The sequence below is a fragment of the Argentina anserina genome, chromosome 6 (assembly GCF_933775445.1).
Source record: "Argentina anserina chromosome 6, drPotAnse1.1, whole genome shotgun sequence".
NCBI classification, from domain to species: Eukaryota; Viridiplantae; Streptophyta; class Magnoliopsida; order Rosales; family Rosaceae; genus Argentina; species Argentina anserina.
In genome coordinates, this window is record NC_065877.1 from 21,900,174 (window position 1) to 21,972,262 (window position 72,089).

A 72,089-nucleotide genomic window follows, 5' to 3' on the forward strand; every position below is an offset into this window, starting at 1 on the left:
TCACACTAATAGTCACACTGGTAGTCACATCACTTTTGTAACTGCTATCAAGATTGAATTGCACTTGTGACTACCATTGTGACAACTATTGTTACTGACTCTGTGACTGCTTCTATGTTCTAACCGGAAATAACAAATACAAGTCACATTTGCAGTCAAACTACCAGTCACACTTATAATCACACTGGTTGTTACAAAAATTAATCTGCTACACTACATGCCACACTACCAGTCACATCAACATTATTCTGTGACGGGTATTGTCACAAAGAAGGTGACAAAGAAAATGAAAAAAAATAGAAATAAAAAAATGATGTGGGCACCCAAAAATTGCAAGGCACCCAAATCTCCACCATCAATTGCTCTGTGCAGCAGCCCGAAGCCCTCTCCTCCTCCTCCTCGTCCCTGCCGCCACTCCAGATCGTCGTCATCGCTTCGAAGATTTGATGACCACCCAGGAAACCAAGTTCGAGTTGGTGTTGCAGACCTACACCGCCGATCTCGCTGAGATCGGGTCCAAGCTTAAGAAAGAGATGGCGATGAAGCTTCCCAGCTTCGCTCGAGGTCTGTGCATCGGTGGCTCTCTAGTGAAACATGTCCGGAAGGCGATCTCTTGGCGGTGCTTGGCGCCGTTGCCGGGGATTTGAGTAAATCTAATTCCTAACTCGGTTTGTCTTCAGGGAAGCTAGAATTTTACTTATCTTTGTAAATGTTTCTATTTTTCAGTCTTTTCCCTAAAACGGTCGATCGATTGTTTGCCCTGTTTCAGTTTTATTTTCTAATTTTTGTGTTTCAACTTGTGTTCTTACCTTTACTTTGATTGGTTATAGGTGTCTATGAATTTCATTGGAAAATCAAGTGAAGAACATCTATCTCCTCCAAGCTAAGATCTTATCGTTCTGGATAGTGAAGAGGAAAATGCTAATCCCGATAAGACCATCACTCTTATTTATAAAAGAAGACCAAAGGTTAAGGTTCCCTTGAAAAATATAGTTTATGCACCAAGGCCATTGAAGGACTATACAGTTCCCACTTTCACAAATCATCCAAGTTGCATTGTCTTACCACCATGTGATCATGCCTTCCACATAATGCCAAACACTTTGCAACTTATACCGGCTTTTGATAGTGGTTTTTCCGGTGATCCATTCAAGCACATCAAGCTATTTAATGAAGTTTGCTCGACAGTACAACTCAATGGTATTGATGAAGACAACCTTAGGCTAAGACTTTTTCCTTTCTCATTGAAGGATAAGACCAAAGATTGGTTGTACAAGATTTCGACCGCAAATATCACCTCATGGGATGTGATGAAGGCCACATTTTTCAAGAAGTAATTTCCACCATCCAAGAGCAATGCATTAAGGAACTCCCTCATGACTTACCAAAAGTTCCCTTCAACATTGTTTCATCAGTCTTGGGAGAGATTCAAGGACATTGAGCAAAATTGTCCTAATCATGGTGTGAAGAAGTGGCTTCTGTTGAGCACCTTCTATAATGGGTCAAGCCAAGAGACTAAAACAAGAATTGACAATGCTTGTCAAGTGAGCTTCATCGAGAAGAACGAGATTAAAGCGGAAAACATTCTTAACTCACTAGCAGAGACATCACAACTCTATGATATTCAAAGTGATAGGAGGCCGGTGAAGGAAACCAATGTGATTTTGAAAGATTAACAAAGAATAGCTTATGAGATGGAGCAACCCAACACTCAAATGCAAATTGAGTTGAAGAGGATTGAAGCTTACATGAACAAGAAGCTAGATTTTATTCTCAATGCTTAAGGAAATAGAGAGCATCTCCAACCTATGTCAAGTAAGATGGTTGAGTAAGTTTGCTTAATTTGTAAAAGTGACCAACATGAGACAATGTTTCGTCCAAACGGAGGTGCATATCAAGTTAACATGGACAATGCAACCAAGCTGGTTTCCAACTCAAACTAATGACTACTCCTTATAGCAACACTTACAATCTCGAATGGAGAAACCACCCTAACTTTGGGTGGGGAGGCAATCAAAACCGAGACCAAGGGTTTGTTCATCGTGAGCAAGGCCAATGTTTCCAAAGGCCTAGTGGTGGCTATCAAAGTGCAAGCTCCTCCAACTACAACAATCAACTCCAAATGGCTCTTCATCAACCTCAACCTCAAGCACAACCTATCATTCCACCTCAAGAGCCATTGAAAAAACCAAGTGTTGAAGACTTATTAATGAGTTTCATTGTTGAGAGAAAGGGTAACCAAGTCAAGGAAGATGAGAAAATCAATGTCCTTCAATAAGGCATGAGCAAATTTGAGGTACAAATGGGGCAACTAGCTAATAAGTTAAGTCAAAGGAAGTAAGGTGTCTTCCCAAGTCAAGTGGAGAACAACCCAAGGCATGAGGTCAAGTCCATTTCCATTTTGAGAAGTGGAAGACAAGTTGAGAACAATGTGTATATACCCACTAATGAAGAAGTTGTAACCCCAAGGGAACCAGGGGTTTTGAAATGAGATCAAATAATGAACAAGTTGTCTTTGAAGGACAAGAAGAAGCCTTGAAGAACAAATTTAATTCCAAGGCCGGAACTCACAAAGATGTCTCTACTTCTACTTCAACTGAAAGACCATATAAAAGAGGTATCACTTTCAACCCACCTCTAAAGATTGTGCAAGAAGAGGAGGTGTCTCTCCCTTATCCTCAAGCTCTATGGAAACAAGACAAAAAGCTCAAGAAAGAGGGTCAATTGAGAGAGATGATTGATTTGTTTAAGAAGGTTCATGTAAACATTCCACTCTTTGAGCTGTGAAAACAATTTCATCTTATGCTAAGTTCTTGAAGGACATGTGCACGAAAAAAAGGAAATTCAATGAGCATGAGCAAGTGGTGCTATGTGAAGAAGTTAGTGCTATCAAAAAAAGCTTCCACCAAAGCTCAAAGATCCAAGAAGCTTCAGTATTCCAAGCAAGATTGGAGACACTACTTTTGACAAATGTTTGGTGGATCTTGGGTCAAGTATCAATTTGATGCCATATTCATGTTTGAGAGAGCTTGGTTTTAAAGGATCTTTGAAACCAACTTCAATTAGTCTCCAATTGGCGAATAGAAGTGTGAGATACCCTAGAGTAATCTTAGAGAATGTGCTTGTTAATGTGGCAACGTTGGTGATAGCGGTGAATTTTGTTGTTTTAGACATGGAAGAAACCCTTATAGTTGACAATGAGATCCCTATCATTTTTATGGGAGAGCGTTCATGGCTACCACTGGTTTCAAGATTAATGTGAAGAAAGGCACCATGAGCATGAAGGTGCTTGGAGACAAAATCAAGTTTCAAGTCTTTTCTCCTCTACATACTCCGGATGACATGAATGAATGAGTTGCTCTTTGGGTAATTATGGAGAGGCAAGATCAAGGGGAGATGATAAAAAGTAAAGCTTGAACACATATTCTGGTCTTGCAAAGTTCAAAAATACGTTAATTGTAAGTCATCCAACATTCCCATTAAGGAGAAGAAGCAAATTGGAGGGATTCTCAAATGATCATTTGTTGATATGGGAGTTTGATTTGGAAGTTCAAGGAAGGTGAACAAGGGGAACAAGTGCCTTAAGAAGCCCCCTTGAGTGAATCAAGTCAACAGACCGGCAAAAAGTTCTTAAAGAAAAACCATATTTGGAGGTAGTCATGTTTTTTATGCAAGAAAGGAGAATGACGATTATTTTGGAGCAACACCAATAGTGACAATTCTTAATTGCAAGGCCTTGCCCTCGTATGTTACTGATTGGAAATGCTTATGGTAAAGTTTATTGTCTTCAAGGGGAATTTTCTCTTAATCATTTCCTTGTTAAGAAACGATCGATCGCCAAAAAAAAATAGTTTTTGCAGTTATTTCATTTCTATTTCGGATTTATTTTGTAACCCCTAATGCCTTTAGGGGGAGACTTCCATGTTGCTTAGCCATTTCTTTTCCAATTTTAATGGCTAAGTATTTGCTCATTCACTTTGATAACTGTAATGCATGCTGGTATGATTATTTCCTAACCTCCTTTGATTCTAATAAAGTTTGGTGATTGTGACAATTCGTGGAAACAATTTTACTCAATGGTGATGCTTGGACCTAGTGGAGTAGATAAAAGGCCCTTGCCTTGTTGATTTTACATGTTGGTAACTTAGTCCTTAGCATGGAATATGGTCTTCAGGAGGGAGAATTTCTAACTTTACTCTTATTAATGTTTTTCATTTTAGTAATTATATTGTTTTAGTTTTGTAATTAGTTTGTGTTATTCCCACATATTGTGGCAATTACATGTCATATTGTGAGTATTTAAGCCTTATTGAAGTTCATGTATAGTTACATGCACTACTTCATTCATGTGTGAACATCTCATTGCTTTGCATCTCTAGAACTTGCTCCATATATTTTAAAGCTCTTTGTCACAATTTTGTGTCTTGGAATTGAACTAGGCAATTAAGAATGTACTATGGCCAAATGAGTATGTTCGAAGATATTGAATATTCTTATATTTCCATTTTGAGCCTTTGTGTATTTAGTCTTTCAATTCTTTACACCACAAATGTCTATCCCTTTAGCTTAAACACTTGTCATACCCTTTCAAGTTTACTTAGTGAACAATACAATATTGTTTATGTCATGATGCTTTAAGGAACAAGTTTGAGGGTACTTGGAAAAGAAGAAGTATATAGGCGTACTGTGTAGTTTGTATATCAATTCTATTGTTCTTAAACTTATTTGTAGTTCAAAAAAAAAGTAAATTTTTTTTAAAAAAAAAACAGTCATTTACATTTGAATATGTAGTTTTGTTCAAGTTTGGGGGAGTAATTTGAGAAATTGAAACTTGTTGGGCATCTTTGGTTCTTAAGTTCGAAATCTCAAAAGAATTGTTGCTTACTAAGTTACTTGAAATTTGTGATTCCATTCTATTTCATTTCTTTAGTTTCTCACCTAAGCCTCATTACATCTAATAAAAGTCATTTTTCATCTAATAAAAGTCTTCTTCATTCAAGATGTGGTATTGTTTGATAGCGGAGATAAGATTGAAGAGCAAGCATATGACGGTATTGCATGAGATTGTTGAGTGTAGTGTAGTTAACCCTTAAACACTTGTGTGGAAAAATAGTGTATACCTTGTGAGTTTATGGGTAACACGGTTAGACATGCATCCTTAATTTTGGTAAATTGAAATGACAAACTAGAGACATGTTATACATTTCAAAACATAAGATTTTGATCCATGATCCATGAACTTTTGAAGCCTACCTTGATTTTCATGCCTATCACTATTTTGCTCTTTGAGTTAATTGTTAGAAGAATTAGATTGTTTTCGTTGTTGTTATGTCAAATTTGGGTTAGTTTGCTTGATGACAACAAAATTCAAGTTTGGGGGTATTTGTTGGATCATAATTCTCATATATTCTAATGCCCTAAAATATGAAATTTACTTATTCTAGTGCTTAATTTATTTAGTCTAATTCATTTTCATGTTTTGTAGAATATCTTAACAAGAAGAGAAAAATATGAAATTCCGGTAATTTTCCGAGCAATACCACTTTTAGCGGCACTATTATGGCGGAGCACCACACTTTTGGTGGTGCCATGCATTTTTCAGCTAACTTTATGGAGATTGTTCTATCACAACTAGATCCTATTTTTTAGTTATGATTTAACTACACCACTTTTCTCTATTTCTCACAAGATCATGGCTCTCCATTGTCCAAAAATCCACACCTATATTACATGCAAAAATCTGATTTGATTTTGGGTATAATCATCACCTCTAGGTTTATCATTACCTAGTTATCCATACACCTCTCCATAACCACGCACTTCCTCATTTATCACAAACTTCCTCCTTTACCACCCACTTCTTCCATAACCACATACTTCCTCATTTATCACTTATTCTTCCTTTATCACTCACTTCCTCCTTTATCAACGACTTCTTCTATAACCAACCACCTCACTCACTACACCATTATCTCTCAGTTTTCTCTAATTTTTTCACCGCCATTCTCCTCTACAAAAACCTCCATTACCACCACCACCAAGAGGAGAAGAGGGAAAGAAAGGAAGAAAGGAAGAGAACATTTCCATCTACCCATCTCATTCTAAAACCAAGTTTCATCACCTCATCATCCACTATTTTTCATAAATCACCATCAAGCAAGGGGGAAGAAGAGAAGTCTAGCATCATTTGAGGATCTCCATCACCACCACATTCATCACTAACATGTCCAGACCTCCATGAGTTAATCTACATCATTCTCAACTTGAGATTCACTAATCACCTCTCTACTTTCTCTTATGTATTTGTTGGGGCTAGGGTGAAAACCCTAGCCAATCTTATATGACATTGATATAAATATTTTGTTTGATGCACTTTTCATTAGCACTCTAATATGCTAGTTCAAAAGTTGAACATTCATGTTTAAACTTAATCAATTTAGGTATGATTGTTTACCATGACATGATGAATGATCAATGCTTGATTAACCTTAGTTGTTTGAAGTATGATAGCATATCATATGTGAACTACAATCACTTAGAGATAAGTATGGTTGGTTTGCATGATTTATTCATCTCAAAATCTTATGCACTTAGGGTAATGCATTTGATACTTAACCGAATTCATATGCATGACTTGAGTAGTTAAGCACTACACCCGAGAGAGGTTGCTTGATACCAACAAAGGAGATTGTCCATTGTCATACCCGAGAGGGATACAAGGAGAGAAATTGACTAGTTAGAGTGACATCATTCAATTTAGTAGCATCATTGTTCACAAGAGAAACTAGAGGTGGAAACCTTAAATCCTAACTTCCATCCATTTCATCACATTTAGTTTAACATAGCCTAGTTTACATTTTAAGTAGTCATTTAGTCTTTAAAAGTAACTCCACATCCGAAACAAAGTTGAATCACTACACCATCTTGCATATATTCACCATGAATATGGGTTCACTTATGAGCCTTAATTTGTGACTTGTACATTTGCATATTCTTCTAGCATCCCTTAGGTTCTCCTAGCTAAAAAGGGTTTTTCCAATCCCTTGGGTACGACATCCCCTACTCACAATCCCAATACACTACAACTTGACCCTTATACTTGAGGGTGGCCTTTGAGTCGATAGTGCTCAGAGCCATCAATCCTGGCAATTTGATGATTGATTCCCTGACGAATCAAATCGATCAAAGGAGATTTTGACCCGAGAAGACTAGTGGCAGTGCCGATTCCATCTCCGTCGACCTAGAAAGCTACTAACCCAGCCTAAAGACAACGACACAATGCCGCCGACAAAGGACTAGCGCGACACGATACGCCGAATTCCAATATGAGTTGTCCAAGGCATCGCCGCTATTTTGAGTTTCAACGAAGGAGATCCAACTCAGTCTCTACTGAGTTTTGGTGTCTCTGTCGAGAAGACACATGAAGATGGAGGTCTGCGATATCTGGGTGTCGCTAACAAGAAGAGCACCGACGAGGAAAGTCTGCGAGATCTGTTTTAGATTTAAGTCAGTGGCAGGTCTCGTAATTAATTGAAGTTTATGGGCAACACTGTATCAATTTTAGAAAAGTGACTAAATTTCAATTTTTACCTGACTTTTTTTCTAATTAGGTGTGTATAAATTTACTTTTTTTATGATTTACCCTATAAAAAATGTATTTACCATAAATAGATTTTTTTGGAAATATACTATACTCTTAATTAATAATGTATATATGTTACGATGGTAATAAAAGAAAATTTCCATCTCTCTGACAGCCTATATGTCAAGATTTTTTTTCATATTTAATATATGACTTTTTAAATTTATTTATATTTACGAATTATATTAATGGCTATCATTAATAACTACATTGACCACATATTCTATATTGAATCATTAATTAAATTATAAAAATCTGAAAAACAAATCTCTAACAAAATTTTAAAATATTTTTCATGCACACATGTCTATATTTTTCTTGGAATATCTTTTGCGCGCGCGCTCAAACACACACACACACACACACACATATATATATAATTTCAAGCATACTTTCATAAATATTGTATTTTTTTTTTTACATTTTGAAAGTATTATCGTGATGAAAAAATAAATGAAAAAAATCATGAAAATATATGTTTTATAATAATCTAGAGTCGTTAGATTAACAAGGATATGATTGTCTATTAATCTAAAAAAGAAATTTTGTAATTATTTTAATTATTAACGTGATAAGATGATGTGTCATACCAGATAGGATTATGACGCGAAATCTGGAGCTAAAACATTTTTCTTAAGGTAATTTGTCATGGAGAGTAAAAGAGAAATTCGTTTGTTATTTGGCCTTATAATTCCCATAAAATCAATGTTACAGACTTACAGGCGTACGTGCCAACAACATTCCATTCCAACTATTCAACTACGAAAATTTCTTAGGTGCGGACTCCCCTACCACGTGGCTATGAGGCAGCCCAATAAAAATGCAATAATTTATTCCCAAGTTCCTATTTTGCCCCCATTTATTTCCAACACAATACCCAAAACAACCTTTTGCTATGCCCTTATTGGACAGCCCCACTGCCACGTGGTGCGTTCACCCCACACAAGAATCTCTCTTCAACTATATATAAACTATACGAGTATGATACATGCCAGAGGCGGACCGTAGAGAGAGCAAACCCAGAAATTGTCGGGTAAAAATAAAAACCGTCAGGCTTTTTTGTTTGTTCCGCTGGGCAAAAATATGATACAACTCAAGCCTAAGACATACCAATGGGAGTCTTTATCATCCAATCTATGTTTTCTACCGTTTTCTATATAATTTTGTGCATGATGATCATTGTAGACCCTAGTCTAGTGTCATTTGGGATAATCCTTCTTGTTTTGGGCACTTATTTTGTCATGTAAAACCGTAAATGTAGGTGACATGTTTTTAACATCTGGATTGATCAGCGCATTTTTTTTATTATGGAGAATTTTGTTGTAATAAAAACTCAAGTCCAATACATGATTAAACTCCTTTTGCTCCTTAATCTTTGTTTCTCACCGTTTTACTCAGATAGGCAGTCATTGACATTCTTATTTTTTTTTTTTCGAAATCTTGATGAATACTATGTAAAAAAATTGTATTTGGACTTATTAAGAGTTTTACGGTTTTATCTTTTTTTATTCAGAAAAAATTCCGCTCACCTATCTTTCAGACGCTAGATCCGCCACTGATCCATGCATGAGTAATACTATGCCACTCTAAGCAAGCATGTCTGACGAACAAGACATACAACTAGGAAGGCTTGGAGGTTAATTAGTTGCACTACATCTTCTATTTACTTGTGCGTGAAGGCATCGATCCCTGAAACTTCCCATGCAGTGCTAGTCGGATGCTGCGATTAATTTGCAGCTTTGCGGTGCCCGACCTCATGCGCCACCCATATTCAGTGGGTTTGCGACTTGTGTGTTTGAGACTCTGTTAGCTAGCTAGGTTAAGGTCCAGAATATTATTCGAGGGAAATTTGTCAGATAAGATCGAATGGAGAAGTCGTTATATCTTGCTCAGATAAGAAGCTCCCAACTAATAATGCACTTCTAACTTCTAACCCTTGTCATATGGATTGAAGTGGACGCAATGTAAACCTTGCTATACAGAGCTCATCATGCATGGTCTCCATCTCACTTTACAGCACTTGCGGAAACGAATGTTTTCAGGTAAATATATCTGCGTTGTTGCATTTTCGAAATAACGTATTGCTCAAGTGTTCCAACAACAACAGAGAAAATGCATGCCTAATTCGTCACAGTAGGTTTCTTAAAAGAACAAAAAGAAACGACTTTCGATGCATCCGCCGTCGGAATTTGATAATTAAATTCTCTCATGCTTCTACGCTGGGCCCGAATGTCATTATCAGAAACCAACCAAATTTATAGAATTATGTGCAGCTATATATTATATTGATTTACCGTCTGTATTAAATTTGTTAAAAAGACAAAAACGAAGATGAAGGTGATAAGATCAAGCCTTGCAAGGTAAGAGTATTTCGTGCTAAGCCAATCACATTTCTAACAATTAATATTTTAATTAGATATATATAAATGTTTCCTATTAGGAGATAATGAATTTCATGTATCTTCAAAAAAAAAAAGATGGATTCATATGTATATTTGAAGAGTAAACTCAAGAAGAATACCCATTAAAAAGGTCCATATATTTGACCTTTACCGTCCAAAGAGTTTATACACGTGATAATCCTCATGTTAATTAAAGATACGACGTCGTTTCCGGTGAAGAAGAAAGAAAACATCATCTTCAACCTCTCGCCTTCCCTCACCGCACCTTCACCTTCTGTGAAAAACGTCCGGCCCGACTTCTCGTCAGTCGCCTTTCCAACAACATACCTGCCTGGGTTTGGTCAAGTGAGGCTTTTCTTGTTAGGAAAATGGGGTGATATTACAAATATAAATAATAAATTAAATTTTGAAATAAATATAAATTATAAAATAATTATGCGAAAATAAAAATACATAATTAAGAAAATTGGAAGTGATAATTCAAGTACTCAACCATTATTGAACAAACATGAGAAGAGGTAGAAAGTCGAGTCGTGTGTATCACATACTATCCTTAAGACAATTATGCCGCATATACCGGTGCAAGGACTAAATGACACTAGTCTCCCAAGATACAATGACTTGCAAATCCTTGAAGCTGCACTGCTACAAGAATACCAGCAAATTGGAATGAACCCTTTATATCACCAGAACTGATACAGGAGCAGAGGAGGATATGAACTAGAGGGTAGGATGGAAGGAAACTAGATATGAGATAGAGGATTTAGGAGAGAGAATCTCTTAAGAAGAGAGACAAGAAAGAGAATAGGGAGATAGGAGAACAAGAGAAGAACATAACTCAGAGGCTAAGAAATCAATATTCTCAATATTCAAATATACCTTTAACTCAATACAAAGCTCATATTTATAAGAACTAGTTATAATTATAAAACAGTTAGAAAAGACAACTCCTAATACAACTAAATAACCTATTTAATGAAAATAAACATTAAATCCTAGAACAAGCTGGAACATAAAACATTCTTAGACGCATTCTTAGATAATACTTGCTAATGCTGTGTCAAGAAGAAGAGAGCAAAGAACAAACTTTAGAGAGAGGAGAGAGTAGTGTTTAGGATGCCAAGTTATGATTTTAAATCTCGTTGTGAATCTAATTATCTAGATGAAGAATATGTAATTATTTATAGAGAGGAAATCTGATCACTAAATGAATTGTCATGAATTCAGAAATGAATTTCTTATCATAAGTTTCAACAATTACATAATAAATTTTCATTCGTTACGACCATTACAATGGTTACGTAATGAATTTTCATATGTTACGACCGTTACCTTAATGAATTTCATTTCATACGTTACGACTGTTACACAATGAATTTGACGGTTACAGAATTCAATTTCATTAAACTGTCGTTGCATAATTTAATCTTATTGAATATAATGTTACAAATTCAAAGTTGCCCAGTCGTTACAGATTCTAAAATTCAAATAATTATCACGTTTTATGTGACAATTTCTTATTCACATTATAACCAATTTAAACATATAAATACATTATTTTGTAGCTCTTACACCGAAGAACACAAGCTCATATTTATCTTTATAGATCTTTAGTGTGTCCACTTAATTCTTCTCATTAAATTGGTTTATAATAAATGGTGAGATTCACTATTTTTCCAACATTTCTCCCGCACCAAGGCACGCATCGTTGAAAACAGAGATGTGTATGGATCTGAGTGTTTTCCTCAGACTCAGAGACTTGCAAGTTGCAACAGTGACTGAAACATGCTACTGTAAATTCATCGCTAGGCGAAAGAATAGTTGCGCCTTTTGACTAACACTTACAAGTAATCATTCTCCCATGCTAGAATATCTGGGTAGATTTTCCTAATTGCATTGGAAAGTTGTACCTTTGCTGACTTAGGGAGAAAGATGTCTTCAAACCAAAGTGTAATCGAACCCTGAACGGCCTGAAGTCGTCAATGAGGAAAAGTTATTGGTACTTTCTTTTGAACCCGACGCACTAGGACTAGATTAATATCAACATCCATTAAAAGATGATGAAACTAATCGATCAATATATAGTCCAAGATAATGTTCTGCACAATCTCGGATCAACTGTAAGTCTGTAACCTTAGAAATATGATGTCAACACCGTAGCTAGAGTTAATCGGGCTAAAATATCAGATCTATTTCCTCCGAGGTTTAAGACATCACAGTACGTACTAGAGAAGTAACTCAAAATGATAAAGATGTAACACTAAATGATAGTTGACTGGAGATAGAAAAGAGCTAACCCCTATAAAGATCACAGCCAATGTGGTGCATAACTCAAGCTCCCAATATTTTGTATTTTGAGATCCAAAGCTCTACTTTTAATCTGTTGTGTATTATACTTGATGTTTCTAATGAGTGGCTGGTGTGGAAGGAGTTGCGTAGCTCGACCAACTATGGTTCTTATCGGAGCAAGAGCTAGTTGATTGCGTGACCAATGGCGAAGAGCAACTATGTGAGGGAGCTTTAATGGTTGTTGCATTTTAATTCATAAATCAAAAGCACAGATTTAGCATCAGAAATAACTACCCTTATATGGGAGTTGTTTAACTGTTGATGGTACGTGTAATGCCAAGACGAATGCAAGCCATACAGCCACGAAAACTTGCCTGACAGACGTGCCTACAAATATTGAAAGATTGATGCTCGCATATCTGATTCCCAATTCTTTTCAAATTGTGTATAACAAGAACTAGATCAATGCATCACCGCTGTTGGTTATGGACGCAGAGATGACAAAAAGAAGGGTACATAAGAATGCAGAGGCTTCGGTTCCCGCTGCATAATAAACAATCAAATGAACATATCCTTTCAACGTCTGCGTTATGATATGTACATAAACTTAAGAGAGAGCATCTATCGGCAAGATTACGAGGAATGTTCATATCTTTTCAATGTTAACGTTGTGATTACCGATGGGTGGCTAATCACGCGGTTAGCTATTAGTGAGGGTTAGCTTGACACAAGAAGTATAGTGGTCACCTCCCTCTCTTGGGGTAGACTACATCCACTTGAATCCACTACTATAGGCAAATAGCCTTAAGTTATACAAATAGCCGTCCCTCCTCTAAGTGGGATGAAAGGTCTCTTTTTTAGGTGAGGGAACCCTCTCATTTACATATTCTTCAATGTGAAATAAGTGTCCATCTAGGCTTACTATGGAGCCATCTTGATGAGGTCGGAAATGTGACTTCCCAATGGTGTTTTGGTAAGTTCCGACTATCATTGGAAAACTTGTATGACGAGGTACGCTATTAATATCATGGTTGAGCCACATAGTGACTTGTAGATCCGCCTAGAGAATGATGCTTATGCTCGATGGCATGCCATACTAGCTCTATGCTAGTAGGGGTGGCAACATACATAAACTTAAGAGATACCATCTATCAGCAAGATTACGAGGAATAATATTGGGAAATATGGATACAGAAAGAACCTCTTTTTCTATTTAGTTGAATTATCTCACTATACATGTCTACAAAGAAGTGAGAAGTACAAACACTGATTTTCATTTTGTTTTCCCCTTAAAAGCTATGAGATAAAGAGAATGAGTGTAAGAAAATGAGAACGCAGTAACGCAGGAGAGACTAATACAAAACTTCACGTAAAATTACATCAACCGAGCAGAAGCAGCCAATCAATTTCAGGCTTAACATTTTCCATCCTTATCTATAGTTCATACATGATAGCATACACTACTCACTTTTGAAGGCAATAGCCATCAGACTGTTGTAATGGGAAAGCACAAAGAGAACTCACTAACATAAATCTTTATGAGAAAACCCATCAGATGTGTGCTTACAAGAAAGGAACAAATTACAGGCTAACCAACACTTTCAATACTAGACTGAAAGCCATGCATGAGGAAATACCACTAGATGAATGTAACTGTGCCTACAAGAAAAACAATTCTAATTCCTAACCGACAATTCTGGTACTAGATAGAACACAATGCATCAGAGATAAAAGTAACACCAGATGCATGTTTCTCTGTCTAGAAGGAAAAATAGAGACTACCCAACGATGCTTTTGGTAGTATAGAGCCAGAAAGATACATGTTTATGTGGTTTACACAGCCTTGTTCAACACAGGTGAAGGGGGTCAACTTGCATCCTTTACACCATTGCTCAATCCTGTCATTTCTATAGGATCAACATTAACAGAGGGTCCAATATCAACTTTCGGATTTTCTTCCTTAGACAAGGTTATAGTCTCAGGTGTGATCTGCATAGAGTCAATACCAGTCTTCATATCTCCCTTCAACTGGCCGGCATATATCTCACCTTTATCATCCATCAACCTGTCAGTTTCCTTGGACTTATCTTCCCGTTGTTCATCGATAATAGGCTCACTTAGTGTAGAACGGTCTGCAGATTTACTGTCAGACTTCATACACTCAACAGTGGATAAGCCAGCTGACACTTCATTTCTAGATATCCTTCAAAAAAGTTTAGTTAACGAATGATAATTGCAAATTACATGATAGTATGCAAACCACCAACCACCAACAGTGGAAAAATATCGAAGTAAATGAAAAGGAAAGAAATTATACAAACCAACCTTTTCAAGGAGAAACCAGCATTTGCTTGCTCAGATGGCTCAGATATTGCTTTCCGCTTCCTCTTTTGTGGTCTGATTAAATTAACAAATTTTATTTCAGAGTAACATATATGGTAGCAACGAGTGTTAGGTGGGGCAGTCCCATGTGGTGTCAAGAGCAGTTATTTATGAGCTACATATACTTAAATAAAATGTAAAGTCTATTACAACCTATTATTCAAATTGTATATTATATTATTTAATTATTACTTTATTGTTAATTTAGTATTATCTATTTTATTACACATGCATCATTTTTCGAAAGCTACATATGCAGCAGTCCTCTCAAGCTAAGATGGAAATTACTTGACAGCTAGTACTGACCTAACAGAAGCATCAGTCTTTGGCGTATCATTCTTTTGCTCCAACTGTATACATGACTAAATTGCATAGGATAATTTATATTAGAATAAGGCTTTAAATAAAAATTTAGACAAATGATCAGTACAATTATGAAAAAAGTACATACATCTTTTGAATCATCTTCAATTAGTTGCCATCGTTGCTTTCGAAGGTTTAGGTTTTCTTTCTCCCCATCATTATAAAGCACCTGCACAAGATGTAGAGAAGGAACAAAAATTCAAAACAACAATATGCATACAGGTGGAAGCAAATTGTGAAACTCAGGCAAAACGGAGATATCTCATGCTTGATTATAGCACAAGGTGCTGACTGCTGAGGGTACCCAGTGACGCAACCGCCTCTGTCTTACATGTTTCAGCCCCCTCGTATAATTAAGCAGCAGTATAATGCCTAAAAGTTGTAAAACATACAAGAAATATCTTAAGAAAAAAAAATACTTCTTGAAAGTGCAAAGTTTAATGTTTAGAGTTACCGAAAGAACAAAAAAAACCCCCAAAAGAAACAATACATTTAAAGTAAAAAAAATTTATTTGTTACACTTGCCGTCTCTTTCTCCCCTATAGATTGATATAACAGGCTTGAAAAAATAATCAAAAGCAAGCACTAAATAACACACAAGAGGGATCCTCTATAAAGTACAAAATAAAAAACTAGTACCATATGGTGATCCTTCGAAGACACATATAGCACGAGCAAGAGAGTGGTACTATAATGGCAAAGAAGATATGGTCAAAAGCCCAAAGACATGTAGTATTTTTTTCCGCTTTTTAAAGTTACAAATCATGTTCAAAAATAGAACACTGGAATGGCATAAAACACATCAAACAAAAGGGCAGGAAGACCAAAAAGTCAACTCACCAAGTGCCTCTGTCTAACAGCATCGTACGAACGTACAACACCATCATAAAACCTGCAGAGTAAGAAATACCATATGAGACAAATATAGTGATGATTATACCCTAGTAGACGATTAATATTCAGTAAATGTGTAGTCTGATTTTAACATAAATCATAGCATATTATACTTGTAAATGATTCTGAAGTACTCACGTTTTGTCCTTCGGCCACCAAACCTGTATTCCTTTGCCAACTATTCGATCATCAGGATTGGGCATTGGATTAGCCTGAATTTGTAGGTTAAATTAAAACTCAAAGAAAAAAATAGCAGAGAACGATCATAACAATTAAGGTAGGCCTGACCCATATTATAAAAAGAGAATATGTTTAGTTGAACTGAGAACAGACTCAGACATTATTACCTGGAAGCAATCTTGAAGCAAAAAAGTAGTAAAATATTACTACACAAAATTGAAAAAAAAAAAAAAAAGACAAAAAAAAACCAATGTTGCATGTCTGCATAAATTCCTGGATGTATGAAGGGGCTAAAGTGGACCTCAGATCTATAGTGAAGCACCAAGCACCATTTACAGCTTAATTACACAGTAAACAAAACAAGCAGTGGTTTATTGATGATATGAAAACGATTAATTTTTACATAAAGTAGGCTCAGATTTAACGGATTAGTACCCATAAACAAGAGAAGCATTGATGTTATATTTCGACTTTCAGTAACAGAATATGTAACAACATCACTTTAAAAGTTGTAACTATTGGCAGAACCATAACTACAGGAAAGCGAGCATAACCTAAGTCTAAGAGGATTTTCTAAGTTTGAAAAATACCCCATGGTCTGACTCCTCTGTAAAATATGTCAACCCCTTGAGATACAATACTTCAGAAAGTACATCACATGATAAACCTATGTACACCTTGGATTCATATCCAGTGTAACATCATTGAAGGAGAATGTATCCATACTGCTAAACTGCAATAGCTTCTCTTTAATAGTTTCATAATCTTCAATCAGAAAAAAGGAGAATGTATCCATATGTCACCTCAACTTAGCTCAACATACTTATATACCCCAGTTTCAGAACTTTATATAAAACTTCTGCCTTTATACAGCTAAAATCAACCTTCAGTATTCACTATTATTTAGTCCAATGCTATTGAATGGACATTTATGCCATTGAAAAGAGTACAGAATTAGGACTTTATGTTTCATAGCTTCTCTCCTTTTAGAGATAACCATAGATGTATACATTGTTTAAACTGTTCTCAAAAACTGATTATTCTATAATGGTATTGAATATGATTCATTTGCACTACTTCATAAACAGGGCCTTACTGAAATAACTTGACAAAGAACAGGGGCACCTAACGTTGTTCATGGTTAATGGTTTGGATCATTGGATGCAATGTAAGCCATATTTCATTGATCACTAATAGTCCAAGATGATAAGTATTCCTAAAGATGAATTCGACTTAATTGACCACAGAAAGCTAGCGGGGGAGACAGTATGTGATTGAGGCTTGAGGATGTAATAGATGATTGAGAAACCAAACTGTAACTCACCATGCTAGTCAAACTGCAATTGATCTGAAAACAAAAATGATAAATAAAAAAATAGTAGCAACAATTATTATTACCTCATCCTTTGCAATGGAACGTTTCCTCTTGCGTATAATCTTAGGGGTTCCTATAACAACATTTTTATCTCCCCCCATATTTGTCTCAGAGTTGGACATCTTCTGCAAAGTGAAAAATTATGAAGAGGATGAAGAACAAACAGCAGATCAAAACAATGGGTACTGAAAAGTAAAGTTTCACTGTCCTCAGTCTAGTACCTTATTAAGAGATCCTTCAGCACCATCTTTACTAGGAGCGTCCTCCCCCCCAAGTGTCTGAATACCCTTTCCAGCTGATCGATCCTTGATACCGCCAGTTCCAAACTGTACAGCTGGGTCTCGCTGCATGTTTTGCTCAGGACCACTTGGGACTGGTGAAACCTCTGTGATTACGATACGTTCAGAAGCAAGAACAGTTTCCTGATTTATTTTTGAAGCAAGCTTTCTCGGTCGGCCCCTTGGTTTTGTTGCACTCACATTCTGAGTCCCAACCTTTTGCACAGCTGACTGATCATTGATATTCACAGTTCCAAGAGTGGAAGCTGATTCTTGTTGTTTTTCCACAGGATCACATGAAACTGCAGACTCTGTGCCAACATGTACAGAAGCAATAATGGTCTCATTATTTGTTTTTGCAGGAAATTTCCTGGGGCGTCCCCGTGACTTTGCTTTTAAAGAACTTGTCTCCTTAGACTCCATCTTCAAAGTATCAATTGATCCTGGATTTCTATCTTCAGCTTGAACACATGAAAAAAAATCAACCTTTGCAGGTGAATGGGAAGTAGGATTAGCTTCTTGATGTGCTATGGCTACTTGCTTCCTTGGTCGACCTCTTCTAGATTCAGTTCCATCAAGATGGCCATTTTGTTGACGCAAAGAAGCAGATCCTATGTCCCCTTCTGCTTTAGGTTGAGAATTTGGTGATTCAGTTGATTGTTGATGTGTGGATGGCAAAGTGGATGGCTCAGTCACTTCTTGAAGTGTTGACGGCAAAGTGGATGCCATAGTGACCTTCAAATGAAGATGATCTTCAGTGGATAAACTATCAGATCCCTTGTCATGAGAGTTCCTGTTCCCAGCTGATTTTGGAGATTTTTTTCCAGATTGCATCCAATGATTATCGTAGCCTTCCTCTGGATTCATTAAAGAATTTGGCTTCCGGCCTCTCTTTTTCAGCGCTGAATGTGGCTCAATTTCTGATATTTCCTCTGGATCCATTGAAGAGCGGGGCCTTTTGCCTCTCTTTGTTGTACCCGAATCTGGCTCATTTACTGATTTGACAGTCTTCACAGAGAACGAATTGTCAGGTTCAGCACCATCTTGTAAATTAACCTCCTTGGAATGATTAGCGAGATGGCAGCGCTGTAATGTTGTAAAGGGGTCATGTACAATTTTAGGTTCATCACTAGTGGGACCAGCCACACATTTGTCAACTGTTGTCGGACCAGCAGCATTGGCAGTAACTACCTCTGTTCCCTGTTTAATAGAGACGTTTGAATCAAACAATAGTAATTTATATGTATGGAGGAAAACAGAGAGAAAGAGAGAGAGAGAGAGAGAGAGAGAGAGAACAGGTGATGATATGATTACGCATAACAGATGCATACAGGGTATGGTTCATTTGGAGTCCTTATATATCAAGTCAATTTTTATCAATCAGAATCAGATTGCAGTTAGAACTTCCATTTATTATTCACACTAAAGAGAGCCACTCTAACATCGTGATACCCAATGAAGGCCCAAGATATGGTGTCAATGGGGGTGGAATACTTATATAAACCAAAGCAATGAGGAAATGGGGGCGAAACTAAAAGATTTGATAGAATTTGGCTAATATGGCATTCACTAAAAGAAAGAGAAGAAAAAATCTCAGTGAGGGCAGTAGCCCCCCACTTAGCACTATGTAGGACCACAAGTCGTGACACACATAAATACACGGGACATTTATCAAAAACTACATCACATCATTCCTCCTAAGATGTGCAGAGTGTAACTGATAAAACCATGAATTATATGCTGCTGAGGCAATGTTATCAAAATTCATTTAACAATATTAAGAATATGATAGAATAGCTGGGTAGACAGGATAGGATGGTTCATCTCATTGAAGAGAAAGTTTTGTATTACTAATATACATAAAATTTGCTCACTATCCAAGAACGCTTATTGTTAACTTTCCCTTGACTGTCATGTTGTACAACATGAAGTTTTACCAGCTGACATCATCCCAATCCTCTTATTTGGTAACCTTGTCAAACATCTATTTTTACTATGGTCACACAAAAATAATAATTACTGCATTGAAAGGACCGCGGAACTAACCACTGTAAACAATAAGTGTGACAGTTCAAAGGACTAGAACCTATGACCACCCATATGTGCGTGACATTAATATAGGGAAGATTAAACTATATATAATATTTATATACAAAAAACTTTAGCTGGAGAAGTAGCGCGCGCTTCCAGCTCAACTTGGAGAGATGATGCATAACAAGACAAGAAATGGGTTAAGTAAAAGCATGCACAACAGACTTAAAATAAAAATCCATATGCATGTACACTAAAAAATTTCTAAACTTCTCTCTAGGTATGCAATTGAAGTATAAAATTTATCACTTGTTCAACATACCAGATTCTTTCTGACATGATCAATTTTGAGGGCATCACATCTATGCTGGCATATAGAAGCCACTATAGGAGCATAATCGTCCAAAGCAGTACCCAAGGACTTCACTGCCTCCATGAGATACGGTTTCAGCTTAGCCGCACAATTATCGAGAACCGTCTCCCCCAGTTTCCAAGAGAAAGGTGAAACAATCTGAAACAATGAATAAGACGGGCTTAATTCGTATATATAGAAAAGATAATGATTAATAAAAAAAATTAAATTCATAACATAACAACGTGTTGAAAAAGATTATAACCTGATTTTTCTTTGTAACACTTAATAAAAGAATTCTGAGAAGTTCCAACGGAAATTCTTCACTTTCATGAATTTCCTCTAGAACCATTGTCATAATATTTTGCATGTCTGAAAATACAGCAAGTGGATGGTTCGACCTAATAAAGCAAGATGAAACCATCAGTTGTTGATTATTTGCAAGAAATAAAGATTATGTAAAATTCTTCTTCTATATGAGTAGAACTTTAACAGAAGAAGATTACTACATAGTAGGGGAAAGGTTCCAACTGATTATATGATAAGCTAACAGCTTAACAAAAGTAAAACGCTGAATACAGAGGACGCCCAAAGCTAAAGCACGACAGCTTTTCAAACCAGCAAAATTGCATACAAGGAACTATAACTCATGACAACGCCCACAGTGAAGAAGTATCAAAGTAATTCCCACAAGTGATATATCTCTTCAACGCTAGCTCCTTATTCTTTTTCAAACACTAAACCCCAATAGCTCTCATTAAATTACAAAACTCCGGAGAAACTGATGCCCAGAGCAAAGCTATGTAATGAACAATACAGAATCTCCACACCCCATACTCCCACAGAATTTATCTTAATTTATTCTATCGACACTACCTAAAAGACGACCATCAAAGTACATATTCCCAGCACTATTCCTTGCTTCTTTTCTCCAAAGTTTATTTTCTAAAATTATTCTGAAGGAAGATATACCCAATATGAAGTAGAATTTCCATCCTATGTTTCCACATCAGAATAACATTTGCATGATCCAAACAAAGTACCAAATACTGGTACAGAAACTTATCCAAGTTTTGTAATTCAACTTATCCATATCAAAGTATCAACCATGCAAAATGCTCCTTACTAGAGCACAATCACTCTCCAAACCAGAAAAATAGCACACAAAGAACTATAACACGGCAGAAACTTACACCCGAATTAAGGTAAGTAACAAATTATATACCACAAGTGATATCTTCTCAATCCTAGCTCTCTTGTTCCTTTCCCAACACTAAACACCAATAGCTCTCATAAAACTATAAAACTCAGGAGAAAATGATGCCCCGAAAAAAAAAAAAAACTAGGTAACTAAATATAGTATCTCCTCCCCCTAGCTCCCACAGAATTTCTAATATTTTTTCCATCGACACAATTTAAAAGATGACCATCACAGTACATACTCCCAGCACTATTCCTTCTGTTCTATTCTCCAACAATCATCTTCTAGGAATTTATTTTAAACAATGATGTACGCAATATGTAGATGATTTTCCATCCTATGGTACCATATCAGAAGATCATTCTCATAATCCAAAGTTCTAAATATATGAATGAAAGAGAGCTTTACGAATCCTATCATTCTTTTAACAAATTTGCAATGAACATGCAAGCATTTCATTGCAAGAAAGAACAGTGGGAAAATATAATTTTATTTCATGAACAACACGTACTTGAGATAACGAATCCAGAAATTTCCTTGCTTCCATATCAAAGTACCAAAAGATGTTACAAAATTTTTGAAACTTCGATCTTCTGAATGCTCGTATAATGAGCATTCTACATGTAATAAAAATTGAATGACTAAATTAATGCTCATTATATGAGCACTCAGAAGATCAAAGTAATCTTACATTGCATCTCAAGGTTAAGCCAACATATCCTTGAATACAATATCAATAGAACCATAAAACACTGTCCCACAATGCACCACAATATTAATCGTATTATAACAAGCACAGATAGAGCTCTTACTGGATTATATTTAGGAAAAGCTGAAACATCTCTGCAATTATTTCATAACACTCAAGGTCCAGCATCATCACACTTGACCTGACCTTCGCGATAACTTTTAGAATGGAGACGGCCTTTTTGTATGAGCGACTAGATAGATGTGATAAGTTTTCACTAGCTGCTACAGTCAGTTTAAATATTTCCTGTGAACCATCAAATTGACAATGAAAATTGTAAGAGCACTAATAACGAATATATAAGCATTACATCTAATTATACGTATATGCAATTTGTATAATTTAGGAATGATTAACATCAAGAATAAGTTGAAAATCCCAGAGTTTATGCCGTACCTTCATTTTGTTATCATCGTATGGGGCATCTGGTGCTGTTATTCTTGTAACCTCAGTGATACATGATGTAACAGAAACTTTAACATCCGTATCTGAGTGTCGTAACAGTACATCAGATATTAACGCTGTCATTGCAGGTAGAAGTGCATCTTGCAGTGATGTACATGGTGCTTGCCCCACATCTGACAACAAACCCTCTACTTCCTACAGAAGAAAATTGAGAAAGCAATTCAGTAGTGTCAATCTTTTAAGCTATAAACGAACAAAATAAAATCCAGATATGCAAAGTTATTTCTCACAGTTGTATCAACAGAAGAGTCACTAAGGAGATGGTTGAAATGAACTAAGCAAGTAGAGAACAAAATGTAAAGAGGGTCAAGCATGTTATCAAGAAACAACATTCGATTTCACATATATAAAAAGGCAAGATTGCGAAAAAAATGATGATCGCATGTAATGTGATGGCTGAACTGTTTATTACACAAGTATCCTTGGGGACAACCAAGACAATTGTTTCCTAGTTAAACTAACAATCACTAAGGTCACCTAGGGCAAGCAATCATTGTACCAAGGCAAAGCTTCCATGAATAATGGCATATGCAAACAGGATCTGATATTAAGAGCCGATCTTCCATTAAGTTCACGTATTTGGAACAGTAACTACTCACACAGGTAAAAGTTTAAACTTAACGAAATTAAAAGGTATGTCTATCAAAAGCTCCTTTTATTATTTGATTTTTCTGGTTCTTTTTCATTTCATGAATAATGAACTCAGATATATGCAGTTACACAATTTGTTAAAAAAGATGTTTGTATGCAACTAAGGATCTTCAATTTAAAAACTTTGGCATTCAATTTTCACACAACATCAGATGCAAAATCCATTAACCTAAAAAACACCCTCTTTGAGGTAATGCATCTACCGCCATTCAAACTAGAAAAATTGGGGCGAACACACAGCTGATAATCTATCTAAAAGGTACTCAGAGAGTCACTCAAATACAATTACATGTAAAGGAACTAAGGAATTGGCAAACAAAATTCAGCCTTTCAATAGCACGAAAATTGAGGCTCAAAAACACACATCAATTGTATATTGGATATAACCCTAAAGAACTACTGAACCCACATCAAACCACACAATTGGCAAAACAAAACACAAAACGATGATGAACCCAGTTCAAGTCTTCATACATCTACAATTCATGAATTCATATCCCCAGAAACAAAGCAAAAACAATAAACTAACAGACACACTAAATGCACAAAATTAAGAACCCACAGACCATCAGCAGCCAATAATTTAACAAACACGATCAAACCCATATCACAACCTGTTTCACACAACATTCCAATCAATCCACCAACTAAGAAAAAATAACAATTAAAAAAAACAGTCATCAGAATTCAGTGTTGTGCGTGAAAACAATAAAACAAGGAGAGGGTTTAAGGGATTACATCAAGGAGTTTGAGAAGCTCATCAGTATTGGAAGGAGGCTTAAGGAGAGAGTTTCCAGCCTCCTTAAGCTTCTCCTCAAGCTCTTTCTTGGAGGATGACATTGTCAGACCTCCAAAAGACCCTTGTATTTGGTTTTTTTTTTCTCTGTGGGATTCAAGCAGACCCTAAAAACCACAGAGAACTCACAACTCAACCCAGAAATCCAACTTGGGAAAACTCCCAGTCTCAGACCAATGTTAAATAACCCCCCAACATCAAAAAGTGACAAGGACTATTAACTCACACCACCTCAGACTTCGGGATATAAGGCAATGTGTTGGGCATGCAAACAGAGAGAGTTTACAAACGGGCAGTTTTGTACTCCATAAATTTGGTTCATATTTTTGGGCTGGTATTTTGGTTCACTTGGGTTTATGCCTCTATATTCTCAATCCCCCCTTCTTTCTCTCACACAAAGACTCGAGCTTTTTGGCATTGGCGCTTTTAAACTGGTCTTCCCGAGTGCTGTGTAAGACTGTGCTCAGCACCATTCAAGTCAATTACAAGATTGGCCCTTTAGGGTTGGAATGTGGACAGTGTACTGGTCATCATATACAGATTTTTCTGTTCACCATTCTTAAGAACTATACAGAGTTTCTGCTTCTTAAAGACACTGTAAATTATGAAGCACTAAATTTGGAGAAGGTACAACTATAAATGCCACAGTGACACATTGTTCTTGGATGTGTTCATTGTACTACAGATAATTCAGTCAAGGCACCAAAGTGAGAATTCAAGCCTGCCCTTTATCTTTTGAGTCTCAAAGACTAGTGTTTGTGTAATTTTGTTGCTTTGTTGGTGTCAGATATAAAACTTGGAGGACCAAATAAGCTGTAATATATTTCACATCATTCCAGGTGTAATAGTAGAATGATTGACTTGTATATAGCCTGAGAAGGTAAATTATTAAGTTTTTTTTATGCCACAAGGATAAGTGGGTTGAAGGTGGGGTGTATTTTGCAATTTTGCAAATGTTCATGTTTTAATTTCCCTAGAATAAAATGGAAAGGAAGAACCGAAAGACAGCACTCACAGCAGCATAACTTGTAACCAAAAAAAAAAAAGACAGCAGCATAACAGATGAGAAGACACATCATAACTAGTGTGTGCAGATAATGAAATATAAGAGTCAAGACTTGCATCATATTTGAACTCTACTGGTGAATCCTCCAAGGCTCAGGGACTTTCAATAAACTTCTAGCTGAGTTGTGTGACGTTTTCTATTTAATGAGTTGAAACTTAAAACGTATGTCATGGTGTGCTGGTATTATGGCTGGGTAGTTGAGTCAGATTCAACTGAAAATATGTATAGCTGCATACATGTTACTTAAACACTTTTTTTCCTGACTGTCAATTTTTGTTCAAAAGTTAATTTTATTAATATGGATTTGTAACTTTTTGGAGGAAAGATGTTTATCTTATAAACAAATGATAAAAAGTGAGTGATTCTAGTTTATACCACGGTATTCCTATACCAACGATTCAAATTACACGCGTCGACGTCTACTGGTTGATGGCGGTTTTGTAATTACGATTCGCAATACACGTCTACTCGCTGAACGCACTGTATTTCTTCTCTTGTATTTATACGAGATAGGAGGTGAAAAAGTATCTACCGCCGTAGAACAAACTCGCGAGTCTCTGTTGCAGGTTTTAATCTCCACCGAGAAGGAATGAGAGATTACCAGGAGGTGAAGGAGTTCTGAACCTCGCCGAGATAAGGAAAGTCGACGACGACACACACAAAGAGGAAAATCGGTGAAATGAAGATACAAAGCCAAGCTTACCAAAAGGAATTCAGAGAAGCTCGTCAAAAATCCTTCGATTCTTCAACGTTGCCTCAAATTCAATTTGGGGGAAAGACGGCTTGTATTGGGGTTTTTTACTAGCGCTTTTCTGTTCGGCTTGCTCGATTAGGCATTTTCTGATCATGTGGGTTTTCTGTCTTGGTACAACAATTTTTGGGTTTCCCTTCTCTTAGTTTCTAGCTCCTCTTAATTTATACGTTCTCATTCTATCAGGTCGCTGAGAAGCGCGCCCAGCATAGCCCTCTCAAGCACAGTGGAGGATCTAGGATAAAATGTCACCCAGGCTAATTTCAAATGTGGACCTAGGATATTATGGGGTGGACTACAACTTTGGCCGAAGGAAAAAAAAATTCAGGTTTATAACATGGAGTGTATGAAGTTCATATGATTAAAGGTCAATTAAACCTAAATATTCTTACCATTCCCTAATTCCCTATATTTTTAAGTTCTTAACCAACAAAGAAATCCAAATAGGCAAATACTCAATCTCTCATTCGGTCATTCTCTAACATACCACTAAATTTCAGATTCTAAAATTTCCAATCATTCCAAATCGATAGTTTAACTAACAAACTCATAAACTAACACGAATTCCCTACATTCTTAACAAACCCAAATAGGTAAATAAAATACTTAATATCTGATCATAATTTCATTCAGCCATTCAGTAAGACAGTAACAAGACTAACACACTAACACCCAATTTCATATAATCATATTCCAAAATTCCAATAAGATCTGTTTAACCAACAAAGTGAACAAACTCATATACCCACTAAATTTCAGTATCTAATCATTCCATAATCAGTATCTAATGATTTTAATCAGTATCTGATTCAATTTTAATAGAACTTAGAGGAGAACTGGAGAAGAGCTAAACCTATGGGTTCAACAGTAGAACAATAGAAGTGTAGATGAGAGTAGAGATAGCTTCGGGCGATCGGGCCTTCGGCGGCGCAGTGGCAGAGAGTGGCGGCGACGGGGTTGAACGATTTAGAAAAAGAGTAGTCGAGTAGAGGGAAGAGCTAAAGAACAGAAGAAAGACATCTGAGAGAGACCCCGTGTAATCGATTGGTTTAATTCCTCTTTTTATTTTTAATAAAGGGTTGGGTTTTTTTTTGGGCTGAAATCTCACCTAGGCTGGAATCTCCCTCAGTTCTTTATTGGTTAGTTACTTTGTTTCTTTCGATTTTCGACTTAGTTTCGGTGTGTATTGTTGTTTGGTAATGTTGATGTAGCTAGAAAGGTCAAAGCTTATAACTAGCTTTAGGATTTTGTAGCTGGTTTGATTTTATAGCTTATAATGTGTTTGATTTGTTGCGTAGTTGTATTGCAATTTGTTAGACATAGGGTAGATAATGTAGCTTTTTTTTTTGGCTCTTTTAAAGTTGCTCTAGTGGTATTAGGATAATCAGGAGGCTTATGTTGCTACTAGACTGACTGTATGAGTTGCAAGAGGGGAATTCGTTTTGCTACTAGAGACAGTGATTGCTTCTGGCAAGAATTCGTTTGTATCACCTTCTCATAGACATACGTTATGATTACTATATTTAGTCATGTAAGGGACTAGTTCTCTTGTTAGTTTGTTATAAATTAATTATTTGATGTGAAGATGTTATTTTGGGCCGTTTGCAGAAGATGATGTATATTAGCTTCAATTTTTCAGGCAACAGAACACCATGGAGGGGTTTCATATTGTATGGTCCCTTTGGGAAGTCATATTTGGCCAAGGCAATAACACAATTACACGCTAATGAATTGAATGTAGTTTTTCATGTATGTTAAATAGCACGGTATTCATACTTATGCTTCTTCATTGCAAGTCTGCCCATGATGAACAATACACTTAATTGCAGTGGCTCTTGAGGGAAAACATTACAGTAAGTCAACATGATGAATAACTCAATGCAAAATCAAAGTCTTCATCATCACCATCTCTGACAACATTCACTTCAGAACCTTTTTTGTCTCTAGTCTTCAACTCAGGACAATCTTTTTTCCAATGCGCGACAAACTGTTAAATTTTAGTATGTATACTAATTGATATAGTCCACGCAAATGTTTTAGGTAAAGTAAATGAACACCTTTTGCAGGTTTGTTTGCACTCTCCTTATTCTATTTCTGGTGTGATATTGGGTGACATCTGTTGTCATGTTCATGTGATCATTATTATTATTATATTCATATGTTGGGGGAGGTGAACCTCTTCCTGCATTTTATAATTTATAGATAATTGATTATGTTTATTCTATTTGATTTCGAGATTAATTATCATGAAAAAAAATTTCTACTTATTATAGATGGATATTACTATGGAAATATCAACTTTCTCCAGAGTATCCTTATAAACCACTGGGAATTAGGTATCTACTTTTGATCAGATTTAACCTGTAAAATTAGATTATGTTTATGTAGATCAAGCATTTTTATGTTTGATTATGCAGTTGTCTTCTCTGTGATGTATATTGTTGATTTCACTTACATGGTTGTTCTTGTTTGTAGCATGACAACTCCAAATGGATGGTTCATGAGTCAGAAGAGAATTTGTTTGTCTACGAGTGATTGTAGGTTTTATAGGCTTGATTTTAGAGAGATTTGTTATTTTAGCTTTACATGCTCTTAATAATGAGAATTATGTCAACCTATTTTCCTGATCCATGTTATTGATATAATTCATTTGAGATACATGCATCTGTGTCAGTACTCTGTACATAGTTTTTTTAATTCAGTGTTGTTATGTTTGTCTGTTAGGACCTCCCAAGGTGGAAGTTGGAACTAGGTCTATTGATTCCAGCATGGATGAATGGCTTCAAGTATGTACGTAGTTGATATTGAGTACTCACACTTCGAAAATTTCTCATACTTGTCTTTTCATTTTCAACAGAATCTTGCATTTGATCTGCTGTAATAGAAACGGTTTATTGATTTAAATAGTAAATACCTTTTTTCTTACAACCACTATATTTTGGTCTTCTAACGAAATCTTTTCAATTTTTCCTTTTTATAGGTTTGTCCTGCAAAAATACAAATTACTACTAATACATGCTTATGCTCAAAACAAGCAGTGGCGCAACATTGCAATTCCTTTGTATCAGCTTTTGATGTTCAAATGGATAAGGCTCGGATAAGGCTTTTCATATTTTTAATACTGGCTTTGGTATGATGGGAAATTTTCTCTTGTAATTACTTCTTTTAATACTATGAATGAATTACTTATTAATGAGATTCAATGACAATTACTATACAAATGATCAGTGTTAATTAGGTAACAAAAAAAAAAGGAGCATCACAATTAATATGCAAAATTTAGGCAATGAAAAAATATCACATAGAGCATAATCTTTAGTGTTACTCCGAAAATTACCCAGGAAGATAGATTATTCTCACTCTTTTTTCTTAAAATTATTATTAATAATAATTATTATATATGATCAACCACTTCTATGAATTTATGGACATGTTTTCTACATACGGTACTTTTTAAATACTAGTTAAAATGTTATACCACATTAGTGGACATTTTGTTGATCACGAGCTTAAGTTGAACGTATGGAAGATCGACATTACCAGATGTCATTGGCACATATAATTACGAGTGTGGTAAAAATTTCATCCGATTTGAGGATTGTTTGACCGTCCATAAATGGAGTCGACCGAAAAATATGTTGATTTAGCAAACAGAATCCCATTGACCGGATCCTTGCGGAATTGTTTATTCGAATTTGACCGCAGACACTCAATCGCGATTATTATGTGGTTGGAAAAATGTAAAAGCCTGTCAGTCATCAGTGGCTCCACCCATAGGGCAAATTAGTTTTTTTTTAGTTGACCGGAGTTACCGACGGTCAAACGAACCCCAAATGGAATGAAATTTTTACCGCGGGCGTAATTAAATGTACCGATGACATTAGGTGGTGGAAATTGGGTGAGAGACATTTCATTCATATAGTTTCTTCATAATACTCCATGTTTTATTCAAACATAGTTAAAATATTATACTACATTAATGGACACTTTGTTGATCACGAACTTCAGTTGAACGTATGGACGATCGACACCACATAAAGTCAACAACACATAATTATGCTAGTGGTAAAAATTTCATGCGATTCGGGGATCGTTTGACCGTCCGTAAGTCGAGTCAACAAAAAAACATGCCGATTTACCAAACGGAAACCCTTTAACCAGATTCTTACATAATTGTTTTTTCAAATTCAACCATGCAAACTCAATCTACAGTATTATGTGGTTGGGAAAATATAAAAGTCGCTCGGTCATCGGCTCCCTGTGATGGCTCCACCCATAGGGAAAATTAGTAGTTTTTTTCTGTTGACCGGAGTTACTAACGGTAAACAAGATCAAATTTTTACTGAGGACGTAATTAAATGTACCTATGACATCGGATGGGGTTGATTGGGTGCGAGACGTTTCCTTCATATAGTCGCTTTTATAATGTTACAAGTGTAACTCAACTCCATTATAAAGTTATATTAGTGGCTACTTCGGTGATTCACAACCTAAGTAATGAATATGGTCGATCGGCACCGGCTGGTGTGATTTGTATATATATATGTATATATATCACGATATCCTATTAAAATTTCATCCAATTCGGAACTCGTTTAACAGTTAATCTCACTAATCAACAAAAAAACACGCATTTTTACTAAACGCAAATCCTTTGACTGGAGCCTTCCGATATTCCTTTTTTGGATTTGACCGCACATCCTCATCCGGTAATATTACATTGTTGTGAAAATATAAACTATATTCGGCAAACGGCCCCCGGTGATAGGTATGCCCATTGGGTATATTATTAGCATTTTAAGTTGACCGGACAAACCGACGGATAAACAAGCTCAAATTCAATAATTGTTTTACAATGTGCATAATTATATGTGATAATCACATCGTGTGGTGTCAATTGAGTACAAGACATTTCCTTCATATAGTCGTCTTATAATGTTACAAGTGTAACTTAAGTGTATTATAAAAGTTATTCTACATTACTGGCCACTTCAGTGATCCACAACCTAAGTACTGAATACGGTCGATCGACACCAGCTGATGTGATTTGTATATTTATTTCGGTACCCTGTCAAAAATTGGTCAATTTTAGACCACGTGTTTTTACTAAATAGAAACCCTTTGACCGGAGTCTTCTTATATTACTTTTTTAGATTCGACCACACAACCTCATCTGGTAATATTACGTGGTTGTGAAACATGTAAGCTCTATTTAGTCATCAGTTCCAGTGATAGGTCTACTCAAAGAGCATATTATAGCGTTTTTCGTTGACCAGACAAACCGACGGTGAAACAAGCTGTGAATTGGATGAAATTTTAACATGATCCCTATATATAAGTACTAACCATATCGGCTAGTGTCGATTAATCCCGAGAAGTTTCCTTCATATACTTTCTTCATAATGAGATAGTTTTATTTTAAATATAAATGCTAATCACATTGGCTAGTGCCTAATGTAATACCCGAGATTTCTAAATCTCGATTACTGGCATCTAGGACTAATTAATCAAAAATTTCTTTAAAATGTCGAAAACATAGTTTAGTATGTCAATATTAAATTACACATTGCTACGAGATCAAAAATGTTTTCGAAATATTAATCCAATGCTTGGTTTTGTTATTACGAAATTCTAAAGTTTTTACTTGTTTAAAAGTTTTTTTCCCTAATTCATTATTTTAAAATCAGTTTTGGCCTTTTGGGTTATTCATTTTAGGCTTGAGAAAGTCTGACATAGACTCTCATCTCTTAATCCAAAAACCCGAGCCCAAGATCCGGCCCAATTTCTTTTTGGTTTTTTAAACCCATCCAGTTCTCTCTTTGCGACAACACAGAGAAAGAGAGTTTGTCTCGTTCCTCCACCGCTGCCAACCACCGTCGTTCTTCTTCCTCTCCTTCTCCTCTTCAATACCCATGCCTTGCACCAGATGTTGTAGTCCTGCGTAAGGGGAGCCGAGGAAAAGGAGGGCTCGACGGTGGCACTAGAGAAGGCGCGGATCTCAACGTCGTTGCAGAGGGAGGAGACGCAAGAGGTGAAGGACATGCGGCTGTCATCGAAGTCGTCATCGTAGGAGGAGGAGCGTTTGAGGTCGATGGGAACAACGGAGGACATTCGGTCCCGGGATTCGAAGAAGTTGTCGTCTTTATGGTCGTGGAGGCCGTCCCAGTTCATAGTGAAGGTACTCTTCTGATCCATCTTGCGCTGGTCCATTATCATCTTGCATTATGGTTTACTAATTTGAATTGGATATTTAGGATTGTTGAGAAACAAATGGAAAAGGAGGTTGAGTGTTTTGGTGGTGAAATTGAAGATGGATTTTGTGTGGAAAGAGAAAACTGGGAAGAGAGAAAAACGAGGGATGGAGGCAAAGAGCGAGAAAGAGTCGAGAGGGACTCATCTCCCCAGCAACTATCGACTGAGAAACGAGAAGCCGTTTCCATCATCTCTTTAGTTTGAAAAAAAATCGATCTTCAACTGTGCTGTGTTGGTGAAAAAACCCACAAAATCTCTTAGCAAACTCACCAACCCCAGAATAGGCGATTATATATATGTTCTTGAAGTTTTCTCTCATATCCCGACTGAAGGGAGAGGGCCAAAGTGTCTCGACCGGATCTTCAAAACGAAGATATACGAATTTAACCCACCAAATTACCCTTTGTATTTTCACCCTTTCGTATTTACAACGTCTTCGTATAGTGATGGAATACACAACAAAAATTACGTCTAAAATACTCATGTCTTTCTTAACAGTGGTCCTCCAATCGGATATCGCCACCTCTGCAAAAAAACTTTGGTATAGGTCGACCTCAGTAGAATAAAGCCGAACTCATAAAAAGTATACGCTCTTGCAAGTAATTTTTTTTCTTTTTAGAAGCAGTGCTGAAATGGCAGCCTTTAAGTCATGACCATTAACGAAAACACAGATAACATATTATAAGGGGACACATCCTTATCTTAAAAGCAGAGCTAAATGTATTATCTTTTGGGGAAAAAATTTGGGGGTTGATGCAAAATATGTAGCATAATCTCTTAAGGTATGTTTCTAAAAGGTAATGAAAATGACTCAATGGCAAGTCATTGTCATCCTTAACATGGAAATGAAATGAATCCATAGAGACACACTCTCATTCTCCTCTAAATTGAGTTTACCTACTTCATGGACAAATCAAATTTAAATGGGTTCACAAGTCACAACATCAAGAATTCTACCCCATTTTCATTCTTTGGATCAGGAGATTAAGCATTGATTCTCATCTTGGTTAATTTTCTTCTAAAACCTCATTATTATTTAAAAATTCAAAAGTACCAAATACAAAAGGAAAATGCTTAAGACAATAAAAATATATACCAAAATCAATTACCAAATGATGTGGCATGAACCACCTCATCAATATCATTCCACCAATTTGAATTACATGGATTTATGGAAGAGCTAGTGCGGCTAGGATTTATCCATTTTTAATTTTGAAAAAAAATCAAAATCATAGAGTATACTATCATGATCCTTTTTACAGATTCATGATCCTTTCAACCCTATCAAAAAACTCAAAAATAATCATATCATTGAAAATACAATATAAAATTCCAGTGTTTAAGAGGGGATGAACACCTACAATTGCATGAGAGAAGCTTTTAAGATTTTGGGGAAAATATTAGGTTAATGCATTGAGAAAAATATAGGTGTTTTGGAGCTTTAAACCATCGTTCAACTTCATATGGAGATTATAAAGCTTATCCAGATGGATTTTTTGGTTGTATGCACACAGAGAAATCGATGGAGGGTGATATAATTATGAAAAAATAGGGTTGAGCGGTGCTTTAGGAATGTAGAAGGTAGATTAGGGTTAGGACATACACCCTAAAGAAGTTTTTTTTTTAGGGTAGATCAGACGACATATGGTCGACTCCTTATGGGTCTAGTGTTGTCATTGTGGTTGTCTGTCAATAAGGGCGGGGAAAATTGCGGTAGTTGGCAACAGGCTTCAAGTCGTGTAACAACTGAGTCCACATAACTGAGGATATTGTCTTCTTTGGACCCACTGGCTCGTATGATTTTGTTCTTCAGGTAGCACCCCAAAACGTGTCCTCAGTATGGGAAGCTGACCTTGCTCATATAAGCACAACTTCTACTCTCATGTGGGCGATGTGGGATTCATGACCTACCTACATGCTGGCTTCCTAGTCAGGCATCACAAATCATCTCTAGCCAATTTTCTTAGGGGTACATGGTGCTAGTTTCAAGACACCCTAGCGTTGAAGAGATCATGGCGGCGACACAGGGGTCTAATTAGATCTCTGGCTTCTATCTCGAAGATCTGATCTAAGCCCTTCCTAGCTATTTATTGTCTTGGATTTGGGATTGAATTTGATCTGGAATGGCACTTTTGTGCGATAGCTCTTCCCTCGCAGATCGTCGACAATAGTCAGACAAAGGCAAAGGTGGAGGAGCAGTGTGGTTTAATTAGCTATTAGTCCATGATTGTCCTAGAGTGATGCTTGGGAATTGACCCTACCTAGGCTGGTACCATTTTACTGATAAATTTTTATTTACTTATGTTATATATATGTGAATAAATTCATATCACTCTATAATAGATTGATGTGGGCTATGATTTGGTAAACGCACTCTGTGTACCATATTTGCTCTATTGAGGCAGTGAGTTCCTTACTTCGTTAAATTGTCATAGCCTTGTAGTAGCACGATAAAACTTAGTGTCGTTGATATTCTCCAGTGGCAGTATAGTGGAAAAGTTGATATACGTAGCAATTTATGGCTCTGCATGAGCATTGTATATTGTTAAAATTGTAAAGTAAATAGAGTAGAGAATGTTGCACTCCTTACTAAATGGTGTATGTTAGAATGTTTTAACTCGTAATATAATTTCTAGATGCTTTTATAACATGGGAGTATATGTGCCATGTCCCCCCCCCCCCTCCATTCCTTATATTACATGATGTTATTAATGGCAACGGTGTAAGGTTTTTGCAAGCTGAAAAAGAAGATTCACTGAGAGAGCGCGAAGATGAAAAAGAGCAGAACATATCTGATGATAACAAGAGAGAGTACCAAGACTGGCTAGAGGGAATTATTTGGAGTTGCAGTTTAAATAATAAGTAGGAAGCATATAGTAAGCTAAGAATACTGGTGTCAAGTGGTATTTCAGCCAAAGCCGTAGTTAAACCAGAACTATAGGGCAAACAATGTGGGCATGAAAGAACATACATAGGCAAGAATCCCAAGTTTGCATTTTCCAACAAGCAAGAAGCTTAAGCACGGGCCAGAGAATCCCGCTTACCTCATTCTGGTTGCTTTCTTAATCCCTCTATTAAAAAAAAGTGTTATGGAGATGACTCATTCTCTGTCACATTCCTTATCTCTAATTCACTCTTTAGGATTTCCTTCACAATCTCAATCAAGTTTAATAAATGTCATTAAGGGTAATTGGTATTTATCTATTTGATACCTAACTTTCGGTGAAGTAATCTAAACACTAAAGCTTAACACACAATTTTATAAAAATTTCAAGCCAACCTATACAACACTCAGTGAGGGAGAAACAAAAAGCCCTAGCTGCACGAGAGCAACAGCTTGTGGTGTTGAGTCTTGTCCAGCGGCGTGCTCTTGCCATCGTCGGACAGGCTTTGCTTGGTTCCGGAGTGTCCGCTAATCCATATTTTTGAGATAGGTTTGGGATCGTGTGTGGTTGTGAGAAAGAGAAGGAGAGGTCGCCTGAGCTTTGGTGTTTGCTTCGCTAGGCTCACGAAATGAGGTACAAGTGCCGTCAGATTGTGGACAATCCGGCCGCCGTGGGTTTTTGGAGGCCCAAATCAGATTGTATCGGATCTGATCTGGATGGTGTTGTTTAGTATCAATCCAGGGAGATGTAAATCGGCCAAGAGCGACGTTTGGCCTTTGAAGGCAATGATCTAACAGAGAAGGAATGGCGTAGCATGTGTTGGTTTCCTAGCGGGTGCTGGTGCGATGTGGTGCCTGGCATCGTCGACGGTCTCTTATTCCGAGAATAAGGTTTGGGTTTGGGCTTCTCCTTTAGGCCCAACCCTAAGTATTTTTATTTTGTTAGTTTTGTTGAGTTTATGTTGGTGTTTTAAGTTAATAAGGTCCTACCATAGTTGTGTAGGTGATGTCGAGCTTCGTGTCTCTGTGTGCTCTCAGTATGTCTTGTCTGCTTTAGGTAAACAACGAGTTCTTTACTTTGTTAAATGGTCGTTGCCGTCAAATTTTAAAATGTACAAAAAAAATTATATTGCTACAACTCTAACAGCTTCATTGTGCAGATTTTTACATTACAACAATTAAATATTCTATTTTCTTATTTATTATAACCATAAAATATTACATAATTTCATATTGTTCACTTGGAATAAATTATTTAGATTTTTTATTGGTTGTAATCTAAATTTGAGTTGTTGGAGAAAGTGCCAGTATTTTATATTTGGTTATGCAAATTTATGCCAAAACTTATAAAGTTTGAGATCAACTCTTCTCTTCCATCACATTTTCTATTTTGGAGAATGAGATGGAAACACTGTTAGAGTGAAAATTGGGCATTGGAGAAAAAGAATCTCATTTTTCTCTAAAATGCATAATTTGTTGGAGATGCTCTTAGCCACAAATTTTAATTATCCGCAAGTGTGGGAAGATCTATAGTATTGTAATGTGATGTGTATGACAATAAATATAAAATAAACAAAAAAACATTCACCACCCATAAACATATTAAATTTACAAATGATTAACATTACTATACATAAAGGAAATCAGTAATTCTACTTTTAAATAATACTTTTATCTATTGCACTGATCTTTACCTTAGAAAAAAAAAACCTTTTAAAGGGTAATGCCTAATTCTGGCCAAAAAGATATATGCGGATTAAAGTTCATGTTATTGGAAAACCAATAAAAAAATTTAAATTCTAAAATTCTTTCTAAGATAGCCGAAGACAAGAGAAGTTTAACTAGGAGAAATGGGTAGGCCCGGTAATTGTCAATTGTGGTTTGAGGGGGGGGGGGATAAACTTGCGCCCTTAAGGGTGGCTTGTGTTCATGTTAATTCCTTCTTTTTTATGATTAATGAAATGGTATTGTCTATTTTCAAAAAAAAAAAGCAATATGAAGAAAAAAATCAAATGTAGAGCAAAGATGCGGACACACCATGGGGGGAAAATATAAACAAACAAACAACAACAATGATCTTCGCCCTGACCTTTGATTATCTTTTCTTTTAAAAATAAATTACAATCATCAAATACATGAAATTGATTGAATAGATACTCACCTCAACCTACTGGAAGGAACAACCTTTGAATTCATAACTTGATTGCAATATTTTTCAAAGACGCTCTTATGGATAAATTTTTGAGGTGGAATCGGCAACTAAAGTTGTAGAATAAATTATAGCGGTGGGTATTCTTTTATGTGAATTAGAGCTTTCAGCGGTGGAATTATCAAGAAGGTAAAGAGAAATATAGAGGAATCCATAGAAGGGAAGAACAAACAAAAACATTTATAGAAAAAGTTTTCTAATTGATTAGAATTCTAACGGATGTGTTCAACTTTATATCAAATGAAAAATAATTTGAAATTAGGGTGTTGACAGCGGTATGTTTAAATTTTGAGAATTCAATCTAATATGAAAGGAAAGACAATACAATATATATAGCTAATAAGTGATTTTCATTCATTTCTCAAATATAATTGTTAACATTTTTAAATGCACTTGGGTGCGCGCTTTTAAAAATTTGATTTTTTTAATATATTAGAGAGAGATATATATAACTATAATCTATTGATGGGTGAATTATATGTCAGCTTGTAAGTAGACTGATTTTGAAGTGGATCTGCCTAAATCTGAATCTTCGTTTTTTTTTTAAGAAAAGACATAAATGACATTACATACTCTGCTGTCATGTAACAGATATGACCTATTGTTTCAGTAAAACTTTTAGTTTTTACATAACATAGGTATGTTCTATAATAATTAAAGTTATCTGATTAAGAAATAAAACGTCTATCTTACGCCTTATATAGCATAGATTTAGGCATAAATAAGAACAATAAACTATCTTTACTCTTAATATTTAAGTACCAAACTGTTTTCTTTAAGACATTGGGTATCAATGTGCCCAATTGGTCATACCTTAGGTATCATAGAAGGAATTGACACTTTTAAAAAATACCATCCAACAAAACATCTAGAGCCACTCCATCATTCTTGTTCTTGTGAGGATTTTGTTCTCTTAATCCATTTAAAAAATTGATAGATTTTGTACTGACATCTTCAAGAGAAGATGACATGGTTGATTCATTGAGAGAAGGACATGCAAGGACACCAACAACATTGGTGCAATTGAGAAATTATGATCTTATAGTAATGTGGCAGGATTATACGGCTAGGGTTTTGTCTTAGCGATAGTATGGTTTAGAGTTTGGAGACCCCTTTCATAGGTTTCGTTGAGACTCCTAATATTATTTTGGAATATTCTTATATGATGAGGTTTAGGTTTACTGTCATTCCCTCTTGGGCGCTCTTTCCTCTTATATTCAACGGTCTCATTTTGAGCTATTATATGGTAAGAGTGGACATTAGTTGGTGTGGTGTGGTGTGGGTAACTTAGTCTAAGCCTATACGGTTTGGACATCAATCAAACTATATCCATCTTTCAAATTAATTAATCTTATTATTTAGGTTCTCTGTTTTTAGGTGAGGTTTCCAATTGCGCCTATATACAATGTAACCCAAATAATCATGCCAAAGACTTAGCCCAAACATTCATTACTAAACAAAATCAAATCTTAAATATAGGCCTTCATAAAATCATCAATATGGAGATTTTCTAATGAGTACCATTTTGTTGAGTACTAGTTTAGGACTTTCTAATTAATTGTTAATTAGACCTATTTTTTGTCACATTTTTTCATCTCAACTGTTTAGATTTTAAATAAATATATATATATATATATAAGTAGATTAGATATACAAATCCTCAGTCAATTTAGTGATCGTTCGAGTATCAAAATAAATCAAATAAATGAATGGATCAAAATTGTTAAACATGAACCATTCAAGTTCATAAGGAGTACATCACATTTAAGAATGTTTTTAACAATTGTCAATTTTAATGAAATTTTACAGGAATGATATATTCATATATCTAAAAACTAAACGGTCGAGATATGAGTATGAAATCAAAAAGTAGGTAAATCGAAGAGGTCCTCAATTGGTTATACGATGCAGCTTGAGAGATGGGGTGTGCGGTAGTCAGACTAGGATTGTACTCCTTACTTTTGCAATAGAATCAAGGTGTAGATTAGGCAGTGATGACACACGGGCTTATTAGATGCTCAAATGACATTTTAATAAAGACAAATTAGATAAAACAAGTGTCGTTTGCTTCAGAGTAAATGCACAAGTAGTTACGTAGGCACATAACTATGGACCCCATTCCAACTCGATAGTGGTTCACTCATGACCTCCGGTTTATATCATAATAAAGTGATAATCTAATGAAATGGTACTTGGTGGATGCTTATAATGGGTATATCTCCATTCATGACATAGAAAAAGTAGCATTTACTAAAACAATGTTCAAGAACAAAATTGAAAACTATGGTAAAGTAACTGGAAAACAATAAATAAGGTGAGATATCCATCAGACAAACAAAGCTCAACATTCTGGGCTAAATTCAAATTGCTAAATTATTAGGCCTTGACATGTTGTTGAACAACATGGAGAGCTTCGTGATCCTCTCCAAAATCATGCAAATGAGCCATTGAAGCAATCTTATTTAAAAGATAAAATAACATATATATATATATGTATGTATATAAGTCCATATCCAGAGTGAAGGTTCACTATGAAATTTCAGAGTGAAGTTCCAATTTTGGCACACTTTTCGGTCAAATGTTTTCAGTATAAGTGATTCAATATTTAGGGATGATATTCAAGATCATCTCTACAAAATTTCATCTAATTCGGACATCGTTAAGGTATTGAAATTAGATTAAATCAATGAATGAATTAAAAGTGTTCAACGTGAACCGTTCGTGTAAATCTCAATTTTAAAAGCTCAAATCATTGTTAAATTGGATGAAATTTTGTAGAGATGATCTTGAATAGCATACCTAAATATTGAATCACTTATACTGAAAAAATTTGACCGAAAAGTGTGTCAAAATTGGAACTTCACTCTGAAATTTCAGAGTGAACCTTCACTTTGGATATGGACTGTATATTTATATGTATAACTTTCATCCTATTGTGCAAAAACTTATAATTTATAAGTCATACTTTCACAACAACACATGAGCAACCAACAACCTTCCTAGCCTTGCCCTCAGAGTCGATCTTGCACAACTGTACAAACCACATAATCATTATATATTACTGCATATAATTCATTTAGCAATCAGAGTACCCTAGAGTGAAATGCTACAAATAAATTCATTCAATGATTAGAGTACAATAGTGGACGAAAAGAGGAAGAGAAAAAGAAGAAGAAACATTCACTTACACCAGCCCACTCTCCTAGGGTCTTGGCATTGGGAACGGTCAATATGTTTACATTGTGCTCAGTACAAAGACCTTTAACTAGTTTAATATAGTTTTGCTGGTCACATTCCTCAACCAGCACACAGAGCTGGGCATCATACTTCTCAACAACCTTTGCAGCCTCATGCAGACCTCTAACAAAGCCGCCATGAGCCATCGATTTTCTCAGCACAAGTTTCACGGCTGTCATGATATCCATAGGCTCACCAAGGGCAAGAGTTGGTGTTTCACCAACAACTGGTGCGGGTGCTTCATCACTGCAAATCATAAACACCATATCTAAACAATGTCAGAACATCTTTGTACCACATGAGATAACATATACAAAACCTAGTCCTTGCTACCAGCACATAAGTATCATATCTTGAAGTACTAGCATAGCAGACTACAGATTCACAGAAATCTTAAATTAACCACAAACAAATTCAAGTTAACAGCTTCAGACACTAAGTTCTTGCACCATAGTACAAATAAGCCCCATTATGTAGCAATGTGAATGACCAACCTAATAATATCCAAGTCCAAAATCGTAAATTAACATAAAAAAACCAATGAATTACACTCCAAACAATTCTTCTAGACACTCACATTCAGTTTAACACCACATCAATCATCCGACTATCTTTTCAAAACCCAAACCAGATCCCAATTGGATCAATAAACACAACCTTCTCAAGTTTTGGCTTTAATAAGAACCTAAATTAGATTAGTAAACATAAAACACTACATCATGTAATCTACACAGCTTCAGAGTTGTCCAAGTTCGAAACCCGTTTACTGGGTACCACAAAATGGCGCAAAGATCATAACTTTGTGGGTGGTGAAGTCGATATGAGATTGATAAATTCACAGAACAATAAAAATATAGCAAAGCAGGGTTTACTTACCCTGACATCTTTCCTCTTGATGCTAAAACTGCAAAATCAAAAACCAATACAGATATTCAACAATGGATTCCACATAATTCGACCTCAGTAACTGATTGAGATTGGAGAAAAAGAAAGAGAGAGTGACCTTGAAAATTGAATGAGATGAGATGAGGCAGCCGAATGCATTGAAGGCGAAGCAAAACGGCAACTCGTTGGGAGAGATGTGAAATATATTAGGCAAACCCTAAAACTTGTAAACCTTTTCTTGGGCCTATCATAGCTCAATAATTTGGGGCATAGAATCTGGTATGGGCTTGAGTGCTCGACATTGGAATTATTTTTCTGTTTTTTGTTTTTTGTTGTTGTTGTTTTTTATCCTAGTTTCTATGGGGTTCTATTTACACTCCTAAAATAGCTAAGTGTACCTCTGTTGCTTATTATACTTCTAAAATGACTGACTGTACCTCCAATGCTTATTAGTATTTACATGTGAGTTGAAAAGTCAATTAGGAAAAGAAAAAAAATAGAGGTGCATTTAGTTATTTCGGAGGTGCAAATAGAACTCCCCAATTTCTATACACTTTTTGTCTGATTTTGGAAGTCTATTCAATCAAATTAATGTTGTACAACTTATTAAGAGTGGAAAAGACACATGCCCAAAGTCTTAATACTCAACCATGTTGGCTTCAACCTCAAAGGTTATATTCTAATTATAAATAAAAGTTAAAGATCATTATATTGTCAACTTGTTTGAGCACTAGTTGTTTAGGCATATAAGATGCTGGGAGAAAAAATCTATGCACTCTTATTGTCATATTACTAAAGTTCGGTGTTAAGTTCCTCTTTATGCACATCCGAGTACATATGGTGGTCTAATCGCGTCCACATTGTGTGGTTTGTTGCCAAATGGGTGTTTTTGGTACTAATGTCAGTGAGATTGAACCAATGACCTCATTGTTGTCACTTAAACTAATTCACCACGGCTCAGCGAGAAACATTTACCATATCTCGGTAACACAAAATTATACATGTTGTATCTTTTTCGACTTTGATAAAGGTATCACGTCAGTATCTTTGTTACAATACCTAACAAAAATATTTACTATATCACTTTTCTTATTAGCTAGGCAGAATTTTTGAAGTTCCACACATGTGTCAATATCCTTTTGTTCTCGAGTGGCAAACTTAATATGAAAAATGGCATGAACAATATCTCACATTTTTCGTATTCTAAATTTTGGTACCTCAAGTTTCATAAATATCAAAATAGTGTCTCAACTTATGACCATAACACAACCTTAGTATATGAAACCATTAACTTCGTTAAATAAGTTGACTATATAAATGAAAGCATCTATCTACCCACCATTTGATCACAAAAAAAAAAATAAAAGACTTGAATCAAAGAAATTTTGTGATAGAGGAATTGAGTTCTCATCTTCTTCTTCATCTTTTGCTGAAATTGCAAAAGAAGGGGGTATGATTTTGGCTATGAATGTGGGGACTAAATAGGTTTCTATTGAATCTCTTATGGCTCAATTTCTGGTGATGTTTTTGACTTTTTGTTTTTATACCTTGAGCTCAAGTGTTGTTGGTGTTTAATAGCAATTGAGCTCTCATTGTTATATATGTGATTGCACCATTCGATTACCAACACCAAATTCTAGTGTGTGTTTATGAAGAATACGGCTGGATTTATAGGCAATATTTTAGGTTTGCTGAGTTTCAATGTTGAAATTTTCCTTTTTTTCTATTTTAGGTGGGCATGATATGTGCCTTTTGGATTTTTTCCATGAATCTTTGTATATCTTGAAATTGTGGTAGCGGGTGGCATGTAGAGATCTTTCCTAGGCTTTTGTTTGCGATTTAAATGAAAGTATTCATCATCTTCCAAAAATTGTTGAAATTTTCCTATTTTGGGAAAATATATTAAAATATGAAATGACTAAAGTGTCTTTCAACTAATGAATTTTTTAGCGGAACTGTTAGTTTTATATACCAATCTTTAGTTCAAGTAAAAATGCGAGACACCATTTTGAAGTTTTACAAAATTGAGATACGAAAAGTTAGAATGGTTGAAATTTCATACACTGTTTGGATCATTTTCTCAAATTTAAAGTGTAGACCTTAAGAAAAGTAAAATGAGGCAATAAAATGATCACAACAAGAAGTTAATTAATATCTAGTGTATTCTAATTGATAACATATTAATATAGATGGTCGGAATCAAACATCAATACAAAGTGTCTTCATTCATGTGAAGAACGAAGTTAAGCATTGTAAATAGCTCCATCCCTTTTGGAGCTTCTATTCGAAACCTAGGGTTTCGTGCAGGCGGCGCCGTTTCCCGGTTGGTGGAGTGGCAATTGTTGGTTCCTAGCAAAGACGCTCGTCATGGTGTCACGCGAAGGAAGAGGTGAGTGTACGCGAAGAGATCTACTTTCGGCTTACTTACGGTTTGAGATCTTAGTCAGGATTCGTGGCAGAAGCAAGAGGGTTTGCCCTTTGAACCAGCATCGGCAACGGTCGAGCTCGGGGAATGAGTTTTTGAGTTTGGTGAAAAGCCAAGTCTGACCTTACAAACTAACTTGAATTTTATTGCATCTCCAAGTCCCCAACTCTTACGAATAATAGTCTCATCAAGGCCGGCGTCGATGTTTGTTGAGATGCATTAAGAGGCGGCGCTCCTTGAGTTTGAGTTTTTGGCGATTCATGGCGGAGACTCGTGCATGACTACTGGAATGATTGGATTGGCGGTGGTGTGTCGGTGGTGCAGATTTGAAGGTATAAAGGGGAAAGAGGAATGTCTTGTTTCATTTGGGCTTGTCCTTAATGGATTTAGGCTTGGGGTCCATGGGCAATTCCTTTTGTTTTGTGCGTTTATGATTTGTGCTATCTGTGCGCAGGAGTAATCCCTTGGATTTAATGGAAGATCCATACATGTGTGAGGTAGGATTTCACTTGTTTTCTTGGTCTGAAAGGTACACCATGGGTCGCATGTATGATGTCCAAGTTTCGAGCCTTATCTCATGCAAGTATGTTATTGCTTTCTTTAGTTTTTTCAGTTTCTTTCGGATTAGTTTCGGTTTTGTTTGAATATTTGGTTTTATTGGTAGCTGTAGGAATAATGAGTTCGTTCTTGTACGTTGTATGAGGACTTGCTCCTGCTTGACCTAGCAATACTTGTTTGTTATTGGCTTGATGCCTAATAAAGTTATTCATTCACCTAAAAAAAATAGATGGTCGGATGGATACGCGACATATAAGCTATGCAACAAAATCAATTAGAAGGGAGAAGGAGCAATAGATTGATCAAGGTCCTCCACTAAAGCACATGATTTCCAAAGCTACACACTCCTAGGTGATGACTCTGTTAAGCTTTCTCTTTCAGTTATGGACTCGAAAGCTGAAATTTAACCAACTGGATGTGACAATCATATTCCAGACGCAGAAGGGCTTTGCAGCCATCTGAACCGAGAGGCTCGCCTTTAAAAATACCGTTGTATATCTCATCAGCATAATCTGATGCAATCTTGCCTGCACAATTCTTCAACCTGTTGTAAGCTCCTAGTGATGATTCTGGAGGGAAAGCATCACCGTCTTCTGAAGAAATTGGAGGGTAGGAACCTTCAATGACTTCAACCTCAACGCCTGTAGGGCTAGTGACATCATCATAGACTTCATAAGCAAGAAATTCTTCAGCTGCTGCAAATGACATGACTAGTGCTACACTGGCTAAGACCAAACCCAGCTTGACAAACACATTCTGATCAAATCTTACCATGGTTGAAACCAAATTAGCCAATAGTAGAAATTGTGCTTAACCATATGAGAGAGCTAGTGTTGCAAACTAGTGTTGTGTGATGCTGAGAAAAGGTTTTGGTCATCATCTTATACTGCTTCAATGGATACCAACTTACCTAGTTAATATAGTTATTTATTATTCGGTTTCGCCTTTTGTATTTGATTACATATGTGCTTATTGGTTACTTAACTCTAGGACTGATTATTACTGCAGATTATAACAGAAAGTTTAACAATCTGTCCTTATAAAATCTCAGAGGCAGAGATACTTTGTAACTCATATATCATCATAGCATTGCTTACTTTCTTGTTGTTCTTCGATCAATCGATCATCCCAGTTCATTGTCATATTTTATTGAACTTCTGTGTTTTGGAAAGCAGTGGTCTTATAACTCTTATTCATGAAAAATGCAATCACATGTGAACTTAACAACAGAAAAAGGCACACACCAATATCATCTGCAAATTATCTATTGCAACCGCAATGTAAAATGACGGTGTAAGTAGTAAAGCATATTCTCTTGTTGCAGGATTTACATTAGTTCTCTTATATCTACAGGTTTCCTGCCATAATAAGTTATTGTGGAACATTTGGCTGATGCAAACACTATTATGGGCATGTGAATAAACTATCAAACCTGCGTCCATGGAAAGACTATATATAGCTCCCATATACAGAGTTCATTAATTGGGCGGGTTTGAACATCTTGCGTCGGATGATGTACACACTTTGCAAGTAGAAAAACAATACTGTCCCGAAAGAAAAGATGAAACAGAGACTACAAAAATTCATATATACAGAGACTACAAAAATACAAAATAGATGAAACAAATGTCATGATGCATGTAAGTTTCACAGCTGTGTGCGCACATACACGCATGCATACATACTGTAACTAATAGAACTTCTATCTTCGTATAGGTAAGGAGATGATTATGTACATGCATAAAACTATTTGTCATCAATGTTTCTCTTACTTTCTAAGCTCCTGAAAGAGAAAAGAGTACGTAAACAGAAGTGTATTCAACAAGTGTTTGTACTTTTTTTTAACAATTGTTTGTACTGTTGTACCATTTTAGTCAATGTTTACTTAGCTGCAGTCTCAGCCTGCGCCTGTAATTCCTCAAGCAATTTGTCCTCAATCGGAGTATCGTAAACTTTGCCTTCGCCGAATCCACGTGGCTTCTTCTCCAGCCACTTCTTCATCTCCCCGAACGGCACCAGGAGACCTTCGTCGTCGTCGTCACCGCCGCCGAGTCCCAATTCCAGCGCCTCATCTCCTCCGTCGTCCGCCTCGTCATCATCGGAGTCGTCGTCGATTTCGAGGAGCTTGTTGCCGCCCTTGCGCTTCTTCCGCACGGACTGGAGGCCGAACTTGCGGCTCTTCTGGGCGCGGAGGACGGGGAGGCAGTGGCGCGTGAGGTGGACGTGGGCGAGGAAGAGTGAGGAAGTGGGAAAGAAGCATAGCTGGGTCTTGAAGGAGGATGAGAGAGAAGGAGTGGTGGTGAAGAGAGAGATGGAATTGGCGGAGGAAGGTGGAAGCTTTGCGGTGCTTATCATCTTTGCCACTCAGTCTCTCTGGGTTTCTGTGCTACTGGGCTTTCTGAGTGATAACATATAGTAAATTAAATAATAGGTAAACACTGTTCGATACTGTAGCTGCGTCATGAGCACGCTCGTCGATGTCGCTCTTCGTTGTTCTCAGTTAGTGGTGGTTGTCCGCATCCAAGCCACCTCACATCTCCACACCCACGCTCTACCGTTGCAAGGCCGCACAGAAGCTCCTTGCAAGGATGCAAATTCCAGCCAGTTTCATAAGGATTTCATTTGTTTGAGTTGGCATTCAAAGATGCTTGTTTCTACCTCAAACAAATTTTCATCCATCACTCTGAGTATGCTTATCCAGGATGACTTGTTACAAATATAATAAATCGTATCAACCAATCAATTTGCAATTTTGGGATGATGTGCACTCAATGTGAGATCATTTTTGAGCGCTTTTGGAAATGGAATGAAGAAGCTCTAGTGATACATTCATAAGGGAGAGTTAAATAAGAAGAAATTGGTGTGGACATAGCAAACACAAGTTTTATTGATGAGAAGACTATTGCGCTAGTTAAAGATGGGATAAGTCTGTTGATCAAGATCGTTGTTAAAATTCTATGGTGATAGTTGTGAAGTGTTAGGACAATATTCTCTAAAGTTTAAAAATTTTCCGAGAATAAAGTGCTCAAGAAGTTTCGTAGATGTATTCTAGAATGTTTATAATTTCGCCTATGTTTTATCCATATATAACATGTTGACTATCAAGAGATTTTTCTGATTATATATATATATATATATATATATATATATATATATATATATCAGAGTCATTCCACTAAGGGATCATTTTTTGAGTATTTTAACGGGATAGCTCATTCACCAACTTTTTGATTACATTTTCATATCTCCACCGTTCAACTTTAGAGTCTAATGTGTAGATCACCTTTGTAATTTTTCAGCCAAAATGGTGATCGTTAAGGTATCAAACTTGGTGAAAACAATTGACGCACCAAATCTGTCATACAAGAACTGTTCATGTTTATAAGTTTAAATTCCAGTTTTGAATGCCTTAAACACCTCAATTTTGACTGAAATTGTGCAATGATGATCTATACATTAGATTCTAGAAGTTGAACGGTGGAGAATGAAAATATAATCGAGAAGTTGGTCAAGTGACTTATCCATTTTTTAAACCCAAAAAAGGGATCTCTCATTGAAAAGACCCTGATATATATATATATATATATATATATATATTACAAATCAGAGATTAATTACTTACAACTCTTACGGCTCTGATACCAGAGACCAAGGAAGCATGTATTATAAATTACTTGATTATTACTAGATGACAGTAATATTATAAAATTAAAACTAAATTAAACTTAAAGGTACTGGAGTGAGGAACTGATTGTGCAATGGAGGAACGCCGCCCATGGACAGCTCATACTTGAATCCGATATACCTTTATTTGACTAAGAACTTATGCATGAATTACAAAGAAAGAACTATTACAATGAAGAAGCTCTCAGATTGTCCAGAGAGGGAGAGGAGAGGAATTTGAAAATTCCGGGGTGCCTTCTGATGGGGGAGAGAGCCTCCTTATATAAGAAAACGAATTTGCTTTTACTGTTGACTGTTGTTGAATAGTGGATTGTCTAGCATGTGAGTGAATAGTAAAAAGTGATTGTTCATGAATAGTGTTTTGCCGGGTGACTGTAGCTTCGGTGGAAAAGTTAATTATTGGTCTTGACTTTGATTGGGCTTGAGTTTTTGACTGGGTTTAAGACGTATTGTACTGTCTATAGTTCATACGGATCTTGACTGTCTTGGTAGTCAGCCCATCTGGTTGGTTGACTTGGGGCTGCTTCACTGTGGACTTCTGATGATGAGGAGTAATTATCTTCATTATCTTTGGCTTCTGAAAGATTAGTAGTCTGTTGTGATAGAGTGACTGCTTGTTGAATGAGTTTCTCAGCCATTTTTTGTAGCTCTGATGCTGTGGTGGAGGTTGATTTTGAAGATGTAGATTTTTTTGACTTATTTTTCTGACTGGAAGAGGATGTTGCTTGGGCCGTGCTGGGTTGGCCTGAGCTTATTGCAAATAGCTGGTGGGCCAAAATGACTTCTGCAAGGGATGATTTAATTGTGACCTGACCATGTGTTGACTGGAGATTAACCGGAACTGTTTTAACTATAACTTGACCGAGAGGATTGTCTGCAAATTCTTTTTCAAATTGGGTGAGAATTATGTCGGTATTGAACTTGTCCCACCATTTAACTAGATAGTTTCTAGAATACAAATTTCATTGTGAAAGTCGTAATTCTATTTTAAGATCCAAGGGATTTTGTATTTTGATATGAACATGAGTGTTGGCTCAAAGTTGTCTTCGTAAGTAGTATGTGGAACTTAAACTTCAAATTTTTTTACTGCTGATTGTAGGGCAGGAGGAAGAATATCATAAGAAGCACCATGGTACTCCCACCATTCTCCGAACCATAAAGGGAACTGGCAGATGAATTTACTGTCGAAATTGATAAACCAAGAGTGACTGAAATCTTGTTTTTGATGGAAGAAAATTTTATTACAGGCATCAATATAATCATGGTAGGTACATTCGAAGATTGGGTGTTTGGAAAAAGCATCAAAACCCCAATTAGATAATGGGATAACTTTTTTAATATAAAGGAAATGATAAAAAAATTTCTTTGTTGGATCTTGATTTTTATATATGACTTTAATTGAAATTGACTCAGAAGCAGTGAGAGAATTGTGATAGAAAGATAATGGTTGATTGAGCCATAGAAAAGTTTCGCCATAGCAATTGGTGATTTTAACTGTATTAGGGACGGCTCAGCAAAGAAACAAAATTCTCTAACCCTAAACTGATAAGGTGATGATTTTGGATGATGGACAAACGCCGGGGGAGGTGGAGTTGTCTGGAGTTTGAAAGGATCATATTCATTGACTAATGCTGACTGGTAATTGGGCCTAGGTTGACTGAGAGTAGTTCCTAGTGGACTGTATCTGTTTGTGACTGGCAGAAGAGTATGACCTGTATGAGGAACAAGACTAAGAGATGAGGATGACTTGGGGTTTTCATCTTTTATTTCATTTTTTCTGGTGATGGTGACTCAATGTTTACTATTTCTTTTCCGGCCATGTGGAAGCCGGGAGAGTTGGACCGTCGCATGATGAACCCTGCAAAAATTCTCGGGTTAGAAAATCTGGGATATGATTATCACTCCCTTTTATGAATGCAATCTCAAAATCAAAAATACTTAAAATTCCTTGCCATCTGGCAAAAATCTATTTACTAGGAATATTTTGAACATCTTTTTCTGAGACATCTTTCACGCTCTTGCAATCAACTCTGACTAAGAATTTTTGATTTAATAAATCGTCTTGAAATTTACTGACACATAAGATGTTAGATAAAATTTATTTTTTTATTGTACTGTAATTAGACTGGACCGGGTTCCAAGCTCCATAATGAAAACGGACAATTTGTTCAGGATGGGTAGGAGAAATTCGTTGTTTAAGTATACCACCATATCCTATGTCTGAAGCGTCAATTTCAACTATTTTAAAAGCATATGGAAGAAGAATTCCTAAACAAGGTAATGTTTTAACATGACTCTTGATTTCCCTGACTATAGATGTATGAGTAAGAGTCCATGGAGGAGGATTTTTATTTAATCTGTCAAATAAGGGTTTGCATTTCTTTCAGAGGTTTTGATAAAAATTCGTTATGTAATTTAATGATCCAAGAAATCTTTGTAATTGGGTCTTGTCTAGTATGACATCTGGAAATTTGTCTGCAAATTGGATAACTCGGTTAATGGGTTGGATCTGTAAATGGTGGATATTAAATCGTAGGAATCTGATGTTTGATTGAAATAGTTTTATTTTTGAAGCGGATACCACTAAACCGTTGTTTTTTATAATAGAAAAGAATTGGTGAAGATGTTTCCAATGTTGATCAATAGACTAAGAGAAGATTAGGACATCATCGATGTACACAATTGAAAAGTGAATGTAAGGATTAAAATTGCCGTTCATAATATTTTAGAATTCACTGGGAGCATTCTTAAGACCAAATGGCATCACATTCCATTCATAATGGCCGAAAGGAGTGACAAATGCAGTTTTATATTTATCAGCTTCATTGATTTGGATTTGCCAAAAACCTGATTTCATGTCAAATTTACTATAAACTGCTGATTTATTTAGCCTGTTGATTAAATCTCTTTTGTTGGGAATATGGTATCTGATCCATTCCAGGACTGTATTTAATGGTTTATAGTTGATGACCAAACAATGAGTACCCCTTTCAAGCTCAACACTTTTTTGAACATAAAAGGCGGCACAGGACCAAGGAGATTTACTAGGTTGAATTATTCTTTTTCTGAGTAATTCATTAATTTCATCTTTGCAAAATTCCATGATTTCATGATTCATCTGTATTGGTCGAGATTTGGTAGGGATATTACTTTCGTTGAATTCTTTTATATATGGTAATGAAACGATATGTTTTTTCCTATGCCAAAATGCCGTAGGAAGATCAGAACATAGTTCTTAAATTATTTTTTCTTCAAAATTTTTAATTTTACTTTGAAGAGTGGTATCTTGAAGTTGGTTGTCAATTCTTTTAAAATTAATTTCTTCTTTGAGAAAACTAATTTGTTTAGTTTTTGTTTGAATACGATTGAGCGTTTTTGTAACTGAATTTTCTTGTAATGCCTTTAGAGTATGAATTTTAGGATTTGAAAGAAAATTAAATTTGATTGGTTTATCAAAAGGGTAAGTAATGATTCCATCATAATTAGCAAGGAAATGATAAATTAAGGTAATAAATGGTAGACCTAAAATGAGCCTATCAGTTAGGTTTTTTACTAGGACAAATGATGTTTTGTGACAAACTTTACTCTGGCAAATATGTGCTCTAGGGATTTCATATTTAATATTCATTTTTGAACCATTTGCTGAACTGAGAGATTCCTTAGATTTTTCAAAATATTTTGAAGGTATTAAACCTTCTTGAATACAATTGAGGTCGTCTCTAGAATCTACAAGGGCTATTGTTGTGAGTTCAAAATCTTTGATCCTGAGTTGGATAGTGGTATACCATTTTTTGAGTTGAATATGATTAATAACACTAAGAATATTTTGTTCAGATACTTCTTCATCATTTGGTATTTTATTTTCTTCATCTAATATTTCATTAACTGAAGGATTTTCTAGGTTAAAAAATGCATCATTTATTTTAATAATGTTTAATTCTTGTTTGAAATTTATATTATCGTCTATAACTTAGAATGAGACTGTTGTAAAGTATGAATTTCTATTTTAATGTTCTTAATTTCTTGTTATAAATCTTGGATGGTAATTTATTTTTTACTTTTATTAAACCTATCAAATGTTGAGGTAAGACTGACTTTTGGTGAGGGAGTTTTACTAACATCTTCTTGGATAATTAATTTTTTTAATTTTTTGAGATACTCAGTTTTTAAGTCATGATTATCAATTCTAGCAATTAAACCAATTAATAATTCTTGTTGTTCTTCTTGTTTAGAGAGAACATTAATTGTTTTGCAACAAGCATCGTTGCAGCCAAAAGTGATTTTTGGGAGGAGGAAGATCCTTCTTCTAATTCGGAAAAAGAGGATCCTGATAAAGATCTAATATCTTCACTTATGTCATTCTCTGAATCTGTATTTCTTAATTCTAATACTTTGATTAGATTCTCTTTTTCAACTGGTGTAAGTGTTAATTGATTTATTGTAGTTTTAACTTGACATTCATTTGCAAAGTGACCGGTTTTATGACTATAAAACATTTAATTTTACTTTTATCAAAAGATCTTTTCTTTGAGTAACATTTCCGGTTTTTGTTCCAATTTTTCTTTGGCTTATTTTTTTGAATAACATTTGTCTGGTTTAAAATTTTATCTTTTGTGAAAATAAGGTTTGTGACAACTAGACCTGGAATAATGAATAAATTTATTGGATGACTTTCTTCGTCTGGAGGGAGGTAATGATGGTAAACCATATTGTTCACAAAAATTTCCTAATTCATACTTTGCTATGTTCTTTTTTTATTTTAGTTGAGAATTTAGTTTCATATCAATACACATTTTCATGCTTTATTTATGTATAACTGTAATTATATTTCCATAGGTTAAAGAGTCATAATTAATAAATCTTGTTTCATTACTGAGAACTTGTCTAATTTTATGTGCAAAAAATTTGGGAAGACCATTTATGAATTTTTCTTTCCAAAATGGTTGGTTACTATCATCTCGAAGCATTACTCTAGATATGAAAACATCTTTGTACCATTTAAAACTTAAGGTTGGACATTTTAAGTAACTGAGTTGATCATGAATTCGAGAAGTGATATGACTCGGAGTACCTATAAAATGTTGAATGATTATATAGAATAAGGTATTTATTGCATCTGAAACGCCTATATTACAACATTCATCAAAGATTGAGGTTCCATCCGGTTCACATTGTATTGCATATTTAATATCAGACCTTGCATCAGGAGTGAAATGTTTTTCCCACCAAGAATGCAGCATTCCGGTGAACCCAGAGGATAGAATATCAATAATTTCGGGTTGTGTGAAGTTGTGATTTGTGATGTAACTATTTGCTGCCATGGACATGTGATGTAGTTTATTTAATATTTCTTGTTCTGATAAATTATCAATGTTCTATTCATATGTTTTTTCAGAGGAAACTGCAAATTGTATATTTGAATGAGTGCTTGGTTGAATATCTATTGGGAGTCGCATTTCAGTCCAATTTCTGGAATGTTGTTTCTTTGGTCGCATTATTCGATCAATATTCAAAAATTAGAATGCCTTGTCTAATTGGGAAATTATGATTGAATCGCTATCAGAAGTAGAATCAAGAGTTTGTTTCGTATTGATTACAGAAATTGTATTAGATGATCTTGATTCATTTTTTAGATTTTTAACAATTTTTCTATTTTTTGAATTGAATTTGTAGGCGTGACAATCGGTTTACTGTTGAAGTGAATTATAAGAGATTTTGCTTTAGGGTTAGGTAGAATGTGAACTTTAGATGTAACATGATCAAGTGTTGTTTCTATTTTGTCTAATTGTTCTCCAATGGTAACCAAGTAATTATTTGTGTAATTATTTTGTTCAATGATTTTCTTAGCATCTGGGTAAAGTTCTTTAACTTTTGGATATTCAGAATGATTTTTAAAAGGCGATGCTAAGACTGGGTTTGATTTGTGATTAAAAACTATAGTTTCTGAAGGAAGATGACTAGAAGAAATAGTGTTAGTTTGAGTTGAATTAGGAATGACAGTTTGCCATTTTGTTTTAGTTAAAGTTTGAATTTTTTATGTTCATTTAATTGGTCTAGGAAATCAAGAAAGAATATTTCAGTTTTTGTTTTTTGCATTAAGTTTTGCCAATCTTTAAATAATTATTTTCTTTGATTTTCAAAAGGAAATTTCATCCTAAAGAGGTTTCTTCTAAGGATGTTTTCTCTAGCATTCAAATGAGTATCTAATTTAGAATAATCGATTTTGAATGGTTGACTAAGCATATTTATATGAGGATTTTCTGGAGGAGTTACAATAAAATCTGAAGCTGTTGGAGATGTTGGAGAGTTTTTTCTGTCTTCAACAGTTATATTATTATGATTTTCAGTCTCAGTATAATTTGGGTAGCTGACTTGTTCATTTGTTCTTATACTGTTAATTCTTAAATTCTGAACTTGTTCTTCTAATTCTTTTTATTCTAATTTCTCTGATGACATTATCGAGTTCTATGTCATGATCACGGCGAGACATTGAATCTGCAGTGGTTGAGCCAGCAAATGATTGCCTGGCAGTTGCAAAAGAATGCCTAGAGGAATTTTCAATTTCTTGAATTCTTGGTATTTTGCTAATTCTTGAATTTTGGAAGTTAATTCTTATAGTTTCATCGTTGTATTGACGAATAGAATCTAAATCAGAAAGATTACGTTGAGTATTTGTTGGTTGATATTCATTGGTAAGAGACCATTCAGCCGGAAGATGGACATCCGACCATCTGATAGTTTGCGGAACAGTGATGTTTGCATTATTTTGACTGCTTTGAATCAACAAAGTTTGGCTCTTAGGACTTCTATTAATGGCTTGAAAATTCATATTTGTGTCAGTAACTTTGTAATGGATTCGATAAATTAAAGCAAGAGGTTGGGTTCCTTCAAGGATATTGTATCCTGAAGTCTTAATGTTTAAAGTTAATGTCTTTAAAATATGAGAATCACTTAGGCTGAATGAAAAATATAGGAAACAATTGAAGTGAATTGGTCCATTAAAAAGACTTGATTCGATTAAACCAAGGGTATTGTCAGTGAAGTTGGTAAACCTTGCGTCTCTTAAGCATAAAAGAATGGAGGCATTAAGACCAAGCCTTGTTAAAGGCTTAATACCAATTTGAACTAAGCCGATATGAAGGAAATGGGGACAATCTTTCTGATGTTTTTTAATTGAATCTGGACTGAGAAGTTGGCAGTTTCATGTTGTTTACTTAAAGCGTATACTTGTTCTACTGATTTAATGTGGTGTTCTCCTTCAAAGGCTGCAAGATTCCATTTTTTCCTATAAAATTCACTGGTAGGTACTCTAGGGATGTTCCAATCATTAGGGTCAATATTATCATTTGACTGGTATTCGATCTGTCCTTCATTAACAATGTCTGAGATCCTATTCAAGGAGAAACTAGACCCTCGAGAGGAGACTGAATTGGATCTAAAAAGTCTACTCATTGTGCTAGATGAAAGGGATCTGGTACTAGACTTAAAATGATAGAGAATTTACTTCAGAATACTTAGACCTAAGAGTAACACTCTTCTCTGCTCCGCTCATGCTGCATCCGCTTATGCCTCACTCAGGACTTAGTGTTTGGACATGGAAAACTTACTGTTTGGTTGGAGTAGAAGGAAACTCATAAACCCATTAAATATAAGTAAATTCCTAAAGTTTTAAGAATAGAAGCAGAAATACAAACAAGTAGCACAATAAATAGAGGATTTAAATATTCAACTCAAGGACCACTCTAGGAGGCTAGGGCTACCAATCGGGGATTGAGGAGTGTTAATAAATAGATCGACTTAGGATCCACACTTAGGAGGCAGAGCTTCCACCTGGGGACTAAGAAGTTTAAAAGGCAGAGATTAATTACTTACAACTCTTACGGCTCTGATACCAGAGACCACAGAAGCATGTATTATAAATTACTTGATTATTACTAGATAACAGTAATATTACATCTCAGTCATTGTTGACAATGTTGACTCTCAGTCATCAAGTGACATCATATTTAACGTTAAATTCAATATCAGGACTCAAATGATCTTATGTAAAAGTATAGAGAGGTGGAAGAGCACACTATGGGATGAAATTTGACATTTCAGAAATTAAACTCGAGTTATTTGTAATTTTTCAAGAAAATAAACTGCATTTTTTTTGAAAATCGACAAAAGTCATATATTAGAACTGGGTAAAGCACGATACAACATAAACACATTTCGTCCTTGCGGACCACGACATGATTGAAATGTGCAGAATAATCAAAACTCTAGCACTGTAGCCCTAACCACTCCTATCTTGAATCTCAGAGTATAGGCACGAAGAACCAGAACTAGAACTTGTTAGGAAACCCTACGAGCATGTTTACTAAACTATAATGGGATTGAAAAGGAATGAGAGAGAGGAGGAGTCATTTCATTTTCTCTGTTTACTTATGATTCGGAATCAAAATCAATCCAATGAATGATTCACATTATGTGTTTACCAACAATAAGGAATGAGAACCTAAATAAATTAAATTACCAAAATACCCTTACATATAAAATGTCAGTGAAACAAGTCATATATCATGAAACAATTAAATTCAACTGCAAACCTGCTAAGGAAATAGATTTATGTTCAACATACTAATCTATGAAGCCAAATGACATACTAATCTAATTGACATACTAATTTAGAAAGCCAAATAAACATCAAGATTACTAAAGTTAATAATACATCACTGCCATGATATAAATAAGTTCAATAAAAGCATGTTTTTTCATTAATAATAAGTCTCAGATAATACTAATCAAACATATCTAAGCAAAATAAGCACATTTTCAGCAAAATTAATAAAAGATGGTAGAAACCAGCAAGCAATCCAACATTAGAGGTTTCAACCAGTCACTCATCCTCATGGTGTACCATATTAGAGCAAGTTAAGCACATATGGCCCTTTCCTTTCATTACTCATCCTCAAGTTTAGATTGCATCTCAATTAAATTTTTTTCCGCAGATAAAATACTGACCCATCCATCAAGTTTTGGTGTCATTCTAGCCACTGCTTTTGCCATTAGACCAAATTTCCTACTTATTTCATTCACCGCTTTTCTTTTACGGCAACTATTATTAGAAGCATCACTTTGGGCATGCATTTGTTGTGACACACTTGGGGTTTGAGAACTAGACTGAGTAAAAGAACCATTCCCATCTTCAAGCTCGTCTTGTTGTGGTTCAATATCAACATTGTCAAAGAAATTCTCATCCTCAAAGTTGAATGCATCGACATTGGTATTCTCACCTCTAATTTTCTCTTCATCATCATCTGCATTTACTACATTTTTTTCCATTTGCTCGATCTTTGTCATAAATTTCTCCAAGATTATAATAATGCCGGAATGACTTCCCAAACAGTCCAACTACATCCTTATTCATTTTCTACAATGACATATGAAAATACTTACTTTAGTAAGGAAACATAAAACTTTATCAATAATTTTTTTATACATGTTTGTAATATGAAACACCACTGTATGTGCATTATATTAGTAGATAAACTGAATTATAATAGAAAATCACTACTGTATGTGCATTATGAAACACTATATCAAGCACACATGGAGGTAGGGGTAAACCTTAGCTACCATGTATGTGCCATTATAAATGAAAAGCTGAAGATAATGACATTTTCAAGCAAAAAAGAATGAACATAATAGAGCATAAATGAGTTGCTGACAAGGTTTCAATTTAAGATTCTTAATCAGTTCTTTTTGCAGATTCAAATGTTCAGTATTTCCTCTAATCAAATTATTGTGCAAAGAACAAATCTAAATGAACATGCAAATATACTACTCTGTAACTTATATTGTTGTATCTCTCATATGTAGTTATGTACTTATATAAATGACTAATAAGTAAGAATCATTCACTCATTCAAGTAACTACTGCATTGCCTTAGCTACCATGTACTGACCCTATCTAGCCTAGCAATTACTGCATATTAACTAGATCACAAATTAACTCAAAGAACATTCATTCAAACACCTAATTACTAATATCACTATGTAACATAATATAACAAAATTACCAAAGGTCACAACTTATTTAAAGACTATAATACCTATGTAAAAATTTTGAGGAGCATAAAAGTAAGTAGAACGAACATTTGAAATTACCTCTACCCACTCGTTGAATACACTTTGCTCACACACTAGCATCATTTCTTGTTCGTTGCTGCTAAACCCACTTTGGTTTAGCATTTCATATAAAGCAGCATATTTTTCCTTTAGTGTCTTAATGCGAGACTCAATATGAGGGCTTGCTAATATTCCATGACCCGAAAGTTTTGTTTCCATCACTCCTTATAAATGTTTGAGGTAACCATTCTTAAAATTATTATCAGCTTTTCATCTTTTGTCACGGTGTAACTCCAAAAGCGACTCCAACAGATTGTCATCTTCTTCATATGTCCAATAATGCTTGTTTTGGCCTCTTCCTTGGGAAGTTTCCATATAACTCATCCTATTGTATAAACATTTCAAGATTTAGTATAACTCCAAAAACAAAACAAAACAAAACAAAAATATAATTAAATGGTATTATGAAATGGTACTGATAATGGATAGAGTAACCATTACCAATTTAAAGTAAGCACCGTATCATATCAGTAACCATTATCAAATCAAAACAATAACCAATACCAATTTAAAGTAAGCACCATATCATATCAGTAACCATTATCAAATCAAAACAGCAACCATCCAATTTGAAGTATAGATCTCATTATCAATTCAATAACTATTATCAAATCAAAACAATAACCAATACTAATTTAAACTAAGCAACATATCATATTCATAACCCTTATCAAATCAATACAGTAACGTATAGATCCCATTATCAATTTAGTAACCATTATCAAATCAGAACATTAGTCATTACAAATTTAAAGTAAGCACTATATCGTATCAAATTTAAGTAATTAAGCACCATATCAATTATCAAATTCCATCGCATAAAGAAAATAAATATAAAGAAAAACTTACATTCATTGCATACAGTTAAAAAGTACAGATTTATGCGTATACAACATAATATGATAAGTCATAACATTCATCAAACAATTACTCAAGACAAATTATCTAGATGTCCTACTTCATCTCCATCTCTCAAACATCTCAGTGGCAAAGTTATCCCTCCATGCACTCCACTCATCTGATGTCTCAACTGTTGTTATGTAGTCATTAACCTCTACAATTTCGTTCACATGTTCACTGTCATATAAATGCTCGATTGGGTCTATTGACATTTTTGTTCTAATGAAGTTGTGGAGCATACAACAAACTGAAAGAATTAATGTTGTGTTATCATTTCATAAAAAGATGGACTCCTGATAATTGCCCAATACATTTTCATATTAAAAAACTCTTTTGATGATGTAGGCCGGTGTCTATCTCTTCACTCACTAAGATGATATCTTTGTCCTCTAAATGGTGCAAGGAAACTTTTTCCATTAGTGTAGCCACCATCAACTAAATAGTAATTACCTACAGTTTATAAACACAGAAAATATTATATTCTAATGATGTGTTTTTAAATTCTGGTTATTTAATATATCAATTGAGGTTCAAAGGATTACTATTTGAAACTTTTAATCTATTCCTCTTAGTTGTAGCATCTCTAAGGACTCGATCATCATGTGCCAAACCTTCCCAATCTGGCAAAATATAAATGAATTGCAGTTCAGGAAAACAAACTCCCAATACATTTGTTGCAACTTCATTTTTCCTTGTCCTATACCTCGGATTGTCTTTCTCGGGTACACTCACTCTTATATATGTTCAATCTAATGCTCCTAAGCAGTTCTACACAACAAAAAGCTATTCATAATCTTATAAAAGAAAATCTGAATGTTATACTTTATATATATAAACACAAAACCAAAACATACCTCAAACCACTTCCACTTATAATCTGTAGTCCTCAGGTATCGGTTCCGGTGTTTTCCAAAAGTCTTTTTAACATCGCATTAATGTTTTTAGACACTCATGGAAATATTTGCTAACGGTTCGACCAGATCTATGAAAATGAAATTTTATGACTCGATTTTTATGGTGGTGTGCAAGAATGTTTAAAGAACATTGCAACCATCTCTTCTACCGACATATTCCTAGTCCCCCTCAATTGACCTTTAATTGTAAGAATTTGACAAAGTTTATGAAATCCCATCCTATCCATCCTTAGTTGATCAATACATATTATGTCACTCTCATAAACAAGTTCATCTTGATATGATAATTGCCTAAACACTCTTGTGGGTGAATGTTGATATGTGATGCGTTTTCGGGTTCCTAAGAATGCATTAGCATAACCTGCAACACACACAACAAAAATAACTTGAAGAATGACAATCAATTCATTTATGATAACAAGTATCTTATGCTTTTGTCGACAAACTTAAACGAGTCATTTGTCTACAAAAAAAAAACTAATAGCAACATAGAATAATCTCAACATAAGATATTAGCAGAAGCATATATGATTAGATTAAAATACAACAATGTATGTTGGCATATGTTTATGCCCAACCATAATCAACGTTACTATTAGCACACTTAGACTCAAAAGTAACCCAACCCCGTAGTACATGTCGGAAGCTAGCCACACCAGATGTGTAACGAGCCGCCCCGTGGCTCGAACTGACTACGGACGCGCCCTCACGCCCATTTCAAAGGGAGCTCTAGAAAAAACACATCAACTAGATGAGTAAATGATCTACCTCAACTCAACTACAAAAGGTCAAACCTTTGACTTTATAAGGTAAGCAAACTAATGCACTTACTGTTACTCTGCATAAATTACTATCTATTTGACATAAGCATCAGAGAGTTGAAGACCACGCCGCCGTGGTCTCCACTCTAACGAGTTGTGCTACTTGTGACAGGAACGAGAACAAGGAGCACGGCGTAGTTAGTGCATGCGTAGTGGAGTGTATTGCCATAGCGTAGTATACTACATTAACAATGTAATAATAACAATGTAATATAAGACCCTAGGTTTCTAGTTCACAAACATAAAAGAAAACACACTAAAAGATGATAAAATCCGGAAAGCCTAAAATGAGTAAAATAATTTAGCAGAGATATATCATTTTTCTAAAGGACAAATGTCCCCAAAAAAGATCAATTGCATCCGAAAGAATTTATCAGTAGTTTGGAGTACTTCACTTAGTCATCTAGATTTGAGGGCAGGAAACCACATTACCAATATAGAAACAATTAGCTAAATTAGGGTTTAGCTAAATATCCAATTTGAAGTTGAATATCCAATCATTGAACAAGTGAAACAAATTCCCCCTAAATTAGCCAAAAAAAAACCTTGAGATAATACAAGGCTAGGCGGAGATTTCACTAATCGAACAAACAAGAAACATGACAAGATATCAAACTTGTGTTGAGTCTAATCTAAATCAAGACCGAAGACAAATATTAACTTGGGAAAAACTAGTTCAAAGCTACACGAAATTTAGTTTAGTATCAAACTAAAGCAGCTATAATTTCTAAGAGTTTTCAAAATAAAGAAAAAGTTAGAGAGAGATAGAGAGAGGAGACTGCAAATTCCTCAAATTGAAGTAACTCTTCACCAAACTTCAGATCTTGTTTCTAGTTCATAGATATATTTGTTATTTCCAAGTATTGCAGAAATAATAACCCTAGGTTTTAACAGTGATTGAAGTAAATGAAATAGAGAAATTGAAGAAGCAGAAGTAGTAATACTCATACCTTAGCACACAAAAGATGAAGAAGAAGGTAGCAGTTGCACCAGACCAATAACAAGGAGGCGCCTTTCTCTGTTTGATCTTTTGTTTTGATCGATTTTGTTTTTAGGGTTATCAACAAATGGATATTTTAGCATTGATAAGATAAGTTGAGGATAATTTGGAAATTAAATTTTGATTGAGACTTTCTCAGGAATTAATACCATATCCTTCTCCTGTAATCAAAACAGAGGAGTGACTCCCGAATTTTTAGTAGGACCCGCACTAAATTCATTTCAGAATGAGTTAGTAAACACCCAATTGTAGGAGAAACATAATCACTCCTTATATAATGATTTCGTTTATTGATAAGTAAACATGCGCTAACTTATTGAAGCCTTGATAATGAACTCAACAAAGTCCAAAGAGATGAATTAAGCCCGAGGCCCAACCCCTATCAAAAAACCCTAGCTGTGAATCGCGCTCAAAGCCCATACTTGAAAAACCTACCGCCAGCCATCCCAGCTGTTATTGACGTTGAACCCCGACCACCACATCGCCACCATGGACAAAATTCAACACTCACACTCCACAAGCCAAAACACCAACTCTAGCCGAAAGCACTCCAATGCCACAATCAGGTTCGTCATCACCGACTAGAGTACCTCCACCACCAAATCATTGGGTATCATCACCCATTAGTGGCACAAACCCTGTCAGAGCAGCCAACCAACCATCACTGCAGTCGACCAAGTCATCAACAATCATGGTTGTTCCTAGTAGAGATCAAAGATTATGATCCCAAAAGCAATCCACGTCCACCCCCGTAGCCTTAGATTGACAAGGAGAAATAATCACAAAAGGAGGACATAGCCCCCTTGATGCAGGAGATAAGCCAAGGTTGTAATCCATAAATATGATGTTGCCTCCGCTAGCTTGAGAACCATCGACTTCACCAGAGAGGGAGAGGGCGGCTAGGGTTCTCAACGAGAGAAGAAGACGAGCCATTTACTATGAATTTTTTTTCGTTACAAATTAAACTTATTTTTTTATTTCAATTTACAATGGAGGAAAGATAATGCATGGGGAAAGTTATGGGAAGTTACTTGACAGTTTTCATATTTTTTATTGTATTTATTATATTATTTTGTTAATTACTGTTATAGTATTTATATATTAATAGTTTTTAAATTAACCTATAATATGAATGTGTTAGTGTAATTTCACAAGTGTTTTTATTGACAAAACGTGTTTGAGTTATTGATATTAGAAAAAAACACACCCAATGGGTGTGGTGTTATTGTGTTAGTTATAATTACAATATAAATAAGGATTCATTGCATGGATATTATTGCAAATATTGGAGATACTGGACATTTATATGGAGGGCCGGGAGGGAAAAGTTATCTGTAGAATATATAATCATTTTTATTTTATATTCTGATTTTAGTTTTTACCTTATTATTCTTGAATGATATAATCTCATTTTAAAATAAATTTTGGTCCAAGAGTGTTTATGTATTCTCAAATGCGTTTTAATTGACATAATATGTTTTGGTTATTAATAGTATAGATATATAATTTCGTAATTAACAAAGAAACATTGTTGGAAGGTCCTATTCGTAATATGCCGAAACCTTTTAACGAGTGTGTCAATTGCGAGTTGCCATATACCCTGCTACTGCTGAAAGCCTAAAGCCCTCTCAAACACACGCCGCTTTCTCGCTTTCTAAACCCTAAACCGAAGCAACCAACCCATACTGGTAAATTTTCATCTTTCTTCCTCTCAATTGATTTTTGCTACTTCTTCTCTTTGTTCTATAAGCCTAGTAGAAACCTAGAGCGATACTCAATATTGGGTTTTGAGTTTATTTTTAGCTGGTTTCAGTAAAAAAAAAACGAAAAGGGAGAGATGAGCGGAGAGGTGGCGCAGCCGATGACGACGGTGCCGGAGATTATATTGAAGAAGAGGAAAAGTAATGAGGAATTGGCTTTGAGGAGAAGAGAGCAGTTGGAGCAGAGGAAGTTTCGGCAGAGCCAAAAGAGCAAGCAGGAGTTCATCAAGAAGCCTGAGGACTTTGTCAAAGAGTTTCGCTACCGGGTATGCTTCTTCCCACTATTCTTTCCTCATAGGTTGTAGTAACAAGGGTTGTATTGTTTGATTCTTTATAGAATATAAGAATGTCGAAATCACAGCCAAATGGTGGATAATTATAGTTTTGTATATTTGTGTAGAATTAGTTACCGGCTTTTGGGTGGTTGTTTTTTAACAGCCCAAATGCTGGAATGAGTGTTTCTGAAAAATTCTAGATGAATGTTGAAGGTATCTGTGTTGTGAATTATAATGTGGTTAGGTTCTTACTAGGGTCATTTTTGAGCCTAGTCTCATGGCCAGATTGTGATTTTTAGCATAAAAATGTTGGGTTTTATTTTCTTGTTGAACTTTGAGAAGTGTGCAATCTTGCATTGCACTTCACTCTTCTATTGGGATCCGAGAATACAGTAGGAAAGGGTTTAGGACAGATTCTTTCTGTTGCCAAACTGTAGATGGTGGAATGCAATGCAATCATACACAGCTTAGTACAGAGGTTCTCTTAAGCATGTTGATAAGCATCAATTAGGTGTCCTTTAACTCGATAGTTCTCATAGGTTCTTTGATATCTGTGACTTCATTTCAATGATGTCCCTATGATTCAGTACTTGATCGAGATATTTCCTGTCTTTTCAGGAGGTGGACCTTGTCCAAATGAAACACAGGTTGAAGAGAAAGAGGCCAGCATTAGAGACAACTAACCCCAAGCTTCTTTTCATTATTCGCATAGGAGGGTGGGTTTCCATTTTCGGACTTTACATTTTTGTTTACCTATACATGCCTTCAACTCTATTTTCTGAACTTTTTAATATTATCTCAGGAAAAATGACATGCATCCTGCTGTCAGGAAGCACTTATACAGCTTAAACTTGAGGAAAATCTTCAGTGCTGTTTTTGTGAGAGCTGACGAAGCAATGTTGGAAAAGCTGCAGAGGATTGAGCCTTATGTTACCTATGGGTAAGCAGTGTGTATCCTTCAGTTTTTCTACTGTTTTGATATAACCAAAATTTTCTATTGTTTTGATATACACTCTCAGTGTATTGACAAGAATGTATTATAATGTGTAGTACCTAGTTGCTCTCTTGTAGAATAACTGAGCCTGTCTCTTGTGGTACACGTGATCTGTTTTCTTTTATGGGATTGATTGACTTACCGTGGAAATCACGTAAAGGAAAAATCTAGGTTACTATTATTGATGCAGGGAAGAGGGGGTAGTTTATGAGAGAAGAGAGCTTTCAGAAGGGAGAAGTAGAATGAGGGAGGTTAGAGGAGGGATAACAAGGCACTGCCTTCAATATAATCTTCAATTCATTCTAATCTGATGTGAAAGTACAATAGATAGCTATACTTATAAGCTTCATAGACAACTCTTAGACTTCTAGAATACCCTAAGACTATAACTTCTCAAACTTATTGATATTAAGACATTAATAGACTCTTAAGACTTTAGACTCATAATTAGTCTTGTAACTGAAAATTAACCTTACAAGACCCTTAAACTACCATGGATACTTTCTTATGGACCAGAAAAGGTTGGGCTTAGTTTTAGGCTTCCAAACATGATAATTCTTTTCCAGCCATCTTATATCTGCTCCATCAATTATGTTATGGATCACTTCCTTTTTTCCCTACTGGCTTGCCGTGGAATCACGTAATGGGAAAATCTTACAGTATTATGTGGTTTATGTCGTGATACTTTCATTTATTCCTCTCTGGTATCGAAATTGCTAACTTCTTTGATATCAGATCTTTATTGCTGCAAACATTTTGATTGATAGAGAACAATTACAGCTCATATTTGTGACTCTGCATCAAACTTCTGAACCTTAATATTTTGATTATAAAATGGCATCCAGATGGATATATTATCTTTCTGTTTTTACATATATATATGGTTATTAATGTATGACATTTGGACATTGGAAATTCAATATTTTTGCGTTTTTCTTTTCTTTAATGGGGCCTTGGTGTAAACTATTGTTTGGTTGGTTGAGGCTACAAAGTTCAATAGCAATTGAGCAAAACTTGTAACTAACCTGGGTTGTCTTCAAGTTGGCTGACCAGTTGGGGAGTTTAATCATGCCTGTATCTGTCATGTCATTCATTAGCAAGAGGACCTGATCTTGGGTATTTTTTTTTTTATAATTTAAAAGCTGCCCACATACAACTCTAATTAATTCTTCTTCTTCTCAAGTTCCTTTGTCAAACATTGTTAGTCTGGCATAACTTCTATTGCAATACTAGGATATAATACGTGCTTATTGTTGAAGAACTTTTTGTGATGCTTTTAAAACAGTGTTGTTTGGTAGACATTTTTGTAGAAAAGATTCACCATAGAGCTAGAGCCTCCCAAAACTTGATTTGTGTATTCAGATTTTAATCCTAATAACGAAATTCATTGATCATAATTAATTCATCTTGTTTCATTAAATATTCCTAGTAATGATCATAGTTTTCTTGTTTCCGAAGGTATCCTAACCTTAAGAATGTGAAGGAGTTGATTTACAAGAAAGGTTATGCAAAGATAAACAAGCAAAGAGTTCCGCTGACAGACAATAACCTGATTGAAGAGGTACATGAAAGTTCATCTCAAGTTGTTTCCAAGTCTTGTTTTTTTTTTTTTACCGTAAGGTCCAAGTCTTCTTCCTATTGCAACGTTTTGTGATACCTTCTCTTATGCTCCTCATTGATGTATATTGCAGGCACTGGCGAAGTATAATATTATATGCTTAGAAGACATAGTGCATGAAATTGCCTCTACTGGTAAATATTTCAAGGAGGCTGCCGGCTTTCTATGGCCCTTTACACTCAACAAGCCAGAAGCAGGATTGAAAGGAGTAAAAGCGCGTTTCCAAGATGGTGGAGACACCGGTAATCGTGAGGATAAAATCAATGAACTAATTAGCAAGATGAACTAGCATGAAAACAGCAGGTTTTAATCTCATTATTGTAAGGCCTTGACATTATCGATTGTTCTTTATCTATACTGGAAACAATGTTTGTGTAATGACTTTGATGCAGTTATGCTGTTCAATTTTGAATCTTCTAGTAGTCCAAATCCCGCTTTAGAGTTTATTTTAGCGGTCACTCAAGAAAGCTCCAACATGTGTTATCCCACTTCTGCCTCTAGTTATCATATGATGCTGGCAGTGAGTGATCGAACTTGATCAAAACTCAATTATAAGCACGCATATACCAACCGCTTGTGTTATTCCTCGTAAACTGTTATTTATGAAATCAAACACTGAACATGATACGTTTCATATGCCATTTTCATTTTAAGTTTAATTTCTATTGATATTTTAATTTTTGAAAAAAAAAATCTCTACTGCTATAAAAGCGGAAAGCGGAATTGCCGAAATTACCCACATATTTGCTAACTGACAAATAAATAAACGTGTATAACAGTCCATTTTTCTCAATTGAATAAATTAATGAATTTTTTCTGTCAAAATTTCTGTCAGATAAATAACTATCCACTATTCTACACCTAATAAAACTAACGAGACCATTTGAAGCTTCAACAGTTTGAACCGTTTTCCAGCGGCCCTTATATAAGGGACTTCTACCAAAAATCTTTCAATTGGGCTAAAAATGGAGGACAATGACCCGTGGCTAGGCCGAGACAAGCTCTACCACTTCCTCTTCTGCTTCTCTCTCACTCTCCTCTTCTCCACATTTGCCGCCCGAACCCCTTACCCGTTTCTACGCCGCCACTCCATTCGGGTCGGCTCACTCTTGTCTCTCTCCGCCGGCGCCGCCAAGGAGTTCGCCGACGAGCTCGGCTTCTTCCACTCCGCCGGCGCCTCCGCCAGAGACGCCGTCGCCAATCTATTCGGCGTCCTCGCTGCTTCGCTCCTGCTTTCCCTCGGTCACTACTTGGCCCGATCCGATTATGAAGCGGGTCGGGTCAAGGAGGTTTCCATGGTCTGAATGTGGATTCGGGTCGGGCTTTTAGTGGGTGTGTTGGAGAAGGAAATAAATAATCTGGAGCATTTTTGGTTTTGGATGATCACTGAAAGTAGTAACTTATTTGGTAAGGTTCCCTTTTTTACTGCTTATTTTGAGTTATTTCAATACCAATTTGTTTCTTGCTGGTGAAAGTTTTGTTTTTGTTTTAATCTGTATGGTTGAAGTTGCTTGTTTTGTACTTTTGTGTTAATTGCTGTGGTTCACTTTGTGGAACAGGTTACATAGAGCATCTAAATTTGTTCAGCTTAGTAATTTTTTGTAGATCATTTGTAAATTTTTAGTGTGTATATTTACTATAAATTCATTATTGGATTTTTGTTTGGTTCAATAGTCGCGTAACATATGATTTTTATGCATGGTTGAGCTTGGAACAAACAATGTAATAGAGAAATCTGTGTTCTGTAACTGTTGGTATTTAACAAAAAACAATATGAAAACGGATAGTTAACTCATTAGCTTTGGTACACCTCTTGAGTGGAAATGTAGAATTATAGTATTGTTCCAACAACCACAGCATGGAACAGTAGTTCTCAAGTGTTATAACTATGAGTGTACTTTTGAATGATATATAGTTGAACCTGTTGCCTGAAATGCTCACTAACTTTTCAGTTTTTGGTATACTTGCATGCCTCATTGGTGAAGGTTCATGGACGCAAATGCAAGTGACATAGCTGGAATAGATCAAAATCTAACTCCACATATGCCTGATAAGAACATATAATAATTATAGTAATATCTGATATGAGACTAAGAATCCTCTCTCTGCTGCATGCATTTCTTCTTCAGTGAGTTATTTGGTGATTCATCTTTCCTTAAGTACAATAATAATAACATAATTTGGAAAGAAAAAAAAATCTCATCAAATTCAAGCTTATTTGGAGAGAGGCTTGTAAAATTACAGCTGATGGTTGAGTCAGCATTTGTGTATTACAGTATAAGTTTATAAGTACACTGCATTCTTGTATTTCCATGTTATGTAAATCATGGGTGGATGGTTTCTGATGCTAGATACCTGACATGAATGGTAATAGCGCACCTAATATGCCTTCCATGGAGATAGACAAACTATTTGTCTGTCGTAAAAGTATGTTCACATAGACCATTTGTTCCTTCACGTCCCTTTCCATCCTAAGCTATCTAACACGTTCACCCAACTGGTTTGTAGAAAATACATGAGGATGATTCCTTACATCCGCTTCTGTATTTGGCACAAATTTTGCTTTTAGTGTGTGAGTTGAAATTTGTTTTTGGGCATCTTTGTGGGCCTCAATTTCCCCGACTTCACAAAAGAAAATGAAATATTGGATGTTCTTCTCATGTGGATTGGAGGGAGGCTGTTAAGATCATTTTGTGCTTGATTGAGCTGATGTATTATGATATTATTCTGTATCTGCTTTTTTGAAATTTTTAGCGGCTGTTGTAATGGATGCTGTTTGTATCGGTGGACTGCTTGTGCACTTTCGTTGTATTGCTGCATTTCTGTGCATCGATTGTGAACACATATAACTGTGTGTCTATACATTAGTTTGAGTCTGTACAATACATTGATCAATGTAAACAATAGTCCAGGGTCTGTTATTCAGATGTTGGTGATTGCCGGACATGAATCACCTGATCACCTTCTGATTTTTCTTTTAAATAAGAAAAGCTAGCGTAGGTTGGATACCTTCCTCACATTTGTAAAAATACACCTTCTGATTTTTCTTTTAAATAGGAAAAGCTAGCGTAGGTTGGATACCTTCCACACATTTGTAAAAATACACCTAATTGAGATTCGATGCTCTTTCTGCATTTATGCTTTTTCTAACAGACTTCTTCTGGACGACCTTGCCAAATTTCAGTTTGTTTTGTCTTTCATATGTGATACTAAGCTGTATGATCATTTTAATTGGTTGTGGAATTTTACATTTGCTGTTGCATTTGGATGTTATTGACTTTTGCTGTACTAAATAACTACATAACTTCTTTCTCTTCTTTTTTTAAGTACATGCATGTTGCTTCTGGTGTATAACTGTGGTTCACATATAAGTATTTACCATACACATAATATTTTTTTGTACTTATTTCCGAGCTCAGAACTTTGGAACTGAAACCTAATTCAATAAGATCTGTCATAAGTAAGCATAGGTGTTGGTGTTGAGAGCTGGAAATTGAGTAAGGGAAAGAAAGCTGCATAATTTCCTGGAAAATGAGACGTTTCAACTTAGTTGTATAATATGGGAAAATACTGGAGGGAGATATAACATTTCTGTACTTCCCACTGGGTTTTAGATAACAGTGAAACACAATAATGGACTATTACAGTAAGTTGTTACCTGATCTCGTATTTTCTGTTAACAAAGGCCAGTCCACAACTAACACACCATTGTAGGGGAAAAACAGAGGTGTGGTTGACAGGAGAGAGCCCTACCTTTGCTTATTATTAATACAAATATTTCATTTTCTATTATGTACTACCACAGGTCATTGTAATTGTAACTGAGATCATACTACTGTATCTAATCTCACTTGTTTGTGCCATACCAAGTTCATTGTGTCCTGATCTGAGCTTTGGGATATTTCATGTAGGCTTGATGAAGGTGTTGAGCAGTCATCTTCTGAAGCTCCTTGTCAAAGGCTTTTCACCTTCTTCCTCTGGCAGCTTGACTGCTGTGTAGGTTCCCGCCCCGCAAAGCGCCCCAAGAATTGGAGCAGTGAGGTAGATCCATATGGCTTTAAAGTTGTTTGCAGCTATGGCTGGTCCTAGTGTTCTCACGGGGTTCATTGAAGCTCCTGTTGTCTCCCTGCACAATAGCGTGAAGGAAAGGTTTCAGTGAATAATCCTTTTTATATTGCCTTGTTAACATTTTCTCTACAACAATCTTGCAAATTGAATTTGTGACTATTAGACACAAGCATAGATAGTTTATAGTCGTAATTCAGTCATACCCAGCTATGAGTATGTTAAGCATGACAGTCGCTCCAACTGCAATTCCTGCCAGTTCGCCAACCTGCATGTTACAAGATTCTTTGTAATTTCACATTTATAATTTGAAGAGTTCTATTTACTACATGCATGTTTCATAATTGAAAGCTTTCTATGATACAGATGGTTAGATTGGCTCAAGTTATACGAGCAACTTTGTTACTGGCAAAGACGGACTGTAACTCTTGCCACTAATTTACTCAAGCTGGATGACTCATCCCTTATCTTGATATGCTTTTAGTTTTCATTTCTAACCATGTTGAACTCGGTTTCAGAGACATGCACGAACTTGAACTGATACAGTGAGATTTAAATATGTAACTGCTGGTGACTTCTACGTGGAATTTGGACTCATCTCTATATGATATATTTTCATTGACTGTTGTTTGTTGCATAAGATATTTATAATGAATCCTTGTCTACTGGAAATTCCAGGGAAGGTTTGGTGTTTGTCTGATATTTAAAAACAAAGTATAAACTTTTGAAGGTTCAGGAAAAGAAGATATTTTTGTAATTATACTATTATCCAATCAGAAGATCTCGAGTCTTAGTCGTCATTATTTGTTCATGAAAAAAAGAAAGGGTGTGTAAGACTTACAGCTCTAGTGTCGGTGGCTACAGCAGTGACCACAAACATGAGGTTGAAGCTGATGATGAACTCCAAAGCAAATGCCTGACTATAATTTCCTGAAGGAACTGTAACTCCACCCCCCATTATGGGGTGAAATATCACCTTCAAGGCAAAAGCAGAACACAGCGATGCCAACATTTGTGCTCCAATGTACACCGGTACCTGCAAAACGATATCAGTCACATTAGTTATGTTACGTTTAATGGACTCTCAATCTGCAGCACATGCTAGATTGATATATTCGGCCAACGAACTTGACCATGCTAAATGTTTGATGGTAGATAATTTCTCACAAGTTTCCATGCGAAGTGCTTGAGTGCAGCAAAGGCAATGGTGACAGCAGGGTTCAGATGAGCTCCAGAGATGTGACCTGTCGATAAAATCACAATCATAACAGCGAGTCCGGTGGAGGCTGCAAGGCCTAGAAGGCTTTCAGTGCCTTCTGTCTTTTGGTTCACAATAGCTGTAGCTGTCCCAGAAAATATCAGTATGAAAGTGCCTAGGAATTCAGCTCCTACCTGGATTTGGAACCATTCCATAAAAAATGGGTGAGTCTTTATATTTCAAATCTTACAACATTATGCAAGTCAGTTAAATGAACATATAACACACGACCAAAACAATTATGAGATTCAAACTCTCCCAATAGAGCTACTCGATCAGGTTCATAGTATAAACTTCATTACCTTTCTTGC

The 72,089-nt window shown here is 35.6% G+C and overlaps 5 protein-coding genes across 7 annotated transcripts in view; 3 read left to right on the forward strand and 2 right to left on the reverse strand.

Annotated features, from left to right (window-relative positions):
- The first annotated feature begins 1,942 nt into the window (after positions 1-1,942).
- Positions 1,943-3,262, forward strand: LOC126797066 (uncharacterized). Its single transcript, XM_050523749.1, has 3 exons — positions 1,943-2,234; positions 2,522-2,760; positions 2,900-3,262. The coding sequence occupies exons 1-3, from the start codon at positions 1,943-1,945 to the stop codon at positions 3,260-3,262; spliced, it is 894 nt and encodes a 297-aa protein (XP_050379706.1).
- A 10,403-nt stretch (positions 3,263-13,665) lies between these two features.
- LOC126799183 (sister chromatid cohesion protein PDS5 homolog D) lies at positions 13,666-24,423 on the reverse strand. 3 transcript variants are annotated; one of them, XM_050526321.1, is made up of 13 exons: positions 23,992-24,423; positions 22,534-22,737; positions 22,202-22,383; positions 20,454-20,589; positions 20,159-20,347; positions 17,749-19,005; positions 17,551-17,652; positions 16,111-16,184; positions 15,919-15,970; positions 15,167-15,247; positions 15,022-15,077; positions 14,659-14,730; positions 13,666-14,527 (listed from the first exon to the last, which is right to left on the reverse strand). In XM_050526321.1, exons 1-13 carry the CDS (start codon positions 24,091-24,093, stop codon positions 14,200-14,202), a joined length of 2,835 nt encoding a protein of 944 aa, XP_050382278.1. In that variant the 5' UTR covers positions 24,094-24,423; the 3' UTR covers positions 13,666-14,199. The 3 variants fall into 3 exon arrangements, 2 of the variants coding, with proteins under 2 accessions (XP_050382278.1, XP_050382277.1); XM_050526320.1 differs by having other exon boundaries at positions 13,666-14,536; XR_007672599.1 differs by lacking the exon at positions 13,666-14,527 and having other exon boundaries at positions 16,111-16,150.
- A 39,011-nt stretch (positions 24,424-63,434) lies between these two features.
- On the forward strand, positions 63,435-66,872 carry LOC126798413 (60S ribosomal protein L7-1). The gene is made up of 6 exons (XM_050525374.1): positions 63,435-63,496; positions 63,612-63,834; positions 64,462-64,559; positions 64,646-64,783; positions 66,296-66,398; positions 66,529-66,872. Exons 2-6 carry the CDS (start codon positions 63,646-63,648, stop codon positions 66,742-66,744), a joined length of 744 nt encoding a protein of 247 aa, XP_050381331.1. The 5' UTR covers positions 63,435-63,496; positions 63,612-63,645; the 3' UTR covers positions 66,745-66,872.
- A 525-nt stretch (positions 66,873-67,397) lies between these two features.
- LOC126796659 (uncharacterized) lies at positions 67,398-70,848 on the forward strand. Its single transcript, XM_050523388.1, has 2 exons — positions 67,398-67,862; positions 70,367-70,848. Exon 1 carries the CDS (start codon positions 67,421-67,423, stop codon positions 67,757-67,759), a length of 339 nt encoding a protein of 112 aa, XP_050379345.1. The 5' UTR covers positions 67,398-67,420; the 3' UTR covers positions 67,760-67,862; positions 70,367-70,848.
- LOC126796656 (aquaporin NIP6-1) overlaps positions 70,186-72,089 on the reverse strand; it is a 2,518-nt gene continuing 614 nt past the window's right edge. The window contains exons 1-5 of the mRNA XM_050523386.1: positions 72,081-72,089; positions 71,688-71,912; positions 71,362-71,556; positions 70,727-70,788; positions 70,186-70,581 (exon numbers count right to left, since the gene is read on the reverse strand). The exon at positions 72,081-72,089 is cut by the window's right edge and continues 614 nt beyond it. Coding sequence (XP_050379343.1) covers positions 70,389-70,581; positions 70,727-70,788; positions 71,362-71,556; positions 71,688-71,912; positions 72,081-72,089 — 684 coding nt within the window. The 3' untranslated portion in view covers positions 70,186-70,388. The remainder of the gene's footprint in view (positions 70,582-70,726; positions 70,789-71,361; positions 71,557-71,687; positions 71,913-72,080) is intronic.

Coding starts and splice junctions, on each gene's coding strand:
- LOC126797066 (XM_050523749.1), top strand. CDS start 1,943: ATGACTACTCCTTATAGCAACACTTACAATCTCGAATGGAGAAACCAC. Junction 2,235..2,521: donor TTTCATTGTTGAGAGAAAGG/GTAACCAAGTCA, acceptor TTGTCTTTGAAG/GACAAGAAGAAGCCTTGAAG. Junction 2,761..2,899: donor ATTTGTTTAAGAAGGTTCAT/GTAAACATTCCA, acceptor TATCAAAAAAAG/CTTCCACCAAAGCTCAAAGA.
- LOC126798413 (XM_050525374.1), top strand. CDS start 63,646: ATGAGCGGAGAGGTGGCGCAGCCGATGACGACGGTGCCGGAGATTATA. Junction 63,835..64,461: donor TCAAAGAGTTTCGCTACCGG/GTATGCTTCTTC, acceptor CTGTCTTTTCAG/GAGGTGGACCTTGTCCAAAT. Junction 64,784..66,295: donor GAGCCTTATGTTACCTATGG/GTAAGCAGTGTG, acceptor TTGTTTCCGAAG/GTATCCTAACCTTAAGAATG.
- LOC126799183 (XM_050526320.1), bottom strand. CDS start 24,093: ATGTCATCCTCCAAGAAAGAGCTTGAGGAGAAGCTTAAGGAGGCTGGA. Junction 19,006..20,158: donor ATCATGTCAGAAAGAATCTG/GTATGTTGAACA, acceptor TCTATTAAACAG/GGAACAGAGGTAGTTACTGC. Junction 15,248..15,918: donor CTGTTAGACAGAGGCACTTG/GTGAGTTGACTT, acceptor CATCTTGTGCAG/GTGCTTTATAATGATGGGGA.
- LOC126796659 (XM_050523388.1), top strand. CDS start 67,421: ATGGAGGACAATGACCCGTGGCTAGGCCGAGACAAGCTCTACCACTTC.